Source organism: Toxorhynchites rutilus, chromosome 2 (assembly GCF_029784135.1).
Source record: "Toxorhynchites rutilus septentrionalis strain SRP chromosome 2, ASM2978413v1, whole genome shotgun sequence".
Lineage (NCBI taxonomy): Eukaryota > Metazoa > Arthropoda > Insecta > Diptera > Culicidae > Toxorhynchites > Toxorhynchites rutilus.
This window is the reverse complement of record NC_073745.1, coordinates 5085149-5157237: the sequence shown is the minus strand read 5'-3', so window position 1 is coordinate 5157237 and position 72089 is coordinate 5085149. Positions and strand designations below refer to the sequence as shown.

General features: G+C 39.3%; 2 protein-coding genes across 3 annotated transcripts; both read left to right on the top strand.

The window, feature by feature from the left end:
* The first annotated feature begins 20973 nt into the window (after window positions 1-20973).
* On the top strand, window positions 20974-27995 carry LOC129770668 (uncharacterized). Its single transcript, XM_055773630.1, has 2 exons — window positions 20974-21319; window positions 26194-27995. Exons 1-2 carry the CDS (start codon window positions 21300-21302, stop codon window positions 27794-27796), a joined length of 1623 nt encoding a protein of 540 aa, XP_055629605.1. The 5' UTR covers window positions 20974-21299; the 3' UTR covers window positions 27797-27995.
* Window positions 27996-45739: 17744 nt separating this feature from the next.
* On the top strand, window positions 45740-71873 carry LOC129768241 (ATP synthase subunit b). Of its 2 annotated transcripts, XM_055769740.1 has the most exons (6): window positions 45740-46136; window positions 46571-46582; window positions 70572-70813; window positions 70880-71003; window positions 71069-71154; window positions 71213-71873. In XM_055769740.1, exons 1-6 carry the CDS (start codon window positions 46118-46120, stop codon window positions 71297-71299), a joined length of 570 nt encoding a protein of 189 aa, XP_055625715.1. In that variant the 5' UTR covers window positions 45740-46117; the 3' UTR covers window positions 71300-71873. The 2 variants fall into 2 exon arrangements, with proteins under 2 accessions (XP_055625715.1, XP_055625716.1); XM_055769741.1 differs by lacking the exon at window positions 46571-46582 and having other exon boundaries at window positions 45742-46136.
* Window positions 71874-72089: the final 216 nt, after the last annotated feature.

Below are 72089 nucleotides of genomic sequence, written 5' to 3'. Positions count from 1 at the left end.
GATTCGAATCTCACAAACTTTGAGAAACGGGTCTTCAAATTCTGCAATTTTCGGGACTTTTTGATTTTCCGGAATGCTGTTGTCCCCCTTTAGGCATCCCATAACTAGTTTCCCGAAGTTTCAATTTGCGTGGTTCGGGAAACACGAGAGTGATTCTGGCACGTTACCACCGTTTTCCCTGCTGTACCACAGATATAGCAAAACAGTTTTTTCTCACTAGTACACTGACGCCAGAGATGCCCTGACTTATGACAATTCCAACAATTCGGCTGCTGTTGTTCTTCCGGAATGCGTTTGTTTTCTGGTCGATTGGTAATTTTATCTCGTCGGTTTTTATCAACTTTATTTCCCATGAAATTGACCTCTTCCGTTTCTGAAACAGATGAATATGACGCATTTGAATCCTTGTCCACTTCGATGTTGTGCACAGCATTCTGCATTCTTGGAGGTCCATCTCGTGCGTGTCTGAACGCAGGATCATTTGCATCGATTCTATAGGCGTAATATTCCAGGTTCCGTAAATCTGTGACTGTTCTACACGCCAATTTCGAACGATAATGTGGACGCATATTATCCCATATGACCTCGAAAATCCGACTGTGGTCGAGAGGTGTTGTTAAAAGTTTGTTTAACCGCTCAATCTCCATTTTGAACGCGAGGAAAGTTTCTTGGCGATGCTGCTTTCTCTCGTATATCTTTTGTCGATTTCCTTGATCTTTGCTAGGATTCCCGTACATGTACCTTATACGTTCTTCGAAGTCACCCCAATCGAGAAACTCGTCAGAGTAGCAAAGGTACCAGTCGTAGGCTTCCCCTCTAAGAATCGTGTGGACTCGCTGAAGAAGGATGTCATCCGCTATTCTATCCATTCGCGCTAATCTGCGAATTTTATGCAGGAAATCTTCTAATGAACGCTGTCGAGTGTCTCCACTGAAGTTCAAATGCCACTTTTCCATTCGACGATCAGCGTTCTGGATCTCGATGTCACTGACCCGTTGATGATTCCGGCTTCTACGAGAACTATTTCGATCGTCTTCAAACGATGTCTCTGCTGATCGATTTACTCTCATGCTATCAAAGTCGTTACGATCTGAAAATCGGGACCTCTCGCTGGGATTGTTTTGATGATGCTGCTGTCTTTCTTCTCGTCCAACCCAATCCGACGTATTTCCATAATTATTGCTTTGTCCCTGATTGTAATATAAATTTGGTGGTTCTGGTAACCTGTTGTGATCTGTCCCAGTGGGCTGATAAGTAGAACCTAGCCTACTGGCTCGTAACCTTTCATGTTCCTGCTGCCTTTCCAGAACAAGCTCGCGGTGTTGATGCAGGACCATTGACGGTCGGTTTCTGTTTTGCTCCTCACACTCGCGTTGTCTGTATGGAGCGTGCCAACCGTATTCTCTTTCAATGATTTCTCTCTTAGAATTCGTTGCCATTGATACCGCTTGCTCCAGTTTCTTCTCTAATTCGGCAATTCGGTTCATCAATCCTTGTACCACTTCTTCATGGCCTTCTTGCTTCGTCGTAGTAGTGTTATCTTCTTTGTGGAGCTTGGGAGTTGCTCCCAAAGCACTTGAAGACGTTTGTTCCAAAGATCCACCTACTGCTTCTGAAAATTTCCCCTCATTAATCGCCGGTTCCAAACCCAATTGCTCAATCTGCACCCCTGTATTTTCATCATCGGTCCCTTTTTTTCCATTAAACCGATTCAACATTCCTTTTATATTTTTAATTAGTGATTCCCGCATTTCCTGCGCATGTGCATCATCAGCTTTTGTTCGTTTCACCCTCAATAAATAATGTTTAAGTCGGGAAACCGATTTTATATCGGGTCCCTTTTCCAAAATCTTCTTCAAATTAGAAATTCTACTAGAAATATGATCGAACTCTTGTTCAATCGAATATGGTGATGGATATTTTCGTTTTTCCTTCGCATCGTCAAAGAACAAATTCCGCAAAAGACGGTATTTCGTTTCTAATTCATGTTTAGTTTCGTCAACCTTACCACGAATCATCAACTCGTAGTCGACTTCCTCATTCGTCAAATGATCAGCGTGAGGAAACATGATCACTTCTCAAAAAAAAAAAATATATATGAACCACAAAATCAGATTTCACAGTCACACTTACAACAATATTTTATTTTAAATTATATAGTGAACAAACAAATTATATATTGATTATATACATACAAAGTAATAAGTAATGTTGCAAAAAAAATATGTATATGAAAATATGTGTATAAATATAAATAAATAAATAAATATATAATATAATAAATGTAAATATAGTATATGAAAATGTGTAAATATCAATATTTTTTTTTATTATTTTTATTATCTCGGAAATCGTACCGAAAATAATATTATTTTCCACCAATCGCACACCAGTTTACTTTTCCTCAAATAACCTCCAAAAATTCTCAACGTAAATTCCCAAATATGCGGCCTATATTCTCCCAAAAAAAAATCAGCAACACAAATAATATGTTACATAAATAAATAAACCTATTCTGGACCTTAATTATTAACACAAAAACAAAAATTCATTGAATTCCACAACATTCATTCATAATTTGAGACGCCACTAAAACAAATAATCGAAACGTATGCTATCATCAGAACAAAAAAACCTGCAGTTGGGTTTGAGTAGAGTATGAGAGTATGTTTTGCCCTAAAAATATTTTATAGTGCTGACCGCTACAAGCGGCACCAGCAAATGTGACTCAAAACGAGTCGGACAGCGTAAATTTGGATTTTCCCTTTTCCTGGGAGACTTTCCCTAGTTGGCGGCAGTCCAAAATTTTAACACGCACCAAAGGGGGTCTTTTAAATTTACAAACTCCTTCTTTTATTATTTCACACGTCAGACCCGTTTCAGTTACCGCCCCGACATTTTTACGTCATGGGACGGCACATGGACACGATATCCTAGGGTGAATCTATGGTCGATCACAATATCGTTTGTGTGTTTCCGATCAGGCACGACAACATGCAGTTTGTTCGGTCTAACCTTGGAAATTTCGACCACGGAGGAATAATACCAATACACTGAAGTCGCTATTTACGCGGCCTTTTTTACGCGGATTTTGGAATTTACGCGGATTTCGAAATTTACGCGGGTTTTTTTAGGCGGCACGTATCAACCGCGTAAAAATTCAATATGCTAATTGATGTTACTTTTCACGAAATTAGTTTGTATTGTATCACTAATTAGTAGCTGATAAATAAAAGAAGATACAGATAGCATGATTGTAGCATGCAAAGAATTCAGGTAATCAATTGTTAGAATATGGGTTGCATTTTAATCTAATAATTCACTGTTTGTTAGATTTTTAAACAGATGTTAAAAATTACCTGGTTTATTTTTACGCGGATTTTGGAATTTACGAAGTTTTTTTATACGCGGATTTTGAAATTTACGCGGCACGTATCCTCCACGTAAAAAGCGACTCCAGTGTATATTGAATTAACAGATCTTTCGAAACCTAATGACATTGATAGATTTTCCGTTTGGTTTTGGGCGGAAGAAAACAACCCACAACAAGCCAGCTCCAGGTGCATCTTCTGGATATATCTTGACACGGGGAGAGGAAACAACTGGAGGGGTAGACGAGGTCGATGGTTGAGCGGGAGCGGGGACAGCAGGGTTCGGAAGCAAGATCAGAGGTTGAGGAGAAGCGGAAGCAGGAGATTTACGGGGCGAAGAGGAAAGTCGTTTTGTTTTTGAGAGGGGCTTGTTAAGGTGGGTTAATTTTTCCTCTAAAGTAAACTGACCAGACGTCCACGGGACAGTCCCGCATTTCAACAAAATGTACCGCGTAGGATTACGTCCCACATTTGGCAAAAGGAACGAAAATGTCCCGCGATATCAATATATTTCAGTATTACAATTTGATCATATTGATTTTCTTAAATGGATGAACCTCAAAATAAAACTTGTATTTGTCAGACTGTTCAAGAGCGCTTCCAATGCATTCAACGATTAATACGTTGAGCTGGTTTCATCGCACCGACAGTGGACTTTTTGTTTGAAAGTGTCAACAGGAAACGACAGCAACAAAATCGGAAAATTGATTTTTATGAAGATTTGATTTTTATAAAGATTTATAATGATTTTTATAAAAGTTTTCTATTAATCCGCAGGGGCCAACGTGAGTCAAACGAAAAGTTTAAGGTCCTCTAGCTCGGTCAGGGCTTAACGTGTTAAATAAGCCGGAAGAACTAGTGTATGCTGGACAGGAAGAGGCAGGGTTGTTTGATGATGGATCGCAAATGAAGCAAATGTTGGCCGGAACCTCAATCATGGCTGATGAAAAGATGTATGTCGACGTGTTCTTTTACCTTTCCGTGGCTTTGGTAGTCAGCTATCTCTCCATTTTGGCCATTCGCTTAAAAGTTTTCTATAGGCCGCAACTGGGGCATGTTGGGAAGGTTGGCGGTCTACACGACAATGTTTATCTCCAGCCGATCCATTATCCATTCTCCAGTGATCTTTTGGCATAATGGGCTGATCCCCGTTTCGGCATAAAGACCACATCATCCTCGCAAGTTTCGGCAAGCACTTCGTACTCGTTCGCTGTTCACCATACGACTCGAAAAAAGAGCGGCTTGGACATTCCCTTCTCGTCTGTCTGAGAAGGACCTTCTTCGAGAACTTGATGTGGATGATATATTCGACGTCATCGCTTACCTGGGGAACGTAAAGTACCCGGTCTATGGCCATTTGTTGAATTCTAGCATCAAGCACGTCTCGTCTTTCATTATGATTTTTCACTTCATTCGCCGGAAAGAAGTTTTTCACCAGCACCTTAAGCTACTCCTTCTGGGTGATTGCCTGCTGCTCAGATACTGCCGGTCTCGTCTGACGCTTCCGCATAAAAATGTCCATTTTGGCCAAATTCTCCTTCACTGTTTGGCCGGTTGTTTCGGTCTCCCGGCTTAAGGAGCGACAGGGAGAGGATGTTGTAAATACCAGATCGGCTATGTCTGGCGGGCACAAGGCGTCTCAGGATGTCCAACCCCTTTGCTGTGGGGTGAAGCTGATAGTATGAAAAAATCATGAAGTTGCTTGACAGTGCTGCTGCTGCGAATCAACAGCCTTTGAATATTTTTGTTGTAGGCTCAATAAACGTAATATTTGAGGAAAATTAAATTATTTTTTGTAGTTTTTTTTTCATCGCCATCCGAAAACAGTTCATTTTTTCAATGCATACGTTAACACTAGATTGGATGTAAAATGGATTGAAATTTTCGAACATTCCATTCGGTAATTTGAAGAAAATTGTTGAATTTCAATCGTGCTTGCCAGGCTTTAATGCTCTAACTGAGCGAGTGATTTTCAGGCGTAAACAAAATCTAAACCACCGAAAAATCACAACTGAATGACGATACTTAGAAAGAAATAATACAGATCAGGGGTGACATTGCGCATTTCGAAACGAGTGATTCTTGTTCGTTTCGACCACTTTGACTTAGCTTTGTTTAATTTGCAAAAATTTTACATTTTTCTACGAGACAAATTTTGCTCTAAATCTAGTACACTGAAAATATTAGCTTGAAAAAGATACATAATATAAAAGACGGGTGGGTAATGTCGGGGACATAACCGAAGTGACGTAGGACTATACAAAGGGGACAGCTTTTGTTAAATATATATTTTAAATATATTGTTTTATTTTCTTCTCCTACGTGAATACCTACCTATCTACCTGAAAAATGGATTAGTTTACTGTTTACTCTTTATGAACATGTTGGTGGTTCTGAAAAGAACCTTTGGTGTTGTGTTTTTGTTATCACTCGATATTCCCATCTTGTTTGGTTAAACCTTCCTGTTTAGCTATTGCGTTTGCCACTCGCCACAGCTTTCACAGTTGGAAAATTTCTTCCCATCCAGCTTGTGACATGTTGTTCAGTAAATTACATTTAATGCGACGTGCCGGAGAAACACTTTGCCACTCACTGAAACTAATTGTTGCCTTGATGAGCGCCGAACCGAAGCTGCTCTGTTCTTGATGCGGGTTTTCTGATTGTCGTGAGCAGCTTTGCAAGCCAACTCGAGCACTCCGACGGCCGAAACTCTATAATCGCTGTTAGGTATATTGGTGCTCCGGCACCAATCCGTTCGGCCTAGTTACCCTTGCGGAGCAATCAGTGAATGCGACCAACAGGGAACTGGAGACCTGCACGGCTCGAGTGAGACTTTGCCTTTCCCTTAACTTGTCCTCCTTTGTTACGTCCACGATGCCGATGCCGTACAACCACACGGGTTTACGGTTTGAAAGAAAATAAGATATTTTTTTGGGGTCCGCGTGTTTTATACTCTAGCGGTACACACTCACAGGATAGAGACAAATCGGCAGACTCAGCCAGAGGGGCGAGTCCAACGAGACGAACGAATGAGCGTTGAATGGGAGCGATGGCAAAAAATTACATTCATTACGATTTGTTCGCTCGTTGGATTCACATGCAGGATAAAAAGTGTCCTTTTCAGGATCACAAAATTATCTTCAATCTAAAGAGTTTATTGTTTTGTTATCACTCGATATCCCCATCTTGTTCGGCTAAACCTTTCTGTTTAGCGATTGCGTTTGCCACTCGCCACAGCTTTCAGATGGAAAATTTCATCCCATCCAGCTTTGTGACATGTTGTACAGTAAATTACATTCAATGCGACGTGTCGAAGCGCCACTCAGTGTCGGATTGGAGGCGATATTAAGCTGTAATTGAACATTTGCGATGACAGTGGTACAGTGTCGACTTTCAATGTGGGGTTATAATTTGGATCTCTATGTTTACAAAAATGCCCAACTAAATAAGTCGCATTACATGTCCGTCCAATTAGTTAAATGTCGAACTAATTGTAAATTACTGTACTTCCAATCTGGAAACAATTTAGGAATTGGTGAAAGTTGAATAATCAGGAAAGTCCCCAACTATCAATAAGCTCAGAACAACTGCCAAATTCACATACTCATCAGATCCTGGCAAACAAATTATGAAAACATCAATTTGTGTTTTATTATTATTTTGGATAATGTTTTAGAAAGCATTGAACTGTATTTCGTAAACTCTTTTTTGGAAGGTTTAATGGCCCTGAAAAGCGCCTTGTTTTATGGAATGGTTCCAATTTAGAAAACTTAGTACTCGTGGTTTTGAAAAAAACCATTTCGAATGCCCTCGATGCCGCCTTGTTCGGGATTTGCCACCAAACCGATGTGGTGTACGGTTTGAATGCGAATGATCGTTACGGAAGGAAGGAAGCAAGGTATTGTATTATAGAGACTTTAAACTTTTGCAGTTCATTCGTCTCTAGCCTTGAGAAAGGCCCTTTGAAAACTCTACTCTACTCCACTCCAGCGCTTCCACCTCCGCCCTCTTGCCTTGAGAAAGGCACTCGATCCCTCGCCGTCCAGCCCGTCCAGCAACGATGTTGTCCAGTCGGTGTCCACACAAAGAATGATCGTTACGGCAGCGGAGCGGGGATTTTTAAGCTGACTGGCTGGCTCGAGAATTACGCATGTGTGAGACTGCGACCAATGTTTCGTTCATTTTTTTCTTTTTCTGTTCCAATCGTGCTTCATTCTATTTCGCTGCTGCTCTGGTTGCCCGTTTTGGTCGGTACGATTTGAGGAGCACATAATGGACCAATCAAAAATGGGCACATAGTGCATTTTGACAATGCTTGATATTTCACAATTATTCAATTATTTATCTCAAGAAAAATGAAATGTTATTCGTTATGATAGATGCGTAGATATATTTCCTATCAATTGATGCAAAAACCTTTGCGATCTATTGAGAAATGATCGAGTTATAAGCGTTCCAAATCTTGCATTTTTTCCTACTTGTTCAGTGCCTAGATTTCCATTTCACCCCCTATATCTTCCGGTTAGACGTAGTCCTACGTCAAAAACCAATTCGATTTGAGTTCGAGTTTTCTCGAAACGAGTTACTCGTTTCGAAATGCGCAATGCCACCCCAGGTTTTATTGCAAGGACACATGTTAAATGTTTCACGAATAAATGAGACTCACTAAACTATGGTTTATTTTCACATAACGTATATACATAACGTTTTGTTTTGACGTAGGACTACGTCTAACCGGAAGATATAGGGGGTGAAATGGAAATCTAGGCACTGAACAAGTAGGAAAAAATGCAAGATTTGAAACGCTTATAACTTGAGCATTTCTCAATAGATCGCAAAGGTTTTTGCATCAATTGATAGGAAATATATCTACGCATCTATCATAACGAATAACATTTCATTTTTCTTGAGATAAATAATTCAATAATTGTGAAATATCAAGCATTGTCAAAATGCACTATGTGCCCATTTTTGATTGGTCCATTTTGTGCTACTCAAATCGTACCGACCAAAACGGGCAACCAGAGCAGCAGCGAAATAGAATGAAGCACGATTGGAAAGGAAAAAGGAAAAAAAGAAAGAAACATTGGTCGCAGTCTTACACATGCGTAATTCTCGAGCCAGCCAGTCAGCTTAAAAATCCCCGCTCCGCTGCCGTAACGATCATTCTCATTCGAACCGTACACCACATCGGTTCGCATCACAACACATCAACAAACCAACCCAAGCAGCCATGTCTGGTCATGGTAAAGGAGGAAAAGTGAAGGGAAAGGCAAAATCCCGCTCGAACCGTGTTGATCTGGAGTTCCCCGCAAGGGTAGCTAGGCCGAGCGCGTTAGTACCAGTGCACCAGTCCACCTAGCCGGCGTTATATAGTTTCGGCCGCCGAAGTGGAAAAGCTGCTCGCGACGATAAGAAAACTCGCATTCAGAACAGACCACATTCGGTTCGGTGGACATCAAGACAACAACAGGCAGTTGCAGCGAGTGGCAAACGCAATCGCAAAACGACAGCAGGTAGCGGAAGAAAAAAGTTTGTTCTTTATACAATCTGCTTTGGTGGCAAAACCAGAACAAGGCGGCATCGAGGGCGTTCGAAATGGTTTTTCTTAAAACCACGAGTACTAAGTTTTCTAAATTGGAACCATTCCATAAAACAAGGCGCTTTTCAGGGCCATTAAACCTTCCAAAAAAGAGTTTAGGAAATACAGTTCAATGCTTTCTAAAACATTATCTAAAATAATAATAAAACACAAATTGATTTTTTCATAATTTGTTTGCCAGGATCTGATGAGTATGTAAATTTGGCAGTTGTTCTGAGCTTATTGATTTTCACCAATTCTTAAATTGTTTCTAGATTGAAAGTACAGTAATTTACACTTATCTCGACATTTAGCTAATTGGACGGACCTGTAATGCGACATATTTAGTTGGACATTTTTGTAAACATAGAGTTCGGGGTCCATATTATGACCCCACGTTGAAAGTCGACACTGTATCACTGTCATCGCAAATGATCAATTACAGGTTAAAATTACCTCCAATCCGATACTGAGTGGTGGTAATGCGACGTGCCATTGAATGTAATTTCAAACAATATGTCACAAGCTGGACGGGAAGAAATTTTCCAACTGTGAAAGCTGTGGCGAGTGGCAAATGCAATCGCTAAACAGAAAGGTTTAGCCGAACAAGATGGGGATATCGAGTGATAACAAAACAATAAACTCTTTTGATTGAAGATAATTTTGTGATCCTGAAAAGGACCCTTTTTAGCCTGCATGTGAATCCAACGAGCGAACAAATCGTAATGAATGTATTTTTTTGCCATCGCTCCCTTTTAACGCTCATTCGTTCGTCTCGTTGGACTCGCCCCTCTGGCTGAGTCTGCCGATTTGTCTCTATCCTGTGAGTGTGTACCGCTAGAGTATAAAACACGCGGACCCCAACAAAATATCTTATTTTCTTTCAAACCGTATACCCGTGTGGTTGTACGGCATCGGCATCGTGGACGTAACAAAGGAGGACAAGTTAAGGGAAAGGCAAAGTCTCATTCGAACCGTGCAGGTCTCCAGTTCCCTGTTGGTCGCATTCACTGATTGCTCCGCAAGGGTAACTAGGCCGAACGGATTGGTGCCGGAGCACCAGTATACCTAACAGCGATTATAGAGTTTCGGCTGTCGGAGTGCTCGAGTTAGCTTGCAAAGCTGCTCACGATAATCAGAAAACCCGCATCAAGAACAGAGCAGCTTCGGTTCGGCGCTCATCAAGGCAACAATTAGTTTCAGTGAGTGGCAAAGTGTTTCTCCGGCACGTCGCATTAAATGTAATTTACTAAACAACATGTCACAAGCTGGATGGGAAGAAATTTTCCAACTGTGAAAGCTGTGGCGAGTGGCAAACGCAATAGCTAAACAGGAAGGTTTAACCGAACAAGATGGGAATATCGAGTGATAACAAAAACACAACACCAAAGGTTCTTTAAAGAACCATCAACATATTCATAAAGAGTAAAAAGTAAACTAATCCATTTTTCAGGTAGATAGGTAGGTATTCACGTAGGAGAAGAAAATAAAACAATATATTTAAAATATATATTTAACAAAAGCTGTCCCCTGTGTATAGTCCTACGTCACTCCGGTTATGTCCCCGACATTACCCACCCGTCTTTTTTGTGTCCCGCGTTAGACCTTTGACCATCTGGTCACTTTACTCTAAAGAGATATCTTCCGAGGGGGGAACGCGTGCAAGCGACTTCCCAGCTTCCGTAGATATGGAGGGGAGACTTCCTCCTGCTTATTGTGTTTGCATCAATGCTTCAATGCAATCCACTCGCAATACAGGGAATCCCGTTAGGATGCAACAATCACTTCACCAGCCACGAAAATAACGGTATCACTTCAACAATATAAACACGTCCGGCAGCTTCGAACTTAGGAAGACGAATGGATCATAATGATTTTTGTTTTTTTAGATTAATTAGAATTTTATTCAGTTCTATAGTGTTATACATATGTTTCCATTTTCAAGAGATACAATTTTCAATTTTTCAACCTTTACAACCTTTTACATTATTATTATGTTTGTTTTTTAAATTTTGTTTTGTAAATTTATTTTTAGATTTGATGAATCTTCATCACATATTGTTTTTAATTTTATAACCTACTTAACCTAAATTTTCATAATTTCCTAATTTGTTAGCTCACGAATGAGACGATGTTCAGACGATGCAGCGCTCGCTGTTAACCACTCGTAGGACTCGTCTATACGTTGCTGAATGGTTTTGCACCCGGAAATACTATGCAGGTCTCTAATTCTAGTTCGAGGTGGTGCATCAAGGATCATCCTCAAGAGTTTGTTCTGCACTATTTGCAGTTTTTTTCTTGTGCATCTCAGCACAGGAACCCCATACCGGCATGGCGTAATTAACAACAGGTGCAATAATCATTTTGAATACTGCTAATTTATTTTCCGAATGAAGCTTGGATCTTCGATTTATCAGTGGGTATAGGGACTGCAATAGACCAATACATTTACGCCTGATTTCATCCGTGTGTGCACGGTACAGTAATTTGTCGTCCATAATAACTCCGAGGTACTTTACTTCGTTGGTCCAATTCACGCGGCTGCCGTTTACACTGATGTAGCAGTTTGGTGGAGGGGATAACTTCGGCGAAGGGCGATGCTTAAACAGAAAACAGAATAGCTTGACTTTTTCGCTCATTTACTTTAATCTTCCAACTATGAAGGTATTCCACATAACTCGTTACTCCTCGTTGAAGTCTTGATCTATAATGTACTGGTATCCTGCCATTCGCAATGATGGCGCTGTCATCTGCGTATAATGCAAGACTGCAACCAGCTGGTAGTTGGGGAAGGTCGGAGGTGTATACCACATATAGAATGGGGCCCAAAAGACTGCCTTGAGGTACACCCGCAGAAAAAAAAATCACATAGTTCAGAGCAGGAACCAGTAATATGCACACGAAATTTTCTCGTCTTCAAATAACTACGCACCATTTTTACTAGGTACAGTGGGAAATTTGCTCCTACTAATTTATGGATTAGGCCATCGTGCCAAACGTTATCGAAGGCCTTCTCCACGTCTAGTAGCATCATAGCACAGTTGTTAGATAAAGCCTTGTTCCTCTTGAAGATTTTTTCACACGAACCAATTGGTGTACTGTGGAATGACGTTTGCGAAATCCAAACTGCTCCGGAATAATGATTTGTTGTTGATCGATATGTATCATCAGCCGCTGGAGGATTATACGTTCAAAAATTTTGCTCACCGCAGACAGAAGCGTGATTGGCCTGTAACTCGCTGGAAGCGTAGGATCTTTCCCTGGTTTGTGTATCGGAATGACTTTACCTGTTTTCCGTCTGGTAGGAAAATATTCAAATTGGAAACACCTGGTGAAGATAGCGGCCAAGAAGTTGTAGGTACTGTTATTTATTTTTTTCAGTACTAAGTTGAAAATAGCATCGGTTCCCGGGGCCTTCATATTCTTCCCGAGTTTCACAGCTATGTTAACGTTGATTATTCAACTGCAGCTTCGTTTGAACTTACGATGTTTCCTCCTAGGTTATGGGCCTCAACTAATTTTTTCGCGATAGCATTCGCCTTCTCCGACGGTGATACCAGTATTCCACCTAAATCATCCTTTAGTGGAGGTAAAGATTTCGGTTTCCGTTTTAGTATTTTCGTTAATTTCCAAAAAGGGTTTGAATGTATTCCTAGACGCTCTATCTCACTAGCAAACTTCTGGTTTCTAATATACCCCATCCGATCAGCAATGAGATGACTGAGAAAGCGGGTTTCTTGTTTCTTGATTAGGCAACCCGTTCGTTAAAACTGTCTTCGTACGGCGTTTCTCTGCTGAATTAGACGTTTTGTATATGAATCGATTGCGATGTATGTCTCTCTAACAGGTACCCATTGGACGCAAGTGTCCTCTGCAACGTGGATTGCATGTTCAAAAATGCCCAAGTGGTTTTCGATCGCTTCTGTACTTGATAGTATCGGATCATCAGGAAGATGAGTATCAACTATTCGGTTGAAGGCCGCCCAATCAACTCCATGATAATCTCTTCGCTTCATAGCTGGAACTGAAGTTGGAGAGCATTCCAATTCGCACACCACCGGATAGCGATCGGAACTTAACCCATAATGTGTAATCGGTTTCGATAATGGCAAATCTGACAGAAACAAATCTATCGTGGAAGTTGATCCCGATGGTGATAAAAATGTTGGTTCATCCGAGAAGTGGATGGAACAGGTTCCAGAACAGAGATGATCGGCTAATAGTTTGCCATTTTTATTACAAATTTGATTCAGCCACAAGCCATGACGAGCGTTAAGATCGCCTGCAATCACGAACCTTGATCTATTATTAGTCATTCGCTATCCAACTCTTGACGAGTAAAGTTCAGTGTCGGTATTGTGCGTTGCCACTTTTGCTATTGTGCTATTGGTACGAGTGAAGGTCGTTGCTGTCCGCTTTCGACCTGACCTTTTGTGAAGTGGAACGAAGGAACAAAGGAAGCAGCGCTCTTGCAGCGAGCCGGATTGCGGCTGTTGAACTGATTCGGCATAACGGGATCGCCATCGCGTGACTGTCGCAAACGGGATTCATCATCACGTGGCTCCGTAAGCTATTCTTGCGCTATTGTGTTGTCTCCGTAGCGCGTAGCCTCTGTCTCTCCCTGATTAGGGCAGTAGAGTGCATTATTGGAACAACTTTTATATTAAGGTACACATATTTATTATTAATATTACTATTCAATTATTTGTTCATTGTTTTATATTATTATCATAATTTTTTGTTTGCTATTTTTTTTTGAGATTATTGTTAAAATCAATAATAAATTAGAAATAAGACATAAATTTTTGTAAAATGGAGAATAGTGGAGGATCTCCAGAGATGGAGATCTCCGATAATGAATCTTATACAAGATCTGGGAAAAAACATAAACGAGTCCCTCATAAGGAAGATAATTCTTCTGGGGACGAATCCGCTCATCCTACCAAGCCCCCCTCTAAGAAAATTGCAAGCCTCCCTTCTCAACCCACTGTTACTTCCACTCCCCCTCTCCCATCACCGATTTCGCTTCCCCCTTCTGATGCTTCCGATCCAACCCAATCCTCGTCCTCATCCTCATCCTCATCCTCATCCTCGTCCTCGTCCTCGTCTTCCCCCTCTGTTGTCTCCGCTCCACGTGTCAGAGTTTATCCAGAAGATGCACCTGGAACTGGCCCGTGGGTTGTTTTCCTCCGGCCAAAACCGAAAGGAAAAAACCTTAACGTGATTCAGATCATGAAAGATCTGGCCAGATACACTTCTGTATCTGAAATTCGCAGGGTTAGACCGAACAAATTGCGAGTTGTCGTGAGTGACCGGAAACACGCAAACGAGATTGTTGCTGATCAACATTTCACTCTCGAATATCGAACATTTATACCCTCCCATAACGTAGAAATTGAGGGGGTGATAACTGAAACGGGTCTGACGAGCGAACAAATAAAAGCAGAAGGAAAAGGCAAGTTCAAGAAGCTCCCCTCAATGGAAGTGAAAATCTTGGACTGTCGTCAACTCGGGAAACTTTCCCATGATGGGGACCAAACTAAATTTACGCCGTCCGACTCGTTTCGAGTCACCTTTGCTGGTGCCGCCCTCCCTGACTACGTTATGGTGGACAAATTGAGACTACCTGTGCGACTCTTCGTGCCAAAGCCCATGACTTGCAACAAATGCAAGTCAGTTGGTCACACTTCGGATTATTGTGCCAACAAGGAGCGCTGTGCCACTTGCGGAGAGCAACATGAGGGGAAATCCTGCAGTGCGACTGAGCATAAATGTCCATATTTCGGGGGATCCCCACACGAGCTCTCAGTTTGTGAAACTTACAAGAGTCGCTGGGAGAAACAGAAGCGCTCTTTAAAGGAACGCTCGAAGCGCACATTTGCGGAAATTTTAAAGGGCGCTTTGCCATTGACCCAACAACAAGAACAACCAATCTCAACACACAATACCTTTTCCACGTTGCCAGTTGATGAAATGGAAGCGGACACAGCTAGCGGGGGCACACCGTTTATTTTCAAAGGGAATCCCCGGCGCAAAAATGTGACCACTCCCAAAGTTCAAGAACAAGTCCCCACGGTTATATCCTCTGTTAGCTTGCCTAAAAAATCGAGTGCAGCGGACAAGCAAAATCAGGTTCCTCCTGGCTTCCGTGGGAATATTTCATCTACGAACGACCCAGCACTCGAGGGGACATCAAAAACCCCAACTGTCCCTATTTTTCCGTCCAGTTCAACTTCCCAATCGGGATTTATAAAGTTGTCTGACCTTTTGGATCAAATCTTCAAGTGTTTTAATGTTTCCGACTCCATCAGAACCATTGTCATCTCAATGCTTCCAGTATTAAAGACAATTTTGCAACAATTGATGCAAACATGGCCCCTCCTTGCAATGATTATCTCTCTTGATGTCTAATTCAAATAGAGAGGTCGGAGATATCACTGTTTTACAGTGGAATTGTCGTAGTCTTATCCCTAAATTGGATACATTCAAATTTTTAATTCATAACTTCAATTGTGATGTTTTTGCTCTGTCCGAAACTTGGCTTTCTTCGCGAGATGATATCTCTTTCCACGATTTTAATATTATACGCTTGGACCGTGATGATAGATACGGAGGGGTGCTATTGGGGATCAATAAGTGCCACTCATTTTTTCGAATTGACCTTCCACCTATTGGAGGGATCGAAGCTGTTGCTTGTCATGCAAACATCAGAGGCAAAGACCTCTGTATAGTCAGCTTGTATTGGCCTCCGAGAGCTGCGGTTAGCCGCAAGCAACTTGTTGACATGTGCTCACTCCTTCCTGAGCCACGATTAATCTTGGGAGACTTCAACTCTCACGGAACTGCCTGGGGGGAACCGTACGACGATAATCGTTCATCGTTGATATATGACCTTTGTAACAGCTTCAATATGACCGTTTTGAACACTGGGGAAACAACACGTGTACCTAAACCTCCTGCTAACCCAAGTGCTCTTGACCTCTCGCTTTGTTCGAATTCACTATCGTTAGATTGCAAGTGGAATGTAATCCAGAACCCCAACGGTAGTGATCACTTGCCAATCAAAATTTCCATCACCATTGGGTCGAATTCTTCTGAATCTATAAACATGGCATATGACCTCACAAGACACATTGACTGGAAAAAATATGCGTACGCGATTGCTCTAGCCATCAATTCCAAAGATGGTTTACCTCCATTGGAGGAGTATAACTTCCTTTCTCGTTTGATCTATGACAGCGCGGTTCGCGCTCAAACGAAACCCATCCCAGGCTCCACTATTCGTCGAAGGCCTCCCAATCTATGGTGGGATAGCCAGTGTTCCAAGCTTTATGTAGAAAAATCGAATGCATTTAAAGCTTTTCGGAAACGTGGAACCCCTGAAAATTTTCAAACGTATTTAGCCCTTGAAGATCAATTTAAAAACTTAATCAAAGGGAAAAAACGTGCTTATTGGCGAAATTTCGTGGGAGGTTTGTCACGAGAAACGTCAATGAAAAAATTATGGAAAGTGGCTCGGAACATGAGAAATCGCTCTTCATCCAATGAAAGCGAGGAATATTCACATCGATGGATTTTTAATTTTGCACGGAAGGTTTGTCCTGATTCCGCTCCTGTGCAAAAAATTGTTCGAGATATATCACAAGGTAGGCGCGATCTTGATTCCGAGTTTTCGATGGTAGAATTCTCTCTTGCTCTGCTTTCATGTAACAATTCTGCTCCGGGATCGGATAGAATTAAGTTCAACTTGCTGAAAAACCTCCCTGATGTGGCGAAACATCGCTTGTTGAATTTATTCAATCGGTTTCTGGAGAATAATATTGTTCCAGATGATTGGAGACAAGTACGAGTTATAGCTATTCAAAAACCCGGAAAACCCGCGTCCGATATCAATTCGTACCGCCCAATAGCAATGCTGTCTTGTATACGGAAATTGTTGGAGAAAATGATCTTGTTTCGCCTTGATCGATGGGTTGAAACGAATGGCCTACTCTCAGATACACAATATGGGTTCCGCAGGGGCAAGGGGACGAATGATTGTCTTGCGTTGCTTTCTTCAGAAATTCAAATGGCTTACGCCGAAAAAAAACAAATGGCTTCAGTATTCTTGGACATAAAGGGGGCCTTCGATTCTGTTTCAATAGAGGTTTTGTCGGACAAATTACACTCTCGGGGTCTGCCGCCTCTGTTGAATAATATGTTATATAACTTGCTTTGTGAGAAACATTTGAACTTTTCTCACGGAGATTCGGCAGTAAGTCGGGTCTCTTACATGGGACTCCCCCAGGGCTCATGTTTAAGCCCCCTTTTGTACAACTTCTACGTAAGCGACATCGACAATTGCCTTACACAAAATTGCAGCCTAAGACAACTTGCAGATGATGGAGTGGTGTCTGTCGTAGGATCAAACGAATCCGACCTGCAAGGACCCTTACAAGATACTTTGAACAATTTTTCAACCTGGGCCATTGGGCTAGGGATCGAATTCTCCACGGAGAAAACAGAGATGGTGGTTTTTTCTAGGAAGCATAAACCAGCAAAACCAAAGCTTCAACTTTTGGGTAAACCGATCACTCATGCTATGTCATTCAAGTATCTTGGTGTCTGGTTCGACTCCAAATGTACTTGGGGGCCCATATTAGGTATCTGAGTAAAAAATGCCAACAAAGAATAAACTTTCTCCGTACAATTACCGGCACCTGGTGGGGAGCCCACCCAGAAGATCTTATAATGTTGTATCGAACAACTATTCTCTCAGTGATGGAGTATGGCAGTTTCTGTTTTCAATCAGCTGCCAAAACACACCTCATTAAACTCGAGCGAATTCAGTATCTTTGTCTCCGTATCGCGTTGGGATGTATGCCCTCAACGCATACCATGAGTCTCGAGGTTTTGGCAGGCGTACTCCCACTAAAAGATCGCTTCAAATTATTATCTCTTCGGTTCTTCATCCGGTGTAAGGTCATGAACCCATTGGTGATTGGAAATTTTGAGCAGCTGATCGAGCTAAATTTTCACTCCGGATTCATGAGTTCATATCATGAATTCATCTCCATGCAGGTTGATCCTTCTTCGTATATTCCCAACCGTGTTTGTTTCCCTGACTACATCAATTCCTCTGTGCATTTTGATCTGTCCATGAAGCAAGATATCCATGGATATTCAGATTACCAACGATCGAGGATCGCTCCAACGATCTTCGATGAAAAGTATGGGGGCATCAATTGTGATAATATTTACTTTACTGATGGGTCCACTATAAACGAGTCCACAGGATTTGGAGTGTTCAACGAATTTTTTAGCACCTCACACAGTCTTCAGAATCCTTGCTCGGTATATATTGCTGAATTGGCAGCAATTCATTGGGCGCTGGACAGCGTCGCCTCACGACCTGTTGAACACTATTACATTGTAACGGATAGTCTTAGCTCTGTCGAAGCTATCCGTTCAGTGAGGCCGGAAAAGCACTCGCCGTACTTCCTTGAGAGAATACGAGAAATTTTGAGTGCTTTATCCAGACGCTGTTATGTCATTACCTTTGTCTGGGTCCCTTCACATTGCTCAATTCCGGGTAATGAGAGGGCTGACTCATTAGCAAAGGTAGGTGCAATTGAAGGTGAAATTTATCAGCGTCAAATCGCCTTCAATGAATTTTATTCTTTAGTTTGTAAAAATACCATCGTTAACTGGCAACGCAAATGGAACGAAGATGAATTGGGCCGGTGGCTCCACTCAATTATCCCTAAGGTTAGCCTCAATCCGTGGTTCAAAAGTCTAGACTTGAGTCGAGACTTTATTCGCACCTTCTCCCGACTCATGTCCAATCACTGTTCGTTAGATGCACTACTCTTTCGTTTCAATCTTGCCAGCAGCAATCTCTGCGTTTGTGGCCAAGGTTATCACGACATCGAGCACATTGTTTGGTCGTGCGAGGTGTATCTGGTCGCCAGATCGAATTTAGAAAACTCCCTTCGGGCTCGAGGAAGGCAGCCCAATGTGCCGGTGAGAGATGTGTTGGCTCGGTTAGACCTTGATTACATGTCCCATATATATGTTTTCCTTAAAGCTATAGATCTTCGTGTGTGATTGTTCCTACATCCTTATACCCTCCTTTTCTTCCTTTGGTAATTCGTCCCCTTGCTATAAATAGTAGAATAAGTTGAAATGTAAATACACTATAGATATACGAATAGATTTATGAAATGAGTGTTCATCAACATTGTTACAATTTCCTTATATCCCATCCTTCTCCTAAAAATATGTCACCCTCCTAAACTCGAGTACACCGCGAGTAATCGGTTTTCCACCTTACTAACCATAGATGTAAGAAAATTGTTTATATATATAGTTTCAAAATTATATTTAAGAATTCGGCTCCTTTAAACTTAAGTAACTGAGCCTGTAAAAATAAACGAATTGATAAAAAAAAAATCTATTATTAGTAAGTTTCTCCAAGTCCTCTACAAAGATATTTGACGAACCGTTTCTATCCACGCACTGTCTTGGTGTATAAACAGCAAAAAACGTAATGTGACCACGAAAACTATGGATTTTCACGCCTACTGCCTCGATGATTTTTGTCTTTGGATGAGAAATTATTTCGAACTTGATGCCACGCCTGATTATGATTGCCACACCGCCACCACTTTGATTGGAACGATCTAGCCGGGTTTTAATGTAATTTGGAAGCGAGAAATTAATAGAAGGGTTTAGCCGGGTTTCTGTGATAATGCCCACGTCGATATATAAATGATGATGGTCCCACCTCTTTCCCCTACATAGGTTTGAGCTGGACGAGTTATCTTGTGGATAATTATATGGAGGAGTTTCTTTGTAATATCAAATCAACCAGTAAGCTAGTTAAAAACAAAAAACGGTCCGGTTGTACCACTGGCATAGATTGTTTATCAAAAGAACAAGTAAGGGCATTATCTAAACGCTAAATATTCCATGGCATGTCAAGAGATTTCCAATCCGGGAAGACACTTGACCGATCGGGAATCGAACCCAATGCCTATATCAGAATTAGCCATGAATTTACAAGGGATTTCCCGCTTTACTAGATTCCCGAGAACGATCTACTAATGCGATCGCTTTCGAGTCCAGACAGCTGAGCAACCCCGAGCCTAATTCTAGCCGACACTTCAGGCCCAGTAACTCTCCCAAGGCATGTCAAGAGAATTTCCAACCCGGGAAGACCCTTGACCGATCAGGAATTGAACCTAATACCTATGTCAGTACCAGCCTTGAATTTACAAAGGAAATCCCGCTTTACTGGATACCCGACAACGATCTGTTAATCGTTTTCGAGACCAGACAGCTGAGCAAACCTAAGCCTAATTCCAGCCGATACTTCAGGCCCTTCATTCAACCTGGGGTATAATCGCGTCAATCTGAATCTGCAATGAGATCTGCCACAACACAGAAAGATCTCGTCAATCATCTGTCAAAAGGATAAATTTACAAGTATTCCGGTTGAGCTATCCCTAGCTTCTTTTCAGTTTCCACTTTCAATCCCTTGGAATGGATCGATCTTATTAAACAAAACAAAAACAAAGAAAAAAATCACTTTTGCCAATGTTCAATTTCAAATTTTACTATGCCGGTTCACGCGCGCGATGCTCAAACTCTTGTAGACTTCACAATTATTTTTAAACTAATCTAATAACTAAAATTATTAAAAATTGAGGAAAAAAAAAATAAAAACAACATACCATCATCATCATAGTCTAAAGATAAAAAAAACACACACACATGCACCTACACCTAAAACAGTACTCTATTCATTATGTAATAATGATGACGGTCCCACTTTATTTTCCTACAACGATTTGAGCTGGACGAATTTTCTTTGATAATTATATATATACGTTATGAAAAGTCCCTCCCACACATTCATTTGAGCCCATAGTAAGAACATGCAACCGAGCCTGGCCCATTGCACGCGCGCCAGATTAACGACGATGCGCGCGAGAATTCGCCAGAAAGGAAAACAAGGTATCACCTTGCATAAGTACCAAGCCACCGGGATGAACGCAGACTCAGCAGTCTGTAGTCTTTATAATGGGTTCGATGCTAAAATATAAGTTAGTTCTAAGTATGATGTTATAGCGATAAGTGAAATCGTGAATAAATTTATTTTTTATGCTTTCCCGTACGGAAGCTACATAACTGGCGCAGTCATAGTGAAGTGGAAGTAAAGTGCAGTAAAGTGCACGACCGAGCAACGTTTATTGGAAACATCTGGACTACCGGGAAACCACCGGTGAGGGAATATCACCGATTAGCGTAGCCCAGAAGCGAGGAACTACCATCGAACCTAATCATCAACTTAGAAACTCCAGGAGATGATCACCATCATCCTCTTGTAAGTATTTTTTTTTATTTCTTCCTAAGTGAGTGTTAAAGTGAAAAAAGTAACATAACTCTCGCAACAAAAATCAGCTGCCCCGTAAGCAAAAGTAAAGCACGGAGGCAAGCGGCACAAAATACAACGTTCAGCAATTTTAAAAGCGAGCGAAACTAACAGCCACAAACCGCGAGGTGCAGTGCAGTGTGAGCGAATATCATAGCAGTGCATTCTTGTGTGTGCAAATTATAAGCAAGATTATCATTGGTAAAATGGATCAACGCGAATTTATGATTTCACCCGACCTTATGCCAGCACCAGAGCTGGACGGGAGAATAATTATTGAACAAGAACCTCAGGAGAACCCACAACAAGTCACAGTTGAAAGTTTGTTGGGTCATATAAAAATATTAACGAGCAATCAAAACGCTTTGATTGACGAACTCCATAGATTGCGATCGAAATCAGAAGATCCCTTCTTACAGTTCCGAACACCAGACCCGATTAAAAATCTGGCCACTTTTGCGGGTAACAAAAAAGAAACACATGCTTGGTTAGAAGATGCGGAGAACACACTCGCACTCTTCCAGTCATACAAAAATGAACCCATTTACAGCCAATTAGTGAGAGCTGTTAAAAATAAAATTATTGGCGATGCCAAAGAAATATTAATAGCGGCTGGCAACCCAAATCAGTGGGAACAAATCAAAGAAATAATCCTAAATTCTTATGGGGACAGAAGAGATCTTACATCTCATATTCAATCCCTTTTCTATGTTAACCAGGGAAAGAAGACTCTAACTGAGTTTTACAACCAAGTTAAGAAAATTGATACGTCAATTAAGGCGACAGCAGCTTTGATGGACGACTACAAATCATCCACTAAAGCTATAAATAGTTTAATAAGTCTTATGGCTTTAACAAGATTCATCGACGGGCTAAATGACGAGCTATCAATGCACGTTAGGAGTTATAGACCGCAATCCCTTGAGGACGCTTACTCCATAACTATGCAATATTCTAATGCAGCATATAGACAAAGACTCAACAAACAAACAATAGATCTAAAGACGACCAAAGCAAACAACTTTAGACCATTCGATAGCACCAACAAAAATTCCAACTTGAACCTCAACCCGTTCAATCAAAAACCAAACAATTTCAACAACGGTGGATCTTCGAATACGAAACCATCCTATCCAATTGCAAAGTCAAATGGGTCCGGTAGATTTAAGAATAGAGAGCCGCTACCAGACGACGATGTTTCCATGAGAACAGCAAAATCTCGGACGGAGGTTAACAACCACGAAACTGAGCAAGGACAAAAAAGAGACGACGGCAAAAATTGTGGGGATGAACACGACACCTCCCAACAGCTCGAAGAGTCAATCTTAAACTCGGAGGACGACGATTATTTTGTCGACGAGGAGCTAAATTTTCACGTGGTAGAACAAGCACAAAGAAAAATATGAAAAACGACAACAACTTCGTGCCATATATTACAATCCAAACTTCAAAGGGAGAAATGAAATTTTTGATCGACACAGGAGCGAACAAAAATTACATTTCGCCAGCCCACGTAAACGTAGAAAACTGCAAATCAGAGCCCTTATCTAAGGTAACCAACATAAAAGGAACACACAATCGACAAATCAGCATCCTTCGATCCGTTTCGAATTAACAAAAAATTAAAATTTTTCATTTTTAAATTTCATAGCTATTTTGACGGTCTCATCGGTTACGAGTCGTTGAGAGATCTAAATGCCAAAATCGATGTAAGCAAAAATATCTTGAGAATAGGAAAGAAAACTTTTCAAATGAAAAAAAGATTTCCCGAAAAACAAATAATAAATTTAACTGAAAAAAAAGAACAATTTATCAAAATCAGAACCACCAATGACGGAGATTTCATCATAAGCAGCGAAAGAAATATGGGAAATTTTTCAATTCTACCGGGGATCTACCACAGTAGTAATAATACCGCTTTTGTTGCAGTAAAAAATCATGAGGAATCGCAAATCGAAATAAACATGAATGAATTTGAATCTGATAACGATGAATTTGTCACAGCCGAGAAACCCATAGAAAGCCCTAGAAATAAATTCAGCATCTTAGACGATTCGTTGAATCAACAAGAAAGAAAAGCTTCGGATGACATTATCGGCGAATATTCTGAAATTCTATATTCCGATGACCAGAAATTAACCTTTACACATCAAATCAAACACCGAATTAGAACTGTGGACAATATACCGATTCATTCCAAGTCATACCGTTATCCACAAATATTTGAAACAGAGGTACAAACTCAAATAAGAAAAATGTTGAAGGACGGGATTATTCAAGAATCCATATCGCCCTACACATCACCTGTATGGATAGTGCCTAAGAAAGCAGATCCATCAGGTGTAAAAAGTTTCGACTCGTTATAGATTACAGAAAACTTAACGAGAAAACCATCTCTGATAAATATCCTATACCGGATATAACAGAAATTTTGGATAAATTAGGAAGAGCGACATACTTCTCGACACTAGATCTAGTTTCTGGATTTCACCAGATTCAGCTAGACGCAAAAGACGTCGAAAAAACAGCGTTCTCCGTGAGCTCGGGTAAATACGAATTCACAAGGATGCCTTTTGGACTCAAGAACGCCCCTGCGACCTTTCAGAGGGTTATGGATGCCGTTCTTAGAGATCACATTGGTGTTTGTTGTCTTGTTTATATGGACGACATCATCATTTTTTCGAGTTCGTTTGAAGAGCACGTCAAAGACATATGTAAAATTCTTCGCAAGCTGAAGGAAGCTTGTTTGAAGATACAACTAGATAAATGCTATTTTTTCAGACGGGAAGTTCAATTCCTTGGACATACCGTGACCAAAGATGGCGTAAAGCCAAACAGCGACAAAATAGAGGTTATTCAAAATTGGCCTAAACCAAAAAACGAGAAGGAACTTAAGCAATTTCTCGGAACAATAGGTTACTATCGCCGTTTCATAAAAGACTTTGCCAAAATGGTGAAACCTTTAACGCAACTCTTGCGAAATGATACTTGCTTTGAATTTACTCCAGATAAAATTCAATGTTTTGAAAAATGCAAAGCACTTTTGACCATGGATCCAATACTTGCGTACCCAGATTTTACAAAAGAATTCATCCTTACCACAGATGCTAGTGACTTTGCAGTGGGAGCTGTATTATCACAGTTACAAATAGGGAAAGATCACCCGATTGCCTACGCTTCAAGAACTTTAAACAAATCGGAAGAAAATTATTGCACAACGGAAAAAGAATTATTAGCTATTATATGGGCTGTTAAACACTTCAGACCATACTTGTATGGAAGAAGATTTAAGCTTGTCACAGATCATCAACCATTAATATATTCGATGACAAGTGCAAACCAAAAAATTATTAGATGGAAACTAGTTTTAACTGAATTTGACTTTGAAATAATTTATAAACCTGGCAGAGAAAACGTCGTAGCCGACGCCCTGTCTAGAATAAAACCAGCAGAAATAAACTCCAATGACATACAGGAAAATCAAGACGAACCCGACACCGACGGCATGACAGTACATTCAGCAGACACCAGCAACGATCATTATATTTGGACAACAGAAAGACCAACAAATTCATTCAAAAACCAGATCATATTTAAAATTTCTCCTACAGACATAGAAGCTCACGAACAAATCTTCACAAAATACCACAGATTTATAATCTCAAAACCAAACTACACAGAACAAGACATAGTAACTATTTTTAAAGAAAAACTTAATCCAAACGGTATAAATTACATCTATTGCCCTTTAATGCTAACACAATTAATTCAGGAAACATATCGCAAACATTTTTCTCATAACAAAATCTTCAAGCTCCTTATTTCACAGGTATTACTCCAGGACATAAGGCTACCAGAGGAACAGGACGAAATCGTGCGCAAAACTCACGACTATGCCCATAGAGGGATCAAAGAGAATAAAGCTCAAATCCTGTTAGAATTTTTCTTCCCCGAAATTGAAAAAAAATTGAAAGTTTATATAAATAACTGTCCTACTTGCAAAAAATGTAAGTACGACAGAAAACCTCCGAAATTGGTTCAAAAAACTAACCCCGCAGAAAATTTCACAAATTTTCAAAAAGGATTCACATGGATATATTTTTTATGAGTGGAAGAAAAATGCTAACTATAGTAGACGCTTTTTCCAAATTTGCAAACGTGATCGCTCTTGAAACAAGGACTATCGTAGACCTTAAAAGGGCAATCACAGAGCACATCAGAATTTTCGGCAAACCAAAATCGATAACTTGCGATCAAGAACCAAGCTTGACATCGCTCGCCTTCATTGGATTCATGCAGGATTTGGATATTGAAATTCATTTTGCGAGTTCAAGTAACTCAAACGGAATAGTGGAACGATTCCACTCTACACTCATTGAACTATATAGAACTTTAAATTCGAAATACAAAGACATGGAATTCTTCGACAAAATTAACATTCTTGTGGATATTTATAATAACACAATTCACTCAGCGACCGGCTTTAAGCCAAAGCAAGTAGTCTTTAACCACCATAATGAAACAAGCGCGGAAGAAATTTTTCAAAATTACAGTAAAATTCAGTCTGCCATTAAGGTCCTAATGAAAAAACGCAGAAAGCAGATAGAAAATGAAAACAAGGTAAAAACCTTGCCAAAAACTTTAGAACCAGGAGAAAATGTATACGTAAAAGTTAATCAGAGAATAACAAAGGACAAAGACCCATTCAAGGTTTCAAAAGTCGTGGACGATAACGAATTGACATTTAAAGATACTTACGGAGTAAAAATTCATAAAAATAGGATCAAAAAATGATTTTTTTTCTTTTTCTTTTCGGTCTGTTTCAGGATCATTCCACTGACTTCAGCGACATTTTACCACGACGTATCGACAAATAACGGACTTTTGACCTTAAAATTAGACTCGGTTAAGATAAAATTAGGATACGACCGTATAATACATAAAATTAACCTAGATGAAATAGGACAAAATATAAACTATATCGAAAAATTAGCAAATAACCTTAATGTAACGGATCACTTACAACAAACAATCCAGTTTAAAATTAAAAAGGCATATGAAAAGTTGACAGGATTTTACCCAAAACGTGCAAAAAGAGGACTTATTAATGCTTTAGGAAACGTGATAAAATTTATAGCAGGCAACCCCGACCAGGAAGACCTCGACTTAATCAATCAAAATTTAGAGATGCTTGAAACTAATAGCAACAAAATCATAGATAATCAAATAAAACAAGTAAAAATCAACAATGTACTTCAAGCTACTATTAATAAAGTCTCAAAAACCATAAGATCAATTAAGGAACATGTACAATCTCAAGACACGATAATTAGAAAAGACTTGGAACTCATAAATCTTATTTTGAATACTGATATCCTGATAAAAACCTTAGAAGACCTCGAAGAACAGATTGCTTTTTCAAAATCTAATAGCTTGAACAAAAACATTCTCAGTATGGCTGAAAAAGATTATATTTTGAAATTTTTAGAAAGCCAACATATTGTCATTAAATTTGAAGATGAAATTTATAAATTCGTAAGATCAGTTGTATCGCTACAAAATAATCACATAATCATTATAGTCAAACTCCCCATCATTGAACCGAACGAGTACTCATTGATGCAGTTAGAACCTGTCAACGTGAATGGAACCAGAATCGACACGAGCATCCGCTATGTGGCCAAGTATCAGCAGTCATTATACGAGCAGAGTGAGAGGTGTTTCATTTGCGACAATAACTTGCCAGTGAACGACGGTTGCATCTCCAATATCCTGACAAATCAAAAAGCCAAGTGTCCGATGCATAAACAACCAGAACGTCCAATAATCAAGGAAATCAGTGTCGGAACAATTCTCATCGACACAAATAAAGCAGTCTACATTTTAGACTCATGTGGAGAATCACAAATCATTTCCGCTCCAACTATTATTGAAACAGGTAACTGCACAGTTACAGTGCAGAATGTAACCTTCAGAAGCAACTCTAAAACTATACATAAATCTGAATATCTCACACCCATATTTGGAAAAGAGATAGAAACCATTAAACAAAAACCAGACATCGAAGAAATACACCAGATGAATATCGAAAATTTGGAGGAAATTCAGAGACTTAAGCTTCACATGATCAGCTCTCAAACGCTCGGAGGACTAGCGATAACCTCTACCATCCTGTCAATAGTAATCATCTTATGCATTCGCAGATACAAATCCCAAACTAGAAGTCAACCCCAACAGGATAAAAAAGAGGACATCGTCACCTCACAGATTACCAACAAGAAGTTCGACATCAGCTCCCCGGAAAACAATCAGAAAGGAACAGTAACAGATATCCTGAAGGACGAGCCAACCTGCCTAACGAAATCCTTCCTTCCGGCACCCAGATTTGTCCTTACCAAGGGATCCAGAAAATCAACCGAGGACGCTTGACTCTTAGGGGGGAGACGTTATGAAAAGTCCCTCCCACACATTCATTTGAGCCCATAGTAAGAACATGCAACCGAGCCTGGCCCATTGCACGCGCGCCAGATTAACGATGATGCGCGCGAGAATTCGCCAGAAAGGAAAACAAGGTATCACCTTGCATAAATACCAAGCCACCGGGATGAACGCAGACTCAGCAGTCTGTAGTCTTTATAACGGGTTCGATGCAAAAATATAAGTTAGTTCTAAGTATGATGTTATAGCGATAAGTGAAATCGTGAATAAATTTATTTTTTATGCTTTCCCGTACGGAAGCTACATAACTTATATATATATGGATTTCTTTTATAATACAAACAAAACCAGTATATTAGTTAAGAGCATATACATAGATTGTCACTCGAAAGAGCAAGTAAAGGCATTATATGAACGCTAGATATTCCAAGGCATGTCAAGAGAATTTCCAATCCGGGAAGACCCTTGACCGATCAGGAATCGAACCTAATACCTATATCCATACCAGCTTTGAATTTACAAAGGAAATCCCGCTTTACTGGATACCCGACAACGATCTGTTAATCGTTTTCGAGACCAGACAGCTGAGCAAACCTAAGCCTAATTCCAGCCGATACTTCAGGCCCTTCATTCAAATTGGGGTATAATCGCTTCAATCAGAATCTGCAATGAGATCTGCCACAACACAGAAAGATCTCGTCAATCATCTGTAAAAAAAAGAAAAATTTACAAGAATTCCGGTTGAGCTATCCCTAGCTTGTTCGCAATTTCCACTTTCAATCCCTTAGAATATGATTTTCTTAAAAACAGAATAATTTGTTTAGCCAATGCTCAATGTTAAGCTTCTCTATGCTGTTTCACGTGCACGATGCTCAAACTGTTGTAGACTACTCGAAATGTATAAAAAAAATAAATCAATTAAAAACGAATACAAACAAATAAAATACCACCATCATCATAGTCTAATGATAAAAAAGACAAAAGCACAACAAAAAAAAAATTAATCCGTTATAGCTTCGTCATCTTACATACTAACATTGATTACACACCAGGTCAAAAATTTAAATCATGTTTCAAAAACTCTTTACAAATACTACGAAACATTCGAAGGCTTGTTGCTGTCTTTGCCTCATTGGGTAAGGTATTATACAGTCGATATCCCTTATAAAAAATTGAATTTTGGGTACACGACATTCGGAAGTTCATGGTTCTGAGGTCGCTTGCTTGTCTTGTATTATATCGATGCATGTCTCTTCCATACATTATAGTGTTTCGTAGGTAATTCGGCGTCATATTATTAGTCATTTTGTATATAAACGTGAGCGTGCAATATTTAATACGCTGACTGACTGACATCCATTGTAGGCATTCTAGCATGAATCTCCGCGGAGTTCGTCGATCACATCTCAATATCAGGCGCATAGCCTTGTTTTGCAACATTTGCATTCTTTGCATCTGTCTCTTATTTGCAAGAAATAGTACAGATGCACAATAATCAAAATGTGGAGCGATCAGCGCTTTGTAGATCGTTATTTTGCTTTCAAAAGTCAAGAAACGATTTATTCTACAAAGCACTCCATATTTTTGAGCTGCCTTCTTTATAGTATAATTAATGTTCTCTTCAAAAAGCAGCGTTTCGTCTAGAATAACGCCAAGATATTTGATTGATGATACTCTTTCTACGGGTTGCCCATCTATACTTATACTTAGATTGCCACTATCAAGACTGCGTGTCGACACTACCATGTATTTCGTTTTACCTATATTTAATTTCAATTTTTTCCATTTTAACCAGTCATCTAAGTTTTGTAGTTCAAGATTCATTTTTCTGTAACAGTCTTGCAATGTACCACAACAAATATAGCTGTGTCGTCAGCGAACAAATTCACGTCGCTGTCATTTAACACCTGTTTGATGTCATTGATATAAAGCAAGAAAAGTAACGGCCCCAGAACACTTCCTTGAGGCACACCCAGATTCACTGATCCCGCCGATGATTTACTGTCCCTATAAATAGTGATTTGTGTTCGCCCGCTTAAGTAGCTTTCAAACCACGTCAATACAGGTCCAGTTATATCATAACTGGAAAGTAGTTTTATCAATTTACACCGGTCTACTGTCTCGAAGGCCCTTTTCAAATCAATAAATACCGTCAAAATAACTTTCTTCTCCTCTATAGCCTGTTTCCATTTTAGAAGCAACAAATTAAGAGCCGTTTCACAAGAGTGGTTTTTCCTAAATCCAGACTGTTCATTCACCAGTATTTCATTTTCCGTTATATGTTCCAGAAGTTGATCTTTGACAACGATTTCTAGGATTTTTTCGTACATTGGTAATATATTAACTGGTCTACGGTCTTCTGGTTTGGTCGATTTCGGATTTTTTGGAATCGGTATGACAACGGATTTCTTCCAACTATGTGGGCATTCACCTCGAATCATCGACTCATTTACTATATATAGTAGATTCTCTTTGATTAAATCAAATGCATCTACTAATACCGTTTTATTGATATCGTCAGCACCCGCACAGTTTCTTAAATCCATCACAACCTTCCTCAGTGTTTCCATACTGATGGTTCTAAAGCATCTCCATTGTGAAGACAAACTAGGAAAAGCAAGATTTAGTCGATTTGTAGGAGGCACAATACCATTGTGGATTTCCTCCACACTTGACGTGAAAAATTTGTTCAATTTTTCAGCTGTTATGAAATTACATTCTGTATTACCGTCAAATTCAATGTCGATATCTTTACTTCCGCATGGATTACACAAATCTTTTATTTTTTTCCACAGCTTCTTTGGATCATGTTGAACTGCCATTAATTCACTTTGAATTAATTTATTTTTGGAATTCTTTAGTTCACGTACATAAATATTTCTCCATACTTTGTACATGTCCCAATATTTAATACTGTTTGTACGTTTAGCTATTATTAGGTAACGATCCCGTTTTCTTCTGATGAAAGCTAGCGTAGTGGTATACCAAGCTTTGTCTCCGCTCTGTCTTTGTGCTGGAATGCCCGATCCTCTAGGGGTCAATATCTTTTTCATTGAAGAGCAAAGTGCTTCCTCAAGATTTTTTGCAACATCATGAAGAGAGGAGTGTTCTCCAATCGGCATTATTTTGTTCTGTAAAACAGATTCCAATTTGCGTTTCGAATAATTGTTCCAGCACTTATATAACTTGTCCTTTATTTCGATAAACTCAACATCAGAGAAGTTATAGATCATACCAATTGTTTCATGATCCGAGATTTTGCTGTCATGAAGAATCTCGATAACACCATCGTCAAAATTAGTAAAAACTAAATCAATAGTCGTCGAAGTTGTCCTTGTTATTCTGGTGTGATCATTAATTCTCTGTTTGAATCCAGCGGCTTGTGTGATTGCTTTCAATTCATGAGATTTCTTACGTTCGGCCCAATCAATATTAAAATCACCAGTAATGATTATTCTCTTTTGTTCATGAATTTGAATGTGTTGCAGCCACAAATCTTCCAGAAATTCTAAAAAGTCCCTATCGCTACTACTAGGCGAATGGTATATGCCAGCGTATATCCCAGCCATTTTGATTCCTCTGACTTCTACAGCTAGAAACCAATTGTCCCCGTATGTATCATTATAGCGTTAGGAAATCCAGCCGGTATACCACGCCACGCGGCACATCCATCGTCAGCGGTATGCGATATGCATACCCAGCAGAATGAAATAATAAAAAGGCCACAGCCATGTGGCTCGCTCTCTTTTCTCACACTGGACGTCGGCTAGGGAATAAGTAGGTTAGGAATTTAATAAAACTCTTTTTTAAAAAGTATATAAACAGGAAGAGTTTCCTTACTGGCGCAGCCGGTAGAATACCCATCAGGAGGTTTTAGAAAAAAAAAAAAAGTGACAAAGTGACAGTGAAAGCTTAGTAGTGATCACCAGCAGCAGCACCGAATAATCATTCTGGAGCATCGCTTGGACATCGCCCCTAGCAGAACGACAACTATTGCCCGCCTCCTCGGGGCCTACATATCAGCATATCGAATGCTGGAAATAATCGTGTAAGTACACACATTTAATTATACTTAACTACCGAAACAATGCCAGACGAAAAGTGCAGTGAAATTGAGCAGCTCCGTAACACGGTAGAGGAGCTTAAAACAATGCTCGCCGGGGGGCAGAATGACGATCTTTATCGCCTGCCAGATCCCATCAAAAATTTGTCCGAGTTCACGGGCAACAAACGAGAATTAAACTCGTGGTTGGAAGAAGTTGACGAATTATACGATACCTTTAAAGTGAAGGGACGAAAGGGTGCTCCTGACACTTTAAACATGTTCTATCTCAGAGCAATAAGAAACAAAATTAAAGGTGAGGCACGCACCATTCTATGTGCCAACGGGAATCCCAGTACTTTACAGGGGATTAAGAAAATTTTGGTCGAAAACTTCGGTGACCAAAGAGATTTTACTACTAACCTTTCACTTTTATTCCATATCCGTAAAGGTGACAAAAACAATTCGAGATTCTTTAACGAGGTTAAAGAAATCAATACTAAGTTGAATGCTAATCTTCAAATGAACCCGCTTTCACCAAACGAAATTATCGAGATGATAACAGTCTCAAAATATTTGGACAATATAGGGGAGCCACTTGCGTCCATTATTAGAAATTCTAAACCTTCTACACTCGATGAAGCACACTCAGCAGTTATGCTTAATGCTAACGCCGAGACACGCGCAAAGGGGACGGTAAAACCAAAAGCATTCGGAAATCAAGCACACCAAAGTAAATTAAATTTTAATAAACCCCCACCGCAACAGCAACAACAACAACAACAACATAAGAAACCATATCAGCAATACAGAGCGCGGGTTGAGCATAATAATAATGAATCAAATGGAGCGCAAAGCGCCATAGTGGACAATGACTCGGACGATGACAATGACGATGACGATGACGACGAATCAGATATCGCAGTGGAATCCAATGAACTAAATTTTCACGTGGTCAGATTGAAAAACTCTCGAACTTGAATTTTATACCATACATTCGTTTTACGACTTCGAAAGGTTATTTAAACTTTCTGGTCGACACAGGGGCCAATAAGTCGTATATAAATCCGGAACATGTCAAAACCGCTAGCAAGGTATCTAATCCTGCGGTTGTAACAAACAAAAATGGTAAATTTGTAATAGATAGCGTTGTACATGCTAATTTGTTTGCAGAATCCTTCAGTGAAAAATTGCCATACCACGTGTTTAAATTTCATCCATTTTTCGATGGCCTTATAGGCTACGAAAATTTAGCGCGCATGAACGCAATCATTGATACAACACATCATTTTTTAAAAATTGGTAACAGAGAGTACTCTTTCACAAAGTACTATCCTTCAAACATAAATTTCCACGAGTGTCGTGAAAAACTTGGTGAGATTTGTACTACATCGAATGGCACATTTTTAATTGAGCATGAAACAGATATCAACTCAAATGTCACTGTAAATCCTGGCTTATATGTAGCCGAGGATAACAGGGCAACAGTATTTCTGTCTGCAAATGGAAAGAAAAGAAATCACAACTTAAAACCATTCGATAATGATCCTTACTTGTTGGAAGACAAATGCAGCACAGGTAAACTAAAATTTCCTGCCGATCATTTAAACAAAGAAGAAATCCGCCTACTGGTTAAAACCCTGAAGCCATTAAAAGACATATTTTTCAATGAAAGCGAAAGGTTAACTTTCACTCATGAGGTAAAACATTCTATAAACACGACTAATGAAAAACCCATCCATCAGCGTACATACAAGTACCCATACCACCTTCGAGAAATTGTTTCTGAACAGATTCAGAAGATGTTAGACAACGGGATTATTCAAGAGTCCTCATCACAGTGGACATCTCCGATTTGGGTCGTACCCAAAAAAGACGACAATTCAGGCAAAAATAAATATAGGATTGTGGTTGTCTATCGCAAGCTAAACGAAGTCACACCCGCTGACCGATACCCTATACCGGAAATCAGCGAGATCCTTGACAGATTAGGAAAAGCTCAATATTTTTCCGTGTTAGACTTAGCAAGCGGCTTCCATCAAATTGAAGTGGAACCAGCTCACATTCCCAAGACTGCCTTTAATGTAGATCATGGCAAATACGAATTCATTCGCATGCCGTTCGGGTTGAAGAATGCGCCCGCTACTTTCCAAAGGTTGATGGACTCTGTATTGAGGAAACACCTGGGTATCAGATGTTTCGTCTATATGGACGACATCATTATCTTTTCCCCTTCCTTGGAGAATCATCTGCAAGATATCACTAAAGTTTTGCAAACTCTGAAAGAAGCCAATTTAAAGGTACAGTGCAATAAGTCGGAGTTTCTTCGCAAAGAGGTTGAATTTCTTGGGCACCTCGTTACTGTTCAAGGAGTTAAACCAAACCCAAAGAAAGTAGAGGCGATCAAAAATTGGCCAATCCCAAGGACATTGAAGGAGTTGAGATCGTTTTTGGGAACCGTATCTTACTACCGCCGATTCATACCAAAATTTGCATCCATTGCAAAACCAATGACTTCGAAATTACGCGGAAAAAGTAAAACGTTTGATGTAACTCATGATTTCGAAACAGCCTTTAAACAGTTAAAGGATATAATGACTAAGGATTTGCTATTACACTATCCAAACTTTGACGAAGCTTTTATTGTGACTACGGATGCCTCTAACGTAGCAATTGGGGCAGTGTTATCGCAACTGGTTGATGGTAAAGAGAGACCTGTTGCATATCTCTCTCGAACTCTTTCAAAGGCTGAAGAGAATTACTCAGCCACTTCAAAGGAGCTTTTAGCGATATATTTTGCCGCGAAAACATTTAGGCCGTATCTCTATGGTCAACGATTTACTATATACACGGACCATGAACCATTAACAAAAGAGCTAAAATTGACAGACGCCACTGGCAGAGTGACCTGACAACGGCTTTATCTGGAACAGTTCGACTTTCGAATCATTTACAAGAAAGGAAAGAAAAACGTAGTCGCGGATGGGCTTTCCAGGATTCCCCGCATGGAACTCAATCTTCAAACGTTGGAAAGCGAATGCTTTGAAAATCACGAAGTATATGGTCCAGAAATTATCAACAAATACAAGAACCAGCTTATATTAAAAATTACTAAGGATAAGTCTAAGAGCCCACATATAATATATAATACTTTTCCAGGTCAAGTAAGACACATTTTTCATAGAAATGGATATTCAGATGGAGACCTAACAAGGATTTTGAAGGATTATCTGGATCCAACAACGAATAACGGTATTTTTGCGCCACTCGACATTTCTTTGTCGTGTCGAAGGATAATTAATAACACATTTAGCAAGACCTTAAAAATTAACTTCTCCAATCTCAAACTTCCAGATTTGATGTCATCAGCGGACCAACAGGAATTCATCAAACGATGTCATAATTTTAACCACAGAGGATGGAAACTCACATACAGTGAGCTACAGAAATCTGTATACTTCCCAGGGATGTTATCTAAGGTCAAGGTATTTGTACAAAACTGTGAATCTTGCAAATTTGCCAAATATGAACGAAAACCGTTCAAAATCCCGATTGGTAGAAGAATTTATGAAAGACCGTTTGAAGATGTCTTCATAGACGTTTATGTCAAAGAGGGTGAAAATTTTTTAACCCTCGTTGACGCGTTCTCAAAGTTCGCGCAAATTTACAAGATTCAAAATGAAACTGCCGATGAGTTAATGGAGACTCTGACTGAATACTTTAAAAGTTTCGGCCTACCAAAAATGATCACTTGTGACCAAGCCACAAGTTTTAGAAATGCAAAATTTAACAAATTCTTACACAAACTTGGTATATCTCTTCATTTCGCGAGTTGCAGTAATGGCAACGGAATTGTGGAACGTTTCCACAACACATTGCTCAAAATGTCTATGGCGAATAGAGACAAAATAGAAAATCTTTCACTTTATCAGGGCCTAGTCTTGGTAACGACCCTGTATAACGAGACAAAGCATACGACGACAAAACTCACACCTAGAGAAATAATATTTGGAAATTCATCGTCCCTTAACATTGACGAAATCAACCTTTCGAAAAACAAAACACTTCAGACCGCTAGAGACAATATATCCCTAGACGCAAACAATCACAATTCTAAATTACCCATAATATCAAAGGACGATTTCAAGAAACTGGTAAATAGACAAGCACTAGTAAAATGTAAAGCACATCCAACGCCTCACGGACACAGATATCGACTCATAAACATCAAAACTGAAACGGACAAGACAGTGACCGACGACACAAACATCAAAATTCACAAGAAAAGCATCAAAAGATCTCCTATCTAAACCCCTCATTTATATGATCTTCCTTCCAGACTATGTCTACTACTCCAGGGCGGACACTGCGATGTCCGCATACACGATTTAAATCAAAACCCTCTAGCTGTTGTGTCATTAGGACCTGCGAGAATAAGCCATAACTATGTTAGAATTATCCACCGTATAAATGTAAGTTCTATTGAATCCATTATTGAAAAACTGATTGTAATTGCAAATGAAAAGATAACACATAGACACATCCTGAGCCCACTTATAAAATCTAAACAAGAAAAATTGTTAATAACTTTTGAAAAACTGAAAACGCCAAATATTAGACGATTCAGACGATGGGAAACCCTAGGAAAAGCCTGGAAATATATATCAGGCAGCCCGGATGCCGAAGATTTGAAAATCATTAATACCACTACCAATACACTAATTGAACAAAATAATAAGCAAACAGCAATTAACAAGCAATTTGAAGAAAGAATCAATAACTTAACAAAAACTATCTCTTTGCTAGCTACCGACTATTACAAGTCATATAATGAAACAATGGATGGATTTGAATCAGTTAATCTTTTATTTAATTTAGATGAGCTCATCAAGAATTTAGAGATAGTAGAGGAGGCTATAACTTTAGCTAGGATTAATATACCAAGCAGCCGCCTCATCAGCCCAGAAGAAATCTTCGCAGCACAACAGTTTCTCACCAGCAACAATTTCGAACTAGATTCCTTCGGCACTATTCTGGATATCGCCAGCGCTTATGTTCTTCGAACCTCACATTCAATTATCTACACCTTAAAGGTTCCAAGAATTAAGGATGTCATTTATGAGCTACACTACATCGAACCAGTCATAACCAATGGTACACGTGTTCATCTATCTTCAAACTACTATCTAAAAGGACCCAAATCTTACCATATGCAAAATTTATGTCCTAAAACCAGAGGACTTTACATTTGCCAAGAGTCGCAGTTAGAAGTAGCAGGAGCATGCATTCAACAACTAATGAGTGGAAGTTCTGCCCAATGTATGGTTGAGAAAACGTATGGTCAAAATTTTGTAAAGAAAATCAACGACGCCAATATCGTTGTAAATGATGCAAACATGACTATGTCTTCAAGCTGTTTTAAACACACGAAAGACTTGCAGGGATCTTTCTTAATTCAGTTCTCCGGATGTACTATCCACCTAAATGGAGAGGAGTATACAAATCTTGACGCTGAAGGACCTGCAACGTCTTTTATTCCAACCACCGGGTTAAAGGTAAACGCCACTGAAATCATCAATCGTATGCCTCTAGACTACTTACAGAAACTTCATCTAAATCATCGAGAACACCTGCACAAGCTCAACTTGACGACGACAAACATACACGGAAGTTTGCGCACCTTCAAGTGGATATCCTTTGGTTCATTCTCCGTTACAACTCTAATCATCCTTGGAATCATTTTCACCTTGGTCATCAAAAACATACTTCCACCATGCAATAGAACCAAAATCGTTATCAAGGGAGACACGCCAACGGGTAGTATGGAGGACATTGTAGATGAATATATTCAGAAGAAACCGAGGGTTAAGTTCATACCGCAGCAAGATAATTGAGGAAAGCCGAGGACGACTTTCGACTAAAAGGGGAGCCGTTAGGAAATCCAGCCGGTATACCACGCCACGCGGCACATCCATCGTCAGCGGTATGCGATATGCATACCCAGCAGAATGAAATAATAAAAAGGCCACAACCATGTGGCTCGCTCTCTTTTCTCACACTGGACGTCGGCTAGGGAATAAGTAGGTTAGGAATTTAATAAAACTCTTTTTTAAAAAGTATATAAACAGGAAGAGTTTCATTACTTAGATTTCTTTAAATTTCATAAGGTTCGAAATGTACATAGATACACCTCCAGTATGTACAGATCTCAATTGACCCCATATATTTTGTTGGGTCAAAAAGTTGCACAATTCAATCTTCTTCGGTCGAACAGAGCGAGCGTTCCAATTTGCAATTCTGATTTTGCGGGGCTCAATTGACCCCATATCTGAACATCATATCGTTAAGAACCTGCATTTGGTCCACGCGAGTTTTGCACAGTTTTATACGTTCACAGAGCTCGTTGAAAATTGCCCACAATTCAGAGGAACTGGATAAGGCTTGATCGCTTTCCGTTGGGCTGGGATTTACAGCTTGTTCTTGCATTTTAGCTCTGATGCGAGGATCAAGACAACGAGAGTAGCTTCCGGCGTTGCTTGGAATCTGAGAGCTTACTGAATTTGAAGGTCGTATTGGTTCCACAGAGTTTGGCATAGGAGGACACTCTTTTTCATTGAATTCTGCCACAGGTGGTCTTTTGGTTGATGTTCTACTTGTTCGATTTGAATGTGTTGTTTGTTGCCGGATACGTATATAGTCGGCGCGTTTAGGACAACTACGATCTGTTGCTGGATGTGACCCTGCACAATTTGCACATCTTTTGGCTGGTTCAGTTTTCGTTGGACAGCTTTCCGTAGCATGAGCAGCTCCACAATTGTTACACCTGCCCTTCAGGTGGCAGTTCCGAGTTCCATGACCGTGGTACAGGCAATTCAAACACTGAGTTACGTCAGCACGCTTATTACGATAGGCCTGCCAACGGATAAAGAAATTCGCAACATAATTGACCTCAAGCAGCTTCTTAAGGGTAGTGTACCCTTTTTGGAATTGAACAAGATATAATGCATCATCTTGATTCACAGACTCGAGTTTTCGTTTGATGATGTGTACGGCATTGCATTCAAGTTTGCATTCGCTTTGTAACAGTGATTGAAGCTCCTTAGGGTCGACCAATGGAAGACCACGAAGAACAACTCGATAGGGTCTTTCTCCAGGTTTTTCATGTGTGTGTAGTATTCATACTCGCATTTCTGTATATATTTTTCCACTTTGTTGAATTCCTCAGCTGAGTCGCAAATAATTTTTGTTCCGAACCGAGTGATTTTAAACATCGGATTCACACCACATTTTGGAATTGATTCGACGAGGGTTTTTATTTCCACATTTTTAACAACCAGTGGAGGTTGTTTCTTCTTATGAGTTGATCTTTTCGGTTGAACTTCTGCTGGGCCATCTGGCTCTGTTTGCGTACAGTGATGAGAACGGATTCCTGTTAAGAAGCTGATTTTCCATGCCATCTGCTGAATGACCACGTTTTTTCCTTTTAGATTTGTGATCCACTGAACTCTGGTTTACATCCGACGAAGTTTTCATATTAAAAGCACACTGAACTGGAAAAGGGCAAAATGCCTTGAGAAAGGCAGTATTTTCACCACTTAGACAGTATTTTCAACACTTTACTAGGTACCGAAAGACACTTCTTAACGCGACGACGGTTGATCCCAAAAAAAAAGGATCATAATGAATTATCCGATTCCATATTATCATTAACCCCTCTCACGTATAACGTCGAACCTCACTCGTTGTTTCTTGATGTGAAATAATTACATACCTTCAGGCGTATGATGTTAGTGGGAATGCTTTTAAGGGTAGTATGCAACAGAAGATTATGATTTTTTCGTGAATTTTTCTAAAATTTGGCATGAACTTTTAAAAAATTAAATGATTATTAATTTAAAAAAAAATGTCCATAGCAAAGAATCGTTTATTGTTACTTCAAACGCAGCTAGTTTACAACATGTATTTGTTCATCATATTGCCCTCATGTTAAGCCGGCGCTACACGACTCGTCCAACGTTAGACGTTGACGAGGAATTAGAAAAACTGACAGATGAAAAATGTCGTTTCTATAATTTTGAAGCGTAAACTTCGGAACATTTACTGTGTCAATGCAGTGTATTGATCCAGCGAAGATCGCGGATTGTTGGAAAACGTGTTCCTTCGCCTAACGGGATATGGTCTACTGAACCAAAAAAGGTAAGGAGCTTCATCATACAGGGGTACAGGGGTAGACATTCGTTTAGCCGCACCCTATTTTTCCTCAATAGTTTTAAAAATAAGTCAATTCTTTGTACAGTTTTGCTCATAAAAGACGATTATTGTTTATTTTCATCGAATTCATTCTAAAAAAAAGTATAAATTCACTTTTTGTTTTCTAAGTAATTCAAATATGTGGAATCAGAGTGGAAATTCGTTTAGCCGCATCCTAAAATTTCAATAAAAGAAAATTTGTGCGGCAAATTTCGAGTCCAATCGGTAGCTAATATTTAGTATGCCCATCTCCATTTCGGATCACTTTGAAAACTCGATTTGGTATCGAGTCAGACAGCTTTTAAAGTGTTGCCATATTGATTATAGCCCAACATTCCTGAATTACTGCCTTGAACCTGGAAATGTTGTCAAATTGTCATCCGTTTGCATAGACCATCTCGGCCAAGATTCTCCATAGGTTCTCTATGGGATTGCAATCGAGAAGCAGAAGAAGCGGAATGTCCTTCTCGGCAAACCATGCCTTCGATTGCTTGGAAACGTGTATCTATGCATAATCCTGCTGAAAAAACGACATCCTCGGTAGCGTTATTCTCAATATGGCCAATCAAAACGTCCTCCAGTAATTGAAGATACTTTTCGGAGTTCATTCGGGTGAAAATGAAACAAATGAGAAGCTTGCTGTGATAAGAAACGGCTCCCCACACTGTCACTGTCACAACATCCGCCCCCAAAGTTTCGCTTCGATCTTTGACTTAAATTGAACCAATAGCAACTGTAACAGTCCGAACCATCCAAATTGAACTTTTTTCGCCGGAAAATACAACATTTCTCCACTCTAGTTTCCATTCCATGTATTGCCGGGCGAAAATGAGATGGTTTTACTTATGGGTGGCGGTCAGTTTCGGCTTCCCTTGAGGTTTCTTCCATTTGATGTTTGGTGACTCATTCAAGATGCGCGCAATATGCCTCTTCGTTACTGCAACAACCGATTCTGCCTTAATGTATGAGCAGGACATCGAATCCTGGTTGCTTCGTGTCTTATTCGACCTTTAAGACGCAAAGTAACTTTGGTGTTCCCATTTGTTGGTCGTTATATCCCATATTTCTGGCACTATTTAAAGAAATTCCGTACCACTTTCTCTGATAGACCAATTTTTGTTACGATCGAGCGATTAGAAAACTTTTGTTCACTGAATATCTTTATTATTTTCCGCCCCTCTTCCGTCAATAGAATACCTGTCGCTGTTCCTTTAAATTCTACGCAAATCACTAATCTGACCAACTTCTTACGTTGCACATCTAATATTTATCTTGTAAATTAAACATTTCCAAGTATTTTTTCAAAAAAAAACACAGATAAAGGCTTGGTGATTATGCGAAAACTCGATTTTTATGCCCTGCGACTAAACGTATGTCTCGGGAAAAAACGACGTTTGAATGTTTATATCCACCGATGCCGCCTTGTATGTGTGTGTGTGATTGTGACGCACGTCCTTTCAATAAAATTTACTTAAATATACAGGGTTTTCCATTTCGGGCTTCCGAAAGTATACAGCCCTGCGCTGGCAACCGTTTGACATAGCTGTCAACCAAAGCATCATATCGTTAGTTGAATGTCTGCCATTTTACAATATGGATCGTTTTAGCATCGCACAACGTGTTAATTTTGTTAAATTATACTATAAAAATGATGAAAAACTGGCAAATGTTTTTCGAGCATTACGGACGGATTTTGGTCGTCATGGACGGCCTACAGAGCACACAATCGCTAGTGTAGTGCGTAAATTCGAACGAACTGGATCCGTAGCGGATATTGGGAAACCTGTGCATCATCGTAATGTGCGTTGCTGCCAGTGTGGAGGATGACCCGAATGTTTCGATTCCACGGCGTGCTCAGCAATTGGGCTTGTCAAACAAATCATTGTGGCGAATTTTGCATTTGGACTTGCATCTACATTGGGCATCTACATATAAAGTCCAACTGGTACAACAATTAGAGCGTGGTGACCAAGGAATGCGTCGGGCATATGTCGATTGGGTGAACGAACAACAACAGCAAAATGCTGAATTTTCGCATCAAATTTTCTTCAGCGATGAGGCACATTTCGAGCTCGGTGGCTATGTGAACACCCAAAATTTCCGTATATGGGGCTCAGAAAATCCACACGCGATTGTTGAGAGGCCATTGCATCCGCCAAAAGTCACTGTTTAGTGCTCATTATGGTCTGGTGGAGTCATCGGGCCGTATTTCTTTGAAAATGAGGACGGCGAAACGGTAACTGTGAATGGTGAGCGCTATGGCCGCATGTTAACCGATTTTTTTGGGCCACAAATTGAAAATATGGATACGGATGACATGTGGTTTCAGCAGGACGGCGCCACGTGCCACACAACACGACCGAACATGGCCATATTGCGAACGAAATTTGAGGGACGCATAATTTCGCGTTTTGGTGATGCCAATTGGCCGTCCAGATCATGCGATTTGAACCCGCTAGACTTTTTTTTGTGGGGTTATGCGAAAGACCGTGTCTATGCCAACTCTCCGCAAACTCTTGAACGTTTGAAAGACAACATTCGTGAAGTTATGACCGAGATACCGCCCCATATGTGCCGAAAAGTCATCGAAAATTACCTGTTCCGGATCAAGGTGTGCGAGGAAGCCCTAAGTGGACATTTGAATGATGTTGTATTTCACACATAATGGCATAAACCAAACTTTAATTTGAAATAAAAGTTTCATCGAAATTCGAATTCTAAGTGTGTTTTATTTCAATTTACTTTCGGAATTTAAAGTTAGAAAACCCTGTACTATCACTACAGCAAATAAGTATCCCGATAAAAAGAACATTCCTAGTTGTTTTGTAAGTGTTTTAAGTTTTTTTTCAAGTGCGGCTAAACGAATGTCTATCACTGTACATCCTTGGAGGGAGTCCTAGTCCTAGTGCGACTTATTCCCTGAGTGATGGAACGAACTGATAGTAAACTGGAGTACACAACAATAGATCATCGTTCAAGGCTCCTACAGAAGAAGAATAAAAAGGAGAAGGAGAAAAAGAAGAAGAATAAAAAGAACGAAAGAAGAAGAAGAAGAAGAATAAAAAGAACAAAAGGAGAAGAAGAAGAACTGATTTTCCAAGACGTTATCTTGGCATCTGCGATATTCGTAGGTTTCGTATTGTAGACAACAATTACTTACATTATATCACAATTACAATATATTTTATGAAAAAAATTATAATTGTATTTTCGAAAACTATATGAGATTTGATTATTAGAGGTATCATGTATTTTTTGGCACTGGCGTTCCATTCCGGCGTTCCTATTAATTCTTACTTTACTGCCGTTCTACGCATAGTTGTCCCATGTTCCAGCAACTGAGAAAAACGCAATCAAAGTTTTCTAGCATATTTGTCTACCAGAAACATTTACTTTAAACATTTCGGTTTAGCAATACACTGGGTTTTTTATAAGCAGAGAACTATTGTTTAATGAAATGTGAAAAGATCCTCTCATTTGAATCAAAAAATTTTTGAAATACTGGGAACAAACAATAAGTTGTTGTGTTTTTCTGAAAGATTATACAAAAAACATCGTTTTATGAAGAAGGGAGTGATCTGCAATACATTGCCGAATATAAATCTCGTTGTTATTAGGCATTCGCTAACAAGGTGTACACGTGTTCTAACTTTTTTTTATTTGTTTGAGAATTAGTTCGATCTTCCAAACCGGAAATGAGTATATTAGCCCTGCTGTAAGCATGACATAAAGGGTGTGTCACATCAAATTGCATCACGGAAAAAACGCTGTAGAAATTCGCCCAGTAGATCGATCCTTTTGAAAATTTTAGACAGTAAAATAAAAACTATTAAACAACTTTTGGCATTTTCTTTTTATTCATACTTCGAGCCCAAGCCCGTATGCTCGCACCTTCCTCTTTACCCCGTCATTAAGGTTCTGTACAACATCAGGTTGTAGTTATTTTTGAACAGAAATCCATTTTCTCTTGAAGTCCGCCTCCGATTTGACAACTTTTGGGTTCTTCCGGAGGGCCTGCTTCATAATAGAGAAATATTGGGCGAAGCTCCGGCGCGTTGGGCGGGTTCATTTCCTTTGGCACGAAGGTGACCCCGTTGGCTTCGTACCACTCCAACACGTCCTTTGAATAGTGGCACGAAGCGAGATCCGGCCAGAAGATGGTCGGGCCCTCGTGCTGCTTCAATAGTGGTAGTAAGCGCTTCTGTAGGCACTCCTTTAGGTAAACCTGCCCGTTTACCGTGCCGGTCATCACGAAGGGGGCGCTCCGCTTTCCGCAAGAGCAGATCGCTTGCCACACCATGTACTTTTTGGCAAACTTGGATAGTTTCTGCTTGCGGATCTCCTCCGGAACGCTGAATTTGTCCTCTACGGAGAAGAACAACAGGCCCGGCAGCTGACGAAAGTCCGCTTTGACGTAGGTTTCGTCGTCCATTACCAGGCAATGCGGCTTCGTCAGCATTTCGGTGTACAGCTTCCGGGCTCGCGTCTTCCCCACCATGTTTTGCCTTTCGTCGCGGTTAGGAGCCTTCTGAACCTTGTATGTACGCAGGCCCTCCCGCTGCTTGGTCCGCTGGACGAATGAACTTGACAAATTCAGCTTATTGGCGACATCCCGGACCGAACTTCTCGGATCACGTCTAAACTGCTTAACCACGCGCTTGTGATCTTTTTTACTGACGGAGCATCATTTTTGCCGTTTTTCACCTTCCGGTCGATGGTTAGGTTCTCGAAGTATCGTTTTGGTACTCTGCTGACCGTGGATTGGACGATTCCCAGCATCTTACCGATGTCCCGATGTGACAACTCCGGATTCTCGAAATGAGTGCACAGGATTAATTCACGACGCTCTTTTTCGTTCGACGACATTTTTCCAAACTTACGAAAAATTGACAGTAAAGCATGGCCAACGTGATCTATACACTCTTATCTGATTATAAGCGATAGCTGAAGATATAATTCCTAAAAATTAAATTTCTACAGCGTTTTTTCCGTGATGCAATTTGTGTGACACACCCTTTAAAATTCATGTACTTGAACCGATTTATTTGATATGGATCCACAAAAAATATATGGTGGAACAGTTATGAATAGAATATCAACATGGGACAATTGAGCTTGATGTTGTTTTTTGAAAAGCTGGGAACAAAGTATAACATTTTTTGTGTTTTTCCGGAAGACTAGGCATAAAAACATCGTTTTATGAAGAAAAATGAAAATTGTCAAAAAGTAACATGGGACAACTATGCGCAGAACGGCAGTTTAGCAGTATTCCAACTTTTTTTTTGATAGTCAGAAATGCCGCTTTCGATTGTGTACAAAAAAACGAGCAAAATTTGAAATAGAAGTTGATCTTCCTAACGGAAAAACTCATCATTTTCTCTCTTTGAGTTGAATTTTCCTTCAAACGATGAGTCACACATTGTAACCGTTCGAAACCAGCGGAAAAAAATCCGCGCACCGGATTCTAGAATCGACGAAGCCGGTGCATTTCTCGCGAGAACTCGCGTACGCTCTTCAACGAAATACCATCCACACTGGTACTGGGTGAGGATGCAAGTTGTTGTATTTGCTGTATTTTTCCTCTCATCTGCGCCATTATCTCCCATCGCTTGATTCTCTGCTGCTTACCGGTCACCGGAGCAGTAGTATTGCGAGCCAGCATTGGAACGCAGTATATCGCAAGACTTCATCGCCACTAGTTTCGAATTCTGCCCGTTGGAATCTCTACAGTTGACCGCGTGTGTTCGTGTGTGTTCGTGACGAGAGTGACGCAGTGCCGTAGTGGAAGAGGAAGGAGCAGCCCCGAGTTGGTAGCCAAAAGTGAGATCATTCTTCGCTCATCCGTACTTTGGAACGCCGATAAATTGTGCTGCAGTAGTGACAACTGTTGGTGGAAAAACGGACAAGTAATACTAAGAAAAAGCTAGGTCATTTGGAGGCCAGACATCGGGCGCCTCCCCAGATCGATTGTGTTATAGCAGGACTATTTGACCGGAAGGAAGTTCCAACCAGAAGACATCATGTTCAGCGGATTCACAGGTATGTTAACACATTTCACAACTCCCGAACTCAGTCTGAATATTGATTGTGAATTTGAATTAAATTTCGCTGTAATTTTCCGATACCACCCGGTCAGCCGGTTGCAACTACGCATTATTTTATTTTTGTTCGTCGCTGCTTCCCGTTCGGAACATTCGGATTGAAGTTCATGAGAATTTTTAGTTCACGTTTGGTTGAGTTTTTTTCTGTCGCTTGTTAAAACACAGTAACAAGAAAATTATTCATCACAAAGCAATTCGTGTTCTGATGACCTCATGTGTCACTGGTCAAGATTACAATGCTTTTCGATGGTGACCAGAGCATCTAAATGTTTGTCTGTTTTTACCGATGGATTGCGCAATAAGTCGTGTGTCACTTATCATGTTCCTTTTTGTTCTTAAATTTTCTCTAATGCCTTCACAAATTCAATGCAGGAGGAGCAAAATGTAAGTATATTTTTATCAAAACTAATGAAGAATGAGAAAAATGGCCAACAGCATCCACAATCGATGTCGGTTAACCATCAATACATATGGAGGTTTGGTGGAATTGAAACCGGTTGCGTCCGCGAAACACGCCCTATCGATCAAAGTAATCACTGAAAATATTTTAATAGTTGTTTACACTTGAATTTCCGAAGTCGTTGTTCAGCACTTCCGCTGTTCCTCGTTGCTCCTTTAAAGCTTGGTTGATAAGTTTAAAAGTAAGTGAATGGAACAACGCTAATTAGAGCATACATAATTGGTTCGTCTGCAGTGATTTGGGGGAAAATTGAATAATGCAACAGTGACTGAGGATGTCAGTGAAACGAAAATAACTGTGGCTGAAGCAGTTTCACTAAAGCTCCGGAATGATCAAATATCACTTGATGCTCGCGTTCGGTTGTTTTTCAAGCATACGGTTTTGCAAAATAACCGAAACGTTCGAGAAATAAACAATCCGCAGTCTTTCATATTGAAGCATACAACAAGATTATTCCCCTTGCGGTTTGAATGTTTAGTTTGCGCAATGCTCTTTGTTGTAAACTCCTAACCGAACTTACGGAAATACAAAGTATGGCGCTGACAACGCATTCCTTTGATTACTCGTCACTGAAATGAGCGAATCTCCATGTTACATTCCATGTCGTATCGTGGGGAGGTTCAACGCTTCATTAACGAAAATTCAATCCATTTTAATAAATAATAATCCATGTTTCATCATCCGATATAATTTTGAAGCAACCGGTTTGCTTTGATTGCGTTTAAAGGGTTTCACGATCAAAATTTTTTTCGACCTAAACTTGACGCAGGATTAAAAACCTACGGGGTCTTTCAGATTAAACGCTCACGCAACAACATTGAATAACTTCTACAAAAGTGAACCGATTTTTATTTTTAAAAAACGAAAATAAAGCTTATTTAAGGACATTTTCGATGTGACCACCCCTTTTCTCGATAACGCATAAACGGTGAACAAAATTCTCCATGCACAACTCTAACATTACGACTTCGATGCTGTTGAAAATCCGAGTTATTTCTTCTTAAAGTTCCACCAAATTTTGTGGCATATTAACATAGCAAATGTCTTTAACGTATCCCCAGAGGAAGTAATCGACGACGAGAAATGTTGAATTTTTTGACGTAGGACTACGTCTTTCATTTCTATACCGGGGTGTAAAATCAAAGTTTCGAAAACGAAAGCGTTACGCCGGAGAACGAGATTTTGAGTGTTAATAGCTCCTAAACAACTGAACGAAATGGTATGATAAACACTTCATTCGAAAGATAAAATGTCTACGCGTTCTATACTTGTTACTTTCTGATCCAAAAACTTGTTTCAATAGTCTTAAAATTGCTTTCAAAACAGGCTATTGAAATCACCAATCGGTATATAAGCGAGCGCCGCTCGGAAATCCACTCAGTTCTAATTGAACAGCGATTGGAGCATGTTGTCGCTGTTGTGGTGAAGCTCTTCATTTATCATGAAAGCGCGAATGAACGGTGTCACCAAGAGCCAAGAACCTTAGGCCAGAAGGGAATCCATCAGGAGGAGAGTGATGCCACAAACGGTTCCCCGGGAAGATCTCGAAGCAACCGCTACACACACACACACACACATACACGCGCGGAATTCTTTCCGTTTGGATGCCATTCGGCATCGAGAAAGATCCGGAAAATAATCTGCCAGTTCCTCTGGGAATTTAAAAATACATTCATGTGGAAGAGTTTATTTGAATGTTTTCTATCCATGTAACACTATGACCAAATATGTTTCAATCAAGTGCTATTAACAGATGGTTATCGAGTTAGCATAAACCACTGGTGGGCTTCCAGTATCGAGGAAAATGTGGAAATATCTAATCTTTACTGAAAATAATCTTCCAGTTCCTCTGGGAATTTAAAATTACATTCATGTGAAAGAGTTTATTTGAATGTTTTCTATCCATGTAACACTGTGACCAAATACATTTGGTTTTGTGATTTTTCAATCAATCGCAATTAACAAGATAGCTTCTGAAGATTATTCTTCACCGTCAGTAGGATATTTCCGTATCCAATATTGTATGCGCCCGCAATCGATTATTGCTCAGTCGCCGAAAGTTCCGAGCTCAGAGAGTTCATTCCCCTCTAGTTTGCCTTCCAAATTGCCATCGTAAACCACGCCTTCTCTCGATTCAATCACGCACAAAAAGCATACTTAAGCGATACTCTGGTGGTGAGACGCATTCATTTTTCGTGAGGACATCGACAAGACAACATCGTTGCTGAGGATGCTGGACGGCGAAGGATCGAGATCTGCCCTGAAACGCAAGCAGTTTGTTTGAAACTGTGAGGGAGCACAGAGAAGCCGATCCTTCAGGAGAAGATAAGGTGACCATCGAAGCAGCCGCTACAAATACACATACACGCACGGAATTCTTTCCGTTGGATGCCGTTCAGCATCGAGAAAGATCCGAAAAATAATCTGCCAGTTCCTCTAGGAATTTAAAAATACATTCATGTGAAAGAGTTTATTTGAATGTTTTCTATCCATGTAACACTGTGACCAAATATGTTTCAATCAAGTGCTATTAACAGATGGCTATCGAGTTAGCATTAACCACTGGTGGGCTTCCAGTATCGAGGAAAATGTGGAAATATCTAATCGTTACTGAAAATAATCTGCCAGTTCCTCTGGGAACTTAAAATTACATTCATGTGAAAGAGTTTATTTTAATGTTTTCTATCCCTGTAACACTGTGACCAAACACATTTGGTTTTGTGATTTTTCAATCAATCGCAATTAACAGGATAGCTTCTGAAGATTATTCTTCCCCATCGGTAGGATATTTCCGTATCCAATATTGGATGCATAAAATCTTGTGCCTCCAACGTAACGTTCTCGTTTTCGAAGTTCTCCAAATATTCATTCATTCAGAATGAATTCAGATTCATCTTCAAACAAATGATCTCTAAATCAACGATAGTCCTACGTCACCCTTGCGGTTATACCATAGATATAACCCACTTCCTGTTTTATCATAAGAGGACAAAGTTTCATTAACACCTTCGTCGCCCAGTGTGATTCGGTCGAGTTTCTTGCGGGCTCAAATTCAACTGTCGGTGCGCTAGAGAAATAAGTCGGCAACGATGATAATGAATTGGGGTTCGATTCAGGACTACTTTTCTGTTGAATCCGAATGAAATCAACCGATCGCTGATTAGAAAACTTATAAAAATAATATTTTAGTCAATTATACAGTGTTGGAAATGATAATAAAAAATGAAATTCAACCGAATGTACTTGCTTTGTATACTACATTCGATGGCGATGAATAATTACAATTTTATTGGAGAATATGAAATATTCTGTTCAATCGATTGCGAAGAATCCGTGATAAATCATACTGAGAACATATGTCACATTTGTGGGAAAATAATCGTCATAAACTATACAGGTCGGACTCGATTATATATAATCGCAATTTCACTTTCAACGTTAATTTTCGAATCCAATACATAATCGAATCACAAAAAAGCTATTTTTCTCTTAATGTTTGACATTCAGACATTAATGAAAAAGTTGTTTTCTTGAGATTCGATTATGTAAAGGATTTGTAAATAATTGTTGGAAAAAAATGGTCGACTATATATTAGGCTGTCAAAAAAGTTCTGCGGTATTTCCGCGAGGTGTCGTTGTAAGCGCGTAGTTCTAGTTGTATTCATTGTATCGAGTCATACTATAGCTTGTTGGAAAGGTATTTTTGCGCGCTATAATATAGTCCTTGACAGTGTTTTGTTTGGTTAAGTCGTTCGTGAGTTATAGTGTCGCAAATATGGAGCAAAATAAAGAGAAAATCCGAAATATTTTACAGTACTACTATGACAAAGGCAAAAATGCATCTGGAGCTGCCAATAAAATTTGTGCAGTTTATGGACCCGATAAAGTTTCCATTTCCACCGCACAACGATGGTTTCGACGTTTTCGTTCTGATGTAGAGGTCGTCGAAGATGCGCCACGCTCCGGAAGGCCTGTCGTCGAAAATTGCGACAAAATCGCTGAATTAGCCGAGAAAGACCGGCATAGTAGCCCCAACGATTAATCGATAATCGAATAAATGAAAAATTTAAACATCACTACGCGGAGAAGCCCCTGTTTATCACGAAAAACAATATGTTTATTATGTATATTTTTTTAGACACACATGCATTTGTTTTTCATCCTTAAAATGTTCACCGGACGGCGTAATAGTAAATCTAAAAGCGAGGAAAGTAGTAACGACGAAATAGTGCGAAGAGTTAGAATAAAAGTTTCAAAGTTTTTCTAACAAAAACTTTTTCATGTCTTCTTTGAAAAAATACAACTTACCCTAATTTTGTTTAAAGTCAAGATAGCGATATAGTCAGTACGACAAAGTTTTAGATCTTGTTTAAATATAAACTTTTGTCGAAGACATCAACTTTCTATCTTTTAAAGTTTTTGGAATACATGTCATTTTTGAATGAAGAAAAAAATAATGTTTTGTTCGTAACATTTCTGTGTGTAAATTCTCACGTTTGACATGTTCTCGACATGTTTTTAAATAGAGAAAAGTTAGCAGATCATTTAAAATGCGATAATTTATACAAAAAAACGACAAATTGAACATTTTTTCAAAGAAGAACATGATAAAGTTGTTGTTCGAAAAACTTTTTCCATGTAAATGTGCCCATCGTCCGATGTATGAAAAACTTGTTGGGAATTTTAAGGGCTATTTATATCTATTTCTTTCAGAATTTTTGAAAGCATATGTTTTCGGAAAAAATGGATTTTATTTTCAAAATATTTTTATAATGAAATTTTTTTCCAAAAAAATTTTTGATAATTTTTGATGAAAACCAAAATAATTTTCTACATTCCATTCTTTGACTAAAATTTTATAGGTCTGATATTTTTTGTAGGTTTTTTTTTAATTTTGAGTTCTTTCTATTTTTTTTCGAAAAATCTTAATTTAAAAACTATAACATCTACAAAAAGATGCTCAGAGAATGAGATGTAGGAAATCGTTTAGGTTTTCATTAAAAATCATCAAAGAATTTTTTGGAATTTCATAAATCATTCATTGAATAAAAAATATTGAAAATTAAAATTCATTTTTCTCGAAAACATATGCTTTTAAAATTCTGAAAAAATATATATAAATAGCCCTTAGAATTTACAAAAAGTTTTCCAAACATCGGACGATCGGCACATTTACATGGAAAAAGTTTTCCGAACAACAACTTTTTCATGTTCTTTGAAAAAATGCTATTAATGTTCAATTCGTCGTTTTTTTTTGTATAAATTATCGCATTTTAAATGCTCTGCTAACTTTTCTCTATTTGGAAACATGTCAAACGTGAGAACTTACACACAAAAATGTTACGAGCAAAACATTATTTTTTCAGGAATCTTCATACAAAAATGACTCATATTCCAAAAACTATAACAGATAAAGAGTTGACGTCTTCGACAAAAGTTCACATTTTGATAATATCTAAAACTTTGTCGAATTCACTATATCGCTATCTTGACTTTAAACAAAATTAGGATAAGTTGTATTTTTTTCAAAGAAGACATGAAAAAGTTGTTGTTAGAAAAACTTTTTCCCTGTAAAAGTGCCCATCTTCCTATGTATGGACGACTTGTTGGAAATTTTAAGGGCTATTCATATATATATTTTTGGGAATTTTAAAAAAATATGTTTTCGAGAAAAAATTATTTTAATTTTTAGAATAACTTTTTTTTCAGCGATTTTTTTTTCCAAAATTTTTTTTGGAATTTTTTCGTAAAAATTTAATTAATTTCCTACATTTCAACCATAATTGAATGCAACCAACGACACATATTCCTCCTTATTCCACGCGGCGAGTGACGTGAGATAGAAAAAATTCTCGCTTCATTGTGGAAGCTACCTTACTCTTCAACTTTTTTTTGATACCCGATTCGATAACATATGAGGACACGACTTCAAATCTCACCTAGTGACAAACTATAGTCACGCCATTCGCCTACGGAAATGCAGTGACTTGAGCCATCTCACCTTATCCACCACGTGGAATAAAGAGAATTATCTTCACTACAATCGTGCATGTTGAAAAGTACTTACAGATGTACCGATGAGGACGAGAATAATTCTTGATAGATAATTTGCCGCTCAAGATTGGCGCCCTCTAAGGCTTAGCAAACGGGTTCGTTTTCTCGTTACCTGGAATGGATCAGTGGAACACAGGTCATCGTAATCCCGTGAGATTTTTCTACTAAACTACTCAAGAGCTGTCTTCTTTTCATAGAGAATAACATAAATGCTTTGCATGCTTTATCGATAAATGCTATCTGAGTAAATAAAATAGTGATCAATCATAAAGGATTCAGTTTTCTCTAGCTATCAGAACTTCGCCAAATTTTACCGTAAAGATCGACAAGAAGCCGACTTGACGCATACTGTAGACCTTCTATTGGTATCGATATTGATAATTTAGTCGGATTGGGCTGTTATTGCGCACACAGTCTTGTTACCTCAATTAGAGAAGGCCATGAAACTTTTTTATCGGCCGTTAAAGTATCGTACAAAGTGCGCCAACGCATACATCTCCGTAAAAAAACGACCAAACTATAGACCGACAAAAGTCTGTAGTCTGCGGAGGCTCTTAGATTGTACTTCTTGGGAAAAATACAGAATAAGGGGTCGGGGTTGTGCCAAAATGAACCAAGCGCCAAAAACTTTTTTTTGAGATATTTCAATTTGAAGTTTGGGCTCCCACTAATTGACTTTGTCGGATCACATCTATCATTTTACCGCTCACGTGCTAGAAACAGGATGTCAAACATAATACTACTTTTCATGCTGTAAGCACTCGCGAAATCGCACCATCTGGATCATCTCGAGCACCATAAGCTGATTTCATCGATGATATACAGATTTCGGTCTAAATCACAGGTAGCTCGCGTGTTCAGAAGAATTTGCGATTTGCTTCCAACCGGCACGAAACGAAACCTGCACTTTTCACTGTTCCATAGTCATTTAGTCTATGGAATACTGATCTGGGGTACAGCCAATAAATCAGCAATGAAATCTCCTCAAGTGATTTACAACAAATCCATTAAAAATCTCTTCGGATATTCCTGGAGAACGTCAACGGACTTCATCCATACAAAACACCAACTGTTGTTGGTAGAAAATGTCGACAAAGTCAGCGCGTGTACCCATATACACCAGATACTACAAGAAGCGGTCTACACAACTCTCATCTAGACAGGGCCTCCGATCAGTACCAGGACCACACTAGGAGCAGGACAAACCTGAGTATCAGCAGGAGCAATACAAGAAGATGTGGCCAGAATTCGGTTCTGAAAAAATCTATTATGCTTTATAACAAGCTTAACGACAATTTGAAATCTCGTAATGTATTAGGCTGTCAAAAAAGTCCTGCGGTATTTCCGCGAGGTGTCATTGTAAGCGCGTAGTTCTAGTTGTATTCATTGTATCGAGTCATACTACAGTCCTTGACAGTGTTTTGTTTGGTTAAATCGTTCGTGAGTTATAGTGTCGCAAATATGGAGCAAAATAAAGAGAAAATCCGACATATTTTACAGTACTACTATGACAAAGGCAAAATTGCATCTCAAGCTGCCAATAAAATTTGTGCAGTTTATGGACCCGATACAGTTTCCATTTCCACCGCACAGCGATGGTTTCAACGTTTTCGTTCTGGTGTAGAGGTCGTCGAAGATGCGCCACGCTCCGGAAGGCCTGTCGTCGAAAATTGCGACAAAATCGCTGAATTAGCCGAGAAAGACCGGCATAGTAGCCGTAGCATCGGCCAAGAGCTGGGGATAAGTCATCAAACCGTTATTATCCATTTGAAGAAGCTTGGATTCACAAAGAAGCTCGATGTATGGATGCCACACACGTTGATGCAAAAAAACATCTTTGACCGTATCGACGCATGTGAATCGCTGCTGAATCGCAACAAAATCGACCCGTTTCTGAAGCGGATGGTGACTGGCGATGAAAAGTGGGTCACTTACGACAACGTGAAGCGCAAACGGTCGAGGTCGAAGCCCGCTGAAGCGGCTCAGACGGTGGCCAAGCCCTCATTAACGGCCAGGAAGGTTCTGCTGTGTGTTTGGTGGGATTGTCAAGGAATAATCTATTATGAGCTGCTTCCCTATGGCCAAACGCTCAATTCGGACCTGTACTGCCAACAACTGGACCGCTTGAAGGTAGCACTCATGAAGAAGAGGCCATCTTTGATAAACAGAGGCCGCATTGTCTTCCATCAGGACTACGCCAGGCCACACACTTCTTTGGTGACGCGCCAGAAGCTCCGGGAGCTCGGATGGGAGGTTCTTTTGCATCCGCCGTATAGTCCGGACCTTGCACCAAGTGACTACCACCTGTTTTGTCCATGGCGAACGAGCTAGGTAGTCAGAAATTAGCCACAAAAGAGGCCTGTGAAAATTGGCTATCCGAGTTTTTTGCCAATAAGGAAGCGAGCTTCTATAACAGGGGTATTATGAAGTTGACATCTCGTTGGGAACAAGTCATCGAACAAAACGGCGCATATTTGACTTAAAACAGATGACTGTAACTAATTTTATGAACAAATGAAAATTCAAAAAAAATATCGCAGGACTTTTTTGACAGCCTAATATGTTACTGCAAAAAGCAGTTAAAAACAAGTCTGTTGTCAGAGCAGTTTCCGAATGTTTGATTTTTTTTTTTGTTTTTGTCAGTTTCGATCACAATTGTATGGTTTTGTTAAAATGTATATGTACCTTATTTATTAATTATTGTTTTGAATTTGAAAATGCCAAAATATTATTAGTTAACACGTTGAATGTCACGCGGTTTTATAGTGACTTTCCTGACAGGCCACGCGCTGATATCGTGTACAGCAATGCGAAGCGTAATGCTAGAAAATTAGATTTTTTTCGATGGAAATTTTTGAACGTATTAGGGTCATCGTTTTTTATTGTAAGAATATATTTCTGCTCGAAAGCAGTAACATTTCTGCGAAAAAAATTAATAAATTTCTACCTTCATCATCATATTTTATACTCTCAGACTGACGTGGCAGTCAACGTGTTGAACTAGTCAGTCTTTAAGAGCCAAGGGCTAATAGACAAGTTTTGTTGAATAAATAAATAAATAAATAAAATTATTCTGTTGTTCTGTGAAATCACTGAAATCAACAATGGACGGAAAGGAAGTCGTTTCTGGTAGATTTCTCCAGAAAACAATCGTTTAAATTATTTTAAACAGTAAATCTACAATGAGTATGAGTATATCATATATGAAACTCACCCTTCGGATAAATAATATTGCATCGTGAAACTGCACTCCAAAACTTGTTCTCTGCTTTTATGGGACACCATCCAGCGCGCCTTTTGTGCGTAATTACCGCCCTTCCCGACCACATAGGCGATCATCAAAATTCCTAACGTTCGATGTGATCATAGAACGCGTAAATTGACCCCGTGCCTTGGAAATCTATTTTTACAATCTCAGAATAAGATCCCATACGGCTCCGCCTCACTGTTCATCGCCACCATCGTCAAGTGTACCTATTCCTAATAGCTCCCCAACAAAGCGAGCAAATAGTGTATAAATTTTTTACACGCCAAACTAGAGGAAAAAAACACTATATCGTGAACATCGCTTGCTTCCATTAGTGTGGAGGAACGTCAGTCAAGCCTGCGGTCAATCATCGGAACCGCTGATGGTAATCATCGAGGAACGCTCCTCCATACTGCAACTATTCGGCGCCATCAGTTGAATGTTGAATGCATGCATCCGTGAGAATTGGAACAATGCTGTGCACGTGTGATGGCGATGACGATGATGACTGTGATGTTATCAATCCGTGAGTCAAGGTCATACCATCGAAGTATGTATCGATTACTCAATAAACCGTTGCAACGATTGCAGCTCTTGGAACACATTTGGTGCGTCTCATCGAAATGAATAAGAACTTGGATGGAGTCAGTCATCGAAGTGATTCATTCTAGCACCACCTTAGTTAGGTATTTGTTTGATATAGGAGAAGTGCATTTAAAAACTTGATCTTACTCTGAACGGTTCCCAATGAATCTCTCCCACTGTTGTTTAACACGTTCAGCCCCGTGTCGATCGGTTTGATGTTGAGCTTTTCGTTAGAAAAACGTTGATCACTGGGACTGACAGTTACAAAATAAGGAAATATGAAACAAAATTGTTTGCTTTCGTATGTTTTACGATATATGACTACTTTCTAGTCGAATTTCTGACTATTTTCTTTTTATACAATGAATATAACATGAATAGAAAGCGCAGCAAAAAAATCGGGGCTCAAAGTGTTAATGAATGCCGATTACACTTTGCGCTGACTTTTCATTCATCCACTATCAAGAAATTCCTGCTCGTAGAAACCTCCACATTATGAATTCTTTCGTTGTTCGTTTGTACATTCATATACCATCGTATCGCCTTGCTTACCTTGTTGCTGGTGCTGGCCTTTCACAAATGAAGAAGTGATATCATCAACTACAATTTTCCGAGCTGCGCGACGATGACGATGATCGTGATCAAGCCGCGTGTAGTATCTACTGCTTGGAGAGTGTGCGGTTTTCAACAATGCTACTCATTTTTGCTCTCCTTTTTTACGAATGTTTCCTCAATTCACAACTGATGTGAATTTTCCGCTCTGCCCAACCACCCTCGAAACATTAATCGAAAAAAAGAACAGATCAGCACTTGGCAATACATAATAATTCGGCTCTTGACCTTGGAATTACATAGAATTCGTTTGATTTTGTTCTGTGCCCTTTCCTTTTTAGTTCTACGTCGAATTTACTATTTTTTTGACGTAGGATTACGTCTTTCGGGAACATATTGGGGTACAAATTGAAAACCGAGAATCGAGCACATCGTGAAAATTGTCCAATTACAAACGCTTATTGCTCAGTCATTTCATGATGGATTGATGAGATATTTGCATTAATCAATTTCGGCACTCCATAACCATTTTTTACATTGAATCGAATAATATATGTCATGGAACTAACTAACGAATAATTAGAAAATCTCAACCCCTATCCTAACGTAAATACCCACTTCTGATTGGTCGAAATTGACGACACATGCGGCGGCTCATGTACTTACAATTATTGGTCAGTTATTTCCTGGTGGATTTACGAGATAATTGCATCAATCGATCTGAGCACTCCATAACAATCCATCACAATTGATAAAATTATATATCATATGAAACTAACTAGCAAACAATCAAAAAAAATTCAAACGGAAATACCTCGTTCTGATTGGTCGAAATTGAATATACGGAGAAATCGGCACATCAAAGTAGAGGGAACTTTTGCTCCCACCAAAGTGTATTCCCTAACAGAGACATCAAAACCAAGCTGCCTGGGGGAAATCGGCATGCATCGGAATACATGAAAGTAGGGGGGCTTTTGTTGTGAATACCCTCGTGGTCGATAGTTTAACTAACGACGCGCACAAATGGATAGTGCTTATTGTAACTAGCGTGGGCATTCCTGATTGCATACTTGCTGGCGAATTAGTAGGGAGCGATGAATGAGTGTTTTTTTTTATGTTCGTTCCAATAAGAATCTTTCGATGGATTAAGGTGAAGGTGGAAGCTAGCCATTGTAGTAGTATAGGTAAACCCTCGTGTAAAAATGGGGTAATAGTGTTTGTGAGAGAAGAGCAAAGCACACGTAAATAGATCAATTCACTTATCAGACTGTGTGGCGCTTCATTGACACGAGTCTTTGAATACATTTGAAAAAAAAAACAAATAATTCAATACTAAAGTAAAATGTATGAACGATATGTTCCGATGAACAATTGCAAATATAAATATATATATATATATATATATATATATATATATATAGAAGGTGCATTTGCATATGATTCTGATTATACGCGAGCGTAACATGAGCAAATGTATAACACATGCGAATTGGGGCACTTTTGGTATTAACAAGTTCTTCCGCATAGTAACTCGATGTTGATAATTCCTTAATATTTTCATTCGTTGATCGTATTGTTTTCACATATTCACGTTGGAAAGCCTTAACCCTTCTCTTCGTTGGCCGAGGCATTTAGATTGAATGTAATACTTTTCCGTTTACTGTTTTTGAAAGCATAGGCAGCCGTGGCAGTGTTCCGAGCTCTGCAATACAATTTTCTTACCCAATGTTAAAGTTGCTAAAACTTACATTATAGACCCATTAAACGTAAAAATAATAATTGTATTGATATCAACACAATTTTATTCTATTGATTTTCATGACATGGGACGCTATGACTCCGGAATAACATTTTATTGAGTGGTTTTTATAGCTGTTTCGATGATGTTGTTTGGCATCAGTGTCGAAAAAATAACGATGCTTCCACCAATACAAACAAAACCATTGCAGAAGATTGAAAAACGAAAATTTAACTTTCAGAGCACTTGCTCGAGTTTTCCGACGTTCTTCACTATACGGTGCGAAAGCAGATGAAAATTTAATATCTTGTGAGTAATCGATTAGAGTTTGGTTGATATTACTTGATGGGAAGTGTGCGAAAACGATCATTTTCTTCACACTGTTTCGCAAAATTATTGATTTTCGGGCGAGAGGTGAGGGAGGGAGATGAAAGAAATGAGCGCCATTGTGGCAGCCATTTGTGGCTAGCTTCCACCTTCACCTTAATTGAAGAATGATATTTCAATGAACTGAATAGAACCTATGTGTGATAGAATATAAATAAACTTTAAATTTGGAACTTTTATGTAGGTTGCTTCGTGAAATTTCATATCAATGACCGATATTATTGTCCAATTGAAATTCGCATTGAGGCATGTAAGGACCGTATCGTTAATTATGGGTACGCTCAAAACACAGCTTTATTTCAAATATTGCATTTATTTTTCAGTTCTGATATCAAAATATTGTATCTTATGAGTGAAAGAAAGGAGTAACAGTAAAAAATAATCAAGATTCTGATTTTCGCGCCAATGATCGCACCTGCTTCTTGATGTCCCTCATTAGGTTCTGGACAACCGTCTCATCGACTTGTTTGCTCACATTTATCCAATCCTTTTTGAACTGCTCAAGGTCATCGGCTGCCTTGTCCTTCTTCCGCAGTCGTCCCTTCATCAAAGCTCAAAATTTTTCAATAGGTCTTATTTGCGGACAATTTGGAGGATTCATCTCCTTTTCCACAAAATCGACATTATTCTCGCGATACCAATCCAAGGTCAAACGTGCATAGTGGCATGATGCCAAATCAGGCCAAAATAGTGTCGGACCAGTGTGCTTTCGGATGAGCGGTAACACACGCTTTTGGAGACATTCTTTCCGGTAAATTTCACCATTCATATTCCCGAGAGTGAAGAAAGGAGATGATTTCATGCCACATTGACAAACAGCTTGCCAAACCAGCACTTTCTTACCGAATTTTTCGCAAAAAATTGACTTCTCCGCGTTCGGGACATCTGTTCCTTGCTTTACAGTGTAAAACTGTGCCCCAGGAAGAGTTTTGTAGTCCAGTTTGACGTAGGTTTCATCATCCATGACGATGCACAGTTCGCGTTTGCTTAAAATCCCATCGTAAAGCTTACGGGCACGGGTTTTCACGGAACTTGCCTGAATTTGGCTGCGTTTGGGACATTTTTGCTTTCTATATGCCTTCAGTGAGTTACGTTCTTTGGCACGTTGAACCATACCGATTGATGTTCCACACTTTTTTGCGCAATCCCGTATCGATAATTCCTTTTTTCTTTCAAATTGCCTGCAAATCTTTTTATCCAAGTTTGGCTTGGATGGCCCAGGTTTTCTGCCGCGACCGGGTAGATCCTTCAATGTATTATACATACCAAATCGCTTGATAGCGTTTTGGACCGCATGGACGCTTACTCCTTCCGCCTTCGCCAATTTTCTAATTGATATTCCTGTTTCGGAGCAGTATCTGGTCACAATGGATTTTCGTTTTTCTTCTGTTAGCCCTCTCATGATTGCACTTTTAGGAAAAAACGATCTTTTAACAATGCTAACTGAACGCTAACTGTGTCAACAACAGGAGAAAAATAAACAGCTGTCAAAACAAGCTATAGTCTTTTTCAGACGGAGACTCTAAGGCGTACCCATAAATAACGATACGGTCCTTAGCATCGTGTTCCGTTGGGTTTAAAGCGAAAATTTCAAATATATTTCCTCTATAATAAAACAACACTTTTGACGTGGGACTACGTCTAACCGGAATATTGGGGAAATCGGCATTGTAAATACATGGAAGTAGGGGGATTTTAGTTCTCACCGATATATATTCCCTAACACAGACTTCAAAACCAAGCAGCGTTGGAGAAATCGGCATTGCAAATACATGAAAGTAGGGGGTATTTTTGCTCCGACTGAAATGTGTTTCCCTAACACAGACTTCTAATCCATGGAGCGTGTGGAAATTGGCAAGGTGTCTGGGGAAATCGGCTTTGCAAATAAATGCAAAATGCGAGCACTTTTATACTCGCTTGCCTTTGTACAGTCTAGAATATGTTTCCTTAACACGGTCTTCTAGACTTAAGAACCTGGGAAAATCGTGCAGATACTAGAGACGGATGAACATTCAAGTTTAAAGCATATGTAATATAAAAAGTAGAAATTGAAGTTGTTGATTCATGCAAGCCGGGGATACTTCTGCACCCGCATGTTTTGTTTTGCACTCCAAAAAGCGTTCTCCTAACACGGATTACAAAAGCGGTTACGAACACAACGCTTTGGCTCGGTTATTCAAGGTTGCATTGAAGGATATGCCTTCATATCCTCTACTCACTGAATTTCTACGCATGATGATTAGGCAAAATGTTGATAACCGTTTGCTGGGATAACTGGGATATTGATTTAACAATATGCGTTCGACGTACATGTCAAAATCGAAACTGAGTCCCTGAAGCTCATCAAATCCAGCAAATTCGCGATTCGAGAAGTACGTAAACTTGAGAGATGCAAACTTCAGAGGGAAATGTAAAATAAAATAATCGTTTGATAATTCTTCCGTTCCACATTCTTTGTGTGGACACCAACTGGACAACATCGTTGCTGGACGAGCTGGACGACGAGGGATCGAGTGCCTTTCTCAAGGCAAGAGGGTGGAGGTGGTAGCGCTGGAGTAGAGTAGAGTAGAGTTTTCAAAGGGCCTTTCTCAATGCTAGAGACGAGTGAACTGCAAAAGTTCAAAGTCTCTATAATACAAGACCTTCCTTCCTTCTTCCGTTCATATTTTTTGTCCTAGGAATCATACCAAACGTAAAAGGACTGTCATTAAATTTAAATGTAGCGGAGAACATAATCTATCACAATGTATGAATTGACCTTACATGGCATTTATTCAGTTTTTTTACTCACACAACAATTAAATTGAATTCAGTTGAATTCGGAAATTGTTTCATTCAATCAAAAACTCAATCAATACAAACAAATGATTGCTAAACTAAGGAAGTTCCACGTCAACCTTGCGGTTATATCATAGCTATAACCCACCCATTTTATTTTTTTCTGGTGAGAAAACTTGATAATTGTGTTCGATAATGATAATTATCTTATATTACATTGATGAGTTTTTTCTTTATTTCATCCATACATAACACAGGAGCCATCTCGTCCAGGGCCACAGAGCGCGGCTTTCATCATATCTCATTCCACTTAGGCATCTCCTATCGTGATACGCACCATCAAATGACTAATCACCATCTTTCTATCATTATCACTCGGTTATGGACATTGGTGGAGTGAACCAAGAATACCTAACAACCAGACAAAACGGCCCTTTTCAGGGCCACCAAGAGATTAACAATGTAATTCTTCAAACATATCCAAAATCAGCATGTAACAGATAACCCAACGGAATCCTACGTCAACTTTGCGGTCGTGTCTCGGACACAACCCCTCCTGTGACTTTTTTTTATTTCAAGTTATGAATACTTTCAAAGGGTAACTTTTTTGTACCAGTCTCTGGGCAATTCAAATTACTGAACTAAGTATAGTGATACCCAAAATGTTGGGTGATATAGCATATCGGGTCAGGTGCACACTCAACTCTAATTTAAATGTTTTACTTTAGGAAACAAATATAGGGCGTCAACTCTAAAAAATCGCATCACACAAATGCGAGAATTTTGCTTCATAATAAGCCAGTACTTCTATAATAAACAGTACTTCTTAATCGACCGCAGCTCCGATATATTGGGTTGGGGAAAAAGAAATGTCGTATATTGTCAATATATGGCAACACTTAAACATATCTTGTGTTGTACTTATCGCATCGGGTCATACTATACGCAGGGGATAGTAACTTCAAGCGAAAAAGTGGGACCGATTCGAGATTGCTTTTATGTAAACAGTGAACTTTTTTTACACTCTAAAAATTGAACCGACTTGCACTGACAACTGAATGATATTGTCAATTTGCTGGGAATAAATATTGTTTATATACAGTAAGTTACATTTAATGTGACGTTTAGATTATTGGACAGACCTGTAATGTGACACGTTTAATTGGACATTTTTGTAAACATCGAGTTCGGGGCCCAAATTATGGCGCCACATTAAAGTTGCCACCAGACGTCGACACTGTACCACTCACATCGCCAATGTTCAATTAAGGGCCAAAATCGCCTCCAAAGCGACACTGAGTGGTGCCTCGGCATATCGTATTAAATTTAAATTACTGTATTATGTTGTTATTTATGTTCGCATCATAAGCAACAAACACACATTTATTTTCCACTTGCAACAGTATTCACGACGATTGGATGGATGAATATACGGCTCCTACATGCATCTAGTACGACTATTGTCATGCGTATATACGATTTACTACAGACAACACAAAAACGAATGGTGGAAAACGTTCTTGATAATTATGATAATTATTATAGACATAGTGGAAAAAAATATATTCGTCGATGTAAACAAGCGGTGAAAAAGGAGACACTTTTCGACGAGTGATTTGTATGAAGTTCCACTGCCGTGCTATTTAAAGACGACATGCTACAAGTGTCGTTTTGACAGTGTTGTGATAAACTGTAAAACTGCAACGAGGGTGGCCAAAAATATTCGTGTAGTTTATGGACCCGATACTGTTACGATTCGCACAGCACAGCGTTGGTTTGATCGATTTTGTTCTGGTGTAGTGGCTGTCGAAGATACACCCCGTACTGGTAGGCCAATCGTCGTGGAAACCGATAAAATCGTTGAAATCATCCAAGTAGACCGGCATGTGAGCACTCGCTCGATTGGCCAGGAACTGGGTATAGACGATAAAACCGTTTGGAACCATTTGCAGAAGATTGGATTCCACAAAAAAGCTGGATGTATGGGTGTCACACGAGTTGACGCAAAAAATCTTTCAGACCGAATCAACGCCTGCGATGCACTGCTGAAAGGGAACGAACTCGACCCATTTTTGAAGAAGATGGTGAATGGTGATGAAAAGTGGATCACGTACGACAACCCAAAGCGAAAAAAGTCGTAGTCGAAGCGCGGTGAGCCGGCCCAAACCATCGCCAAGCCCGGATTGATGACCAGGAAGGATTTGCTATGTGTTTGGTGGGATTGGAAGGGAATCATCCAAGTAGACCGGCATGTGAGCATATATATATATATATATATATATATATATATATATATATATATATATATATATATATATATAGGGGCGTTATTTGCATAATTTGTTCTGGATGTTTTGGTTAGAAACAAATTTCGTGATCTTAGTTGACGCCCAGGTACATAGAAATTTAGTTTTTCTAGTAATTCAGCTGACTGTACTCGTTGCGAAATTAGGTCATTAACAAAAGAAAGCATTGCAAATTCACGGCGTTCTTCTAGTGTTGGGATGTTTATGAGCATGCAGCGTGCTTCATATGAAGGAAATGGAAATGAGGTCCAGTTGAGTTTACGAAGTGCTAATAGAAGAAACTGTTTCTGGACTGACTCAATGCGTTCTTCATGTACGACCATATACTGGTTCCAAACGATGTTACAGTATTCCAGAATAGGCCTTACATATGTAATATATAAAAGCTTTAATTGTGTATGGGTCCTGGAAGTTATGTGAGAAGCGTCATTTACGACATTTCTTTTTCCCCAACCCTATATTAGGAGGAAGAAATTTCTCTATTTTATATTCAGTTCTTCTATTTTATTACATTATTTACATTACATGGCGTTTTATTTCAAATTCTATACTTCAACTTTTGTCGATCTGTTATAGTTTTTGGAATTTTCGTCATTTCTGTATGAAGACTCCTGAAAAAAATAATGTTTCGCTCGTAACATTTTTGTGCGTAAATTCTCACGTTTGACGTGTTTCTAAATAGAGGAAAGTTAGCATAGCATGTAAATTGCGATAATTTATACAAAAAAATTATAGGAGGTTGTATCCAAGATACGACCGCATTGTTGACGTAGAACTACGCTGTTATTCTATATAAGTCGCATATTCATACCTTCGGATATTATTCTATAATGCTGTGAAATTTTAGAAACAACTGCTTAGTAGAATAATCTCTGAAATGGTTTTTTCATTGTAGAATTTGTTGACGATAATTGATTGATGATTCATTATTGCCCTCGCAAAACAATACACTAGCTGGTCGTAAGTCGCAATTTATTTCATGTCAATGCAATGAAAATTTACCTCGAACGCTTTTCTTTTTTTTTTTTGGCCTTTTTCGCAATTGACATAGACTCGGCTAGACTCGATTATATACATGTTGCACCAGCACCATTATTCCACATCTCATAACTACATCAATATATCTTTGGCACTGCATGGAAACAACAACAATGACAACACTAGGCATCGTTCGTACAACGTAAACCAAGCGCCAAACAAGCGTTCGCTATATCATGCATACAGAGCCATACATTGGTGGCTTGAAACTACTAGGAATATAAACACTTCTCATCATTTTGCGCTATTCTCAAAAGAAACGCTTCTGTTAATATTACTGGCCTCGAAAAAAGTTGTATTTCTTTCTCATGCTCGAGAGAAGCGCAGCTATCACCCTTAGTGGAGGAAGTTTTGCTACTGGCAAGCGAAACCACATCCAAAATTCCAGAACGACATTTACTTTCTCGGTGACTAAACAAGCGAAATAAACTCTTTTTGATAATAACAACTTCGAAAACAGTAGCAATGCTTCATAGCGATAATGCAATCCTAGCTGAAGGCACTTTTGCAACTGGCACGCGAACCCAAATAACTTATAACATTCCAGTAAGACATTCAAGATGTTTGGTATTCCCCAAATATTTTTTTGACGCACAACCTTATGATGACGGAAAACAAACAATGTTAACTGCTTGGAAAAAGACTGAATTATGCCACACAGCTTGTACTCTGCTGTAACACCCCCATCGATGCGAATTCGCTGATGAATTTGTCAAGAACGACCGCCTTCACCACCAGCGGGGGGAGCTTGATTTTGGTTGCTGCCTGGGCAACGGCGTTTACATTTTCGACCGACGCGCCGAAATCTCCTACTTCGCTGTTGTGCGATGCGGTGTCACACTCGCGAAGGCTCGGTTCAGTGCGAGCGCTTTTCACTGCACCAACATCGCGTGCATCATTGGATGACGCTTGCCTCGATATATAATTGCCCCTGGCAATGCGTTCGTTTTTTGTAGGGTTCGAGCGTGCCTTCCTCTTTTTCTTGCTTATCATACACTACGCGAAGCGTCCAATTTATGACGCGGAAAGAAAAACTCACGATACGAATAACGCGAAAAACGAACAGAAAAACCAAACGACGATATCCAAGTTGGATTACCACTGGTGGGGTCCAATCTTAGATCGAAGCGCAGCGAAAGCAAAGTGAACTGGATTGCTCAACAGTCCGATGCCGAATGAAAGTTTTCCTCAGCGAGATCCACTGTTTATACTCTAGGCAAGTATTCCCCTTCATTCTTCTACTTTTCCTTTGTTCATGGGGACTTTGAATCCTACGATTTCCCCTCCGTTGGTCGTCGATAAGTTGCTCGTTATTGACAGGTCTGTTCGGGAAAGCACACAAATGGACAGAACAAATTTATGGGAAAATGGAAACGCCTCAAGTTTTCATGAATTTTAACCATCTAAAGTCTGCTTCATTTAATATTGGAACACAAACAATTGCGTGTAGTTCAGTCATTTATTAACGAATTCATAATTTGTTTTTCATACAAATGTAGCATTTTCTTTACTCTTTCATAAAAAAAAATTAAAAAAGTTATTCATTGCTGTTTCGAAGAAATTCTCGTACTTTTCCCGTAATACGACACATTAGGCGGCGCACACCCTTTTCGTCCACCGTTTTGGCGATTTGATTCCACCAGTTCTTCATTTGAGTCATGTTCCTAACAAGTTTTCCCTTTGCCTTAAGCCTCCGCTTCGTGATTGCCCAGTATTTCTCTATCGGCCGGAACTGGGGGCAGTTTGGGGGGTTGAGGTCCTTCGGTATTACGCTGACCCCGTTCGTTGCGTACCATTCCATAACCGTTTTGCTGTAATGGCAGCTTGCGAGGTCCGGCCAAAACATTACTGGACGGTCGTGGGCACGAATAAACGGCAGAATCCGTTTCTGTAGGCACTCTTTTTTGTAGACTTCTGATGGCATTGTCTTGTCAGTGAGAAAGACTTTGGTTTTCTGTCCACAACTGCATATCCCCTGCCAAATCATGTACTTGCGAATTTATCCGCAAACACGAACTTAAATTTTGCAGGTACATCCCCCCGAGCCGTCGCCAAATAAAATTTTTGACCTGGGATTTGCCCAAATTCCGCCTTCACGTAGGTCTCATCGTCCATCAGAATACATCCGTCGAACTTGGTCAGCACTTGGTCGTACAGCTTTCGAGCACGGATTCTGGCCACATTGTTCTGCTTCAGCGTCCGATTTGGCTGTTTGCTGGCTCGGAATGACCTTATTCCTTCCCGGAGACGAATTCGTCGCACCGTACTGTGAGCGGCCTGGAACTTATTGGCCAAATCGCGGTCTGAAAGATTGGGATTCCTCTTGACGGCCTTGATGACTTTCCCACGCAGTTTCCGGTCGACAGTTCCACTCCGACGCTTCGAGTGCGGCTTCCGAGCCGTCGTCAATGTTTCCTTGTACTGCTTGATAACACGCCATACGGTATTTCTGGGCATTTTAAGCTGTTTAGCTAGCTTAGATGCCGACAACAATGGATTTTCAAGAAAACTGTGCACAATTTTATCTCTCCGTTCGGCTTCCATGGCGGTTGTTTACAAAATGCTATCGTTTGGTGTTATGACATAAATACATGGTGAAAGGTAATGAATTTCCCGACACGTGGGTGAAAAAAGTTTCCAAATCCGTCCACTAGGAGCGCCACAATGAGCAAAAGAATTTGTTCCAATATTAAATGAAGCAGACTTTACAAACCAGGGGAATCTAATGTATAGCATATTAAACAAAACTTACGGCATTTCCGATTCGTTTAGTATGTGAATCGCCAAAATCCGATCGCGGCAAAAATAGTTATTAACGTTAACTTTATTTCATAAAAACGTGACCTGTTTTCTGATTTGGCACCCTTAATGAAAGACATAGTTCTACGTCAAAAAATGTTACGAATTAAACATTAATAGTATTTTTAAACGTTTTTATTTAGCTTGCCCTGTAATCTGTTTGTATGTTTGTATGTTTGTACGTTTGTATGTTTGTAACGTGTTTGTCTGTAGCGCTGACCCACATTAATAGAAATTTGACCCCCTTTCTGTTGACCGATTGATCTGAAATTTGGAACACACCTTTATCTCTGTAGTCATTATAAAACTGCTTATTTCATGATTCTGAAAATTCAGGATGGCGGCCGCTACAAAATGGCGGATCACATATTTCCACAAAACCCTATTATTATGGGTATCAAATGAGGAGGCTTGACTAGTAGAACACAGTAATTTATGGAAAATGCAAATCCAAGATGGCTTCAACTACAAAATGGCGGACTGCATATTTTCTCAAAACCCTATTATTATGGATATCAAATGAAAGGGCTTGACTAGTAGGAATACGGTTATTTATGAAAAACCCCATTAATATGGGTTTCAAATGAAAGGGCTTGACTAGTAGATCACAGTAGATCATGAAAAATACAAATCCAAGATGGTCGCAATCTAAAAATAGCAAATTACTTTTTTAAACGGATTTATTTAGCTTGTCTGTAGGGTTGTCCCAAATTGATAGAAATTTGACCACTAGTAACTGACCGAATTTATAAAATACCTTTATTTCTCCTGGCATTTTGAAACAGCTTATCTTGAAAAATCCAATTTGGCCGCCGCTACAAAATAGCAGACTCCATATCATCTCAAAAAAAGGATGATTGAGATATGTGTATCAAACGAACGAATTTGACTTGGAGAACCCACTATGTATTTTCTGCAATCAACTCAATATCAGTTTCAAATGAAATTTTTTAACTGATAGAATACAGTACAATGTTTTTATAGTAGAGAAATATTCTAATGAAACAGATAGTGTACTAAAAACTAGAAAATAAAATAAGTAAAAAAAACTTTTTAAGTTAAACGGTTTAATTGTGATTAAACATAACAATGTACTAAAAGCTAGAAAATAATCAGGCAAGTAGCAATTAGCAGTTATCACACCTCTCCTTCATTAGCCTAAGGCATTGATAAGACTAAAATAAAATCGTGGGACACGTTGGATTTCCATTATCCACAATTGGCGACTTCATCATGTGTCCCACGATTTTATTTTAGTCTTATCAATGCCCTAGGCTAATGAAGGAGAGGTGTGATAACTGCTAATTGCTACTTGCCTGATTATTTTCTAGCTTTTAGTACATTATTATGTTTAATCACAATTAAACCGTTTATCTTAAAAAGTTTTTTTTCACTTTTTTTTCCGTTATTCTGGTAGCATTTGATTCCACTTGAGATGAAAGACACGTCTTTTAAAGCTATAAAATGTGGAATCATTGTTTAATCTTGTATGTTATGAGAATGGAGGCGCTTTTTAAGCAATATCTTACGGCTATATCTTGTAGAAACGATAGATAGTGTATGTTTTCCCATAAACATGTTTCCTAGCAGGTTTACACTGACTTCACTAAATGTGGTCAAGCGTTGTCGTGTTGCTGAATCACCATGGTGTGTTTCTGCTCGTACTACAGCCGCTTTCCCTCCAATGATCACCTCAAAAGCATTGATTTTACATAGTCGATTGCGATTACCTGTGGTGTTTCGTTCGCAGCATTTTTCAAACATTTTTTTTTCTGAAACAGTCTCTGCATAGTGTTCCTGACAGGGTAGTGTAAGAATTCGACGAATTGAAGTTTGTATTGACTCCTCTACTACTTAGCTCAGCTCAAACTTCTATCATTTCACCTCAAAAAAAGGTACTATCTTATGAAAGGGCTAAGGAATTGAAAATTGTGACCAATAAGGAGTTGGTAATACTATGAACGAATATTTTAAAATATTGTAGGAATAGGATAAAAAAACATACCAAGAGACGATTGATACGACGCTTCCATTGTTGTGTTAATAATAGCGCTATGTTGCAAGTAGTAGAGCGCGTATGAATGAAGAGAGACTGGATCTCCGTCACTGAATGATTGTTTCGTGGACGTTGTTATTCTACGATAACACATTGAGTTGGTAATCAAGGGTCCTGAAATTTGAATTCACAATCGTTCGTTTGGTAAGCGGGTGAACAGCCATTCGATTACGATGACTACTATCCAAAATGAAATGAATTTCAAATTATATGATTTATATTAATTTTTTTAAATATAAAATATATTGGTTGTAAAATTCTATAAACAATGTTCACTACTTCATTGTTAGAATAAGTCTTCTTAGAATCAATTGATTATTTTATCTTATCCTAGTTCTGAAATAACATATTCCTGTTCCAACCATCATTGCAGCTTCGCTCAAAAACCTTGGCAGCAAGGCCGAGAGTCTCTTCGAGAAAAAGAAGAAGGAAACCTCGGAAATGGCCGTTGAGAAAGCCGCCACAGCACAGAATTTGGCCGAGGAGCAGGTGAAGAAAACGCAGGAAGCGTTCGAACAGACCAAGCAGGAGTCCGAAAAGCTAGCCAACGATACGGCATCCGCGGTTGAGGACGCCAAACAGAAGGCATCTGCCGTAGCAGATGAGACTGAAAAGGTTCGAAAATGATCAGCGTGGTTCATTGCCATTACACGTTGAATCACAATACGATTATTTTTACAGGCTGCCGGTACTCTAATGGATCACGCCAAGCAGGCCGCCGAGAATGCTGCCCAGGAATCCGCCAAAGTAATTGAACAGGCCGCTGAGGAACAGATGAAGGTGGCCGAAGAGAAGGCAGATGAAGGTGAGCTTTATCATTTCTATAAATCGGACAAAGAAATTGTTCATCGCCTTTTTTTTCCTTTCAAGCTATCAAAGTGTTAAATGATGAAGCTGACAAGAAGCTGCAGGATGCAAATCAATACGCGGATGGAAAACGAGGAGAGGTTGTTCAGGTGAGATCCGATACTTATACAGAGTCTTGTTCTTTACTGAATCTCAATTAAATTTTAGACCATCAAGGAGACCGTTGGCAAGGCACAGGATTCGGCAACATCCACCGCAACTAATCTTCTAGGAAAAATGCACATTGGAAAGTAAGATCTGTGACCCGCCCCCTGTTTTTGGATAAGAGTTTTACGAACAACAAGTACCGATGATGTACACGATAAATGTTTCTGAGTCTCCAACGATGATATTATAATAGTAGTAGCTTTAAAGTTTAAGAAATAAGCATGTTTACTATTGAGAGCATTGTAATCAACAGTTTGTTGTAAGCTACATAATCAAAAAAAAAACTGTTATACCACACGACAGATATTGCGGCGCACACACTCAAATTTTAACGCTTATACAAGTTCAAAGCAGAACGGCCTTGCTACGCGAATCTCACAAATGAAAATACCGTGATGCAGAAGATATATAAAACGAAAATGTCCTTTATGAAGCGGAAACGCGATTGCCTCAACATTTTTTTTGACTAGTCCATACAATGAACAAAACCGTAGGAAAGGTTTGTAGTGTGTTTTTTTTACCTTTTTAAACAATATAAATACATATGAAGAAACAAACAATTATAACTGAGGCTTCTCGGGCAAAATTTACTTTTTAAAATATTATACAGATTAGCACAATCGAAAAAAAAAGATGTCAATAAATGTTCTAAAAAATCTAACCCATTCTCACTTGTTTATTCGTCGATATTTCCACAACGTTGAGAACCAAATAATACGGTTAGAGGTCCAATTCCAATTCCGACTGCGGCGTACTTGACAGGAAATTGTTCGTTTCCTTCTACTTGATTTAAAAACCTGTAGTTTCTTCAAAAATTTCGGGTGATCTCAAGGTAGAACTTCGAATAATTTGTAGGACACAGAGATGATCTTCGACG

Coding starts and splice junctions, on each gene's coding strand:
- LOC129770668 (XM_055773630.1), top strand. CDS start 21,300: ATGATCACCATCATCCTCTT. Junction 21,320..26,193: donor ATGATCACCATCATCCTCTT/GTAAGTATTTTT, acceptor GGTCTGTTTCAG/GATCATTCCACTGACTTCAG.
- LOC129768241 (XM_055769740.1), top strand. Junction 71,004..71,068: donor CGAAGAGAAGGCAGATGAAG/GTGAGCTTTATC, acceptor TTTCCTTTCAAG/CTATCAAAGTGTTAAATGAT. Junction 71,155..71,212: donor AACGAGGAGAGGTTGTTCAG/GTGAGATCCGAT, acceptor ATTAAATTTTAG/ACCATCAAGGAGACCGTTGG.